This window comes from Tamandua tetradactyla, chromosome 10, assembly GCF_023851605.1.
Source record: "Tamandua tetradactyla isolate mTamTet1 chromosome 10, mTamTet1.pri, whole genome shotgun sequence".
Taxonomy (NCBI): Eukaryota; Metazoa; Chordata; class Mammalia; order Pilosa; family Myrmecophagidae; genus Tamandua; species Tamandua tetradactyla.
The window spans coordinates 33,751,363-33,819,749 of record NC_135336.1 but is presented as its reverse complement, the minus strand read 5'-3'; the positions used below and the strand labels follow the sequence as shown (position 1 = coordinate 33,819,749).

Sequence of the window (68,387 nt, the reverse complement as noted above, 5' to 3'; positions counted from 1 at the left end):
TGCCAGCCAAGAATTGTGTTTCTGACAAATCTGTCTTTAAAACTGAGGGAGGAATCAAAGCATTCTCAGATAATAAGCTGAGGAACTTTGGCACCACTAGACTGGCCCTATAAGAAATGCTAAAAGGAGTTCTGTAGGTTGAAAGCAAAGAACACTAGACAGTTGACTAGAAGCCACATGAAGAAATAAAGATCTCTGGTAAGGATAATGACATGGATAAATATAAATACAAGTATTACTGTGTGTTTTATTTGTAACTCCCCTTTTTACTTTTTATTTCTTGCAGGATCTAAAAGGCAAATGCATAAAATGTAATGATAAATCAATAATTTAGGCCTTATGATGTATAAATATATAATTGTGACAACTACATGAGAGACGGGTATGGGAACATAGTTTTGTATGCTTTTGAAGTTGTTAAATTGGTATTGAAGCAAACAAGATTGTCATAGGTTTAGGATGTTAAATTTATCATCTGAGAATATGCAACCTATAAAGATGGAAAGTAAGATACAGGTTATCCGGGGTGGGGGACAGAGGCAATGGGAAGTAAATTCAAAATGAGAATCAGGTTTCTGTTTGGGGTGACGGGAGCATTTAAGTGGTGGATGGTGGTAAGGATACTTCAATATTGTGAATGTGATTAATCTCACTGGATGATATGTTTGGGAGGGGTTGGGATGGGAAGAATTATGTTGTATGCATGATTCTATAATTTGAAAAATACATGACAAATGCAATACATGATGTTGGATAGGATCTGAGTGGAGGAGAAAAGGCTCAGAAGAACACTGTTGGTATCTTTCAGGGATTAGAATGTGGAGTGTAGGCTCTGTATCAATGTAGAGTTTCATGAACTTGATTTTGCTTGGGTTGATTGCATAGGTGGGTGTCCTTATTTGTGCGGAATGTGCAGGGAGATGTGAACTCCAGGGGTGTGATCTGTGTGGCTGTATAAGTCAGGGTTCTCTAGAGAAACTGAACAGGAGAGATCTATAAATGTGAGATTTATAAAGGTGTCTCACACAACCATGGGAATGGAAGAGTCCAAAAATTCATATGGCAGGCTGTGAAGTTGGCAGCTCAATGAAGGGTCTAGAAGAACTGCACAGGAGGGGCTCACTGGCTGAAGAATCTGTGAAAAGGTTTCTCTTCTTCCTTAAAAAGTCTTCAACAGATTGGATTATCTTGTTGGTGGGGAACACCTTAGTTGAATGCAGATGTAATCAGTCAAAGATGCAATCAACTGACTGATGATTTAATACACCAGCCTTCCAGTTTATCAACCAGCCATGAAATAGCCTTGCAGCAATGGTCAGGCCAGTGCTTGCCTGATCAGACAACTGGGCATCATCACTTGGCCCAGTTGACACCAGAATCTAACCATCACAGTACACCCCTTGTCAACTTGGCAGCTATATACATCACCTTGAAACATGCTTAATTTCCAAATAGAACATAGCAGACATATGTTTCACCTAACAATACTCAACTGTCCTGTGTACAACTGGAAACCCACTACATCTCTCCAGAATAGGGTGCAAGTCCTTAGGTAACATTCCTTTTAAACTTCATATCCTATGACTTTACTATACATGAATAATACAATTTATGTCATATGATGAGAGAAAAACAAGATACTTGCTTATATACAAATGCAAACATACTCAAAATAGAGAGGAAATATTCATATAATCATAGCCCTCTTTTCTGTAACTGGTCACATGGTCATAGTTCATATTTATCACTACCTCCTTCCGCTATTCATTCATTCCATGTTCCCTTTACCCTCAGCAGGCACTTCTCCTGGCTGTGGTTTCAGGTGATGTGAACCAAGCCTTCATTCCTGAAGTTTCTGGGCCATTGGTAATCCTGCCTGGATTGGGTTGTTGCAATTTTCCATTGACTTTAATCACAGGGCATGGTATTATTAAGAGATACCCTAGAGAATCTCCTGTATTCCAGGAAAACTTTTTTTTTTTTTTACCTCCATTGTGTAGTTGCAGTCCTACTTCTCCTTGATAGTCAGGATCAGTCACCCCAGACAGAACAGTAATCCCCTTTCATGCCTGCTGACTCAGTGGTATGAGAAGCCCAAAGTGGCTAGGTGTCACTCTTAACTTCCAGTTCAATGGAATCATTGTTGTGTCTCCTGGTAGGAGATAAGACCTTAGACCAGCAGAGCTTAAGATTTCAGGAACAGGAAGCAAAAGTTTTCCTAATGTGTCAGTAGGGGTGATAGTGAGTGGTGCCTCTTCCATTTCCACCCCTTGAGTCCTAGACCTATGAATTCTGGCTATGGGAGAAACAGCACCATACTGCAGACACTGATTCAGAGCATACGCTGCTTCCTGGGGAATACTGCCTCAGCCCTACAAGGTATTGCCACCTAGTTGGCACCATAATCAGGTCTTTAAAAGGTCTTCCACTGTTCTATCAACCCAGCTACCTCTGGATAACAGAGAACCTGGTAAGACCAGAGAATTCCATGAACATGTGTCCATTCCCACACTTCATTTGCTGTGAAGTGAGTTCCTTGATCAGAAGCAATGCTGTGTGGCAGTACCATAGTGGTGGATAAGGCATTCCATAAGTCTACGGATGGCAATTTTTGTGGAAGCATTGCATGCAGGGAAGGCTAGCCCATATCCATAATATGTGTTTAGTCCAGATAGAACAAATTGCTCCCCCTTCCATGATGGAAGTCGTCAAATGTAATCAACTTGTCACCAGGTAGCAGGCTGATCCCCTTGGGGAAGGTGCCATATTGGGGACTGAGTGTGGGTCTCTGCTGCTGGCAGTTTGGGCACTCAGCAGTAGCTGTAGCCAAGTCAGCCTTCATTAGTGGAAGTCCATGTTGTGAGCTCATGCATAACTTTCATCCCTTCCACTGTACACAAACTGTACCCACTTTGTTCATGAGCCCATTGGGCAATGGCAGGAGTGCCTGAGGAACGAGGATGACTTATATCCACACGGTCATCTTATCCACCTGATTATTAAAACCTTCCTCTGCTGAACTCACCCTCATTCACATGGGACACAAATATCTTCATGTTCTTTGCCCACTCAGAAAGGTCTACCCACATATTTCTTCCCCAGATCTCTTTGTCACCAATTTTCCAGTCATGCTCCTTTCAAGTCCCTGATCATTCAGCCAAACCATAAGCAATAGCCCATGAGTAAGTATATAACCACACCTCTGGCCAGTTCTCCTTCCAAGCAAAATGGACAACCAGGTGCACTGCTTGAAGTTCTGCCCACTGGAAGGATTTCCCCTCACCACTGTCCTTTAAGGACATCTCAGGAAGGTGTCCTTAGTGCTACAGCTCTCCTTCCCGATGGTCCCTGCATATCGTGCCGAACCATCTGTAAACCAGGTCTGAGTTTTCTCTTCTTCAGTCAACTGAATATAAGGAACTCCCCAAGAGGCCATAGCTCTGGAAAAGAGAAGGTAATGTGGCAGGAGTGTGGGGCCATGGGCATTTGGGCTACTTCCTCATGTAACTTGTGCCTTTAGGACCTGCTGGAACCCTACATATATATATATATACCATTTCTACTTCATGATGGAGTGCTTCTGTGCACGCCCAACTTTATGGCTTGGTGGGTCAGACAACACCCAGCTCATGATAGGCAACTCAGGTCTCACAGTAACTTGGTGTCCCACGGTTAAGCATTCAGTCTCTACTAAGGCCCAGGAGCAGGCCAAAAACTGTTTCTCAAAAGGAGATTAGTTATCTGCATCAGATGGTATGGCTTTGCTCCAAAGTCCTAAGGGTCTGCATTGTGATTCTCCTAAAGGGGCTTGCCAAAGGCTCCAGACAACATCCCCATTTGCCACTGAAACTTCCAGCACTGTTAGAGCTGCTGGATCATATGGCCCAAAGGGCAGAGCAGCTTGTATAGCAGCCTGACATGTTGCAGAGCCTCCACTTGTTCCAGTGCCACTTAAAACTAGCAGCTTTTCTGGTCACTTGGTAAATGGGCCAGGGTAGCGAGCCCAAATAAGGAAAATGTTGTCTCCAAAATCCAAAGAGGCCAAATAGGCATTGTGCCTCTTTTGGTCATATGAGGGGCCCGATGCAACAGCTTATCCTTCACCTTGAAGGGATATATCAACATACCCCACATCACTGAACACCTAGAAATTTCAGAGGTGGAAGTCCCCTGTATTTTTGTTGGATTTATCTCCTATACCCTGAAACATAAATGCCTTACTAGTAAGTCTAGAGTAGTTGCTCCTTATTGCTCACTAGGTCCAATCAACATGGTATCATCAATATAATGGACCAGTGTGATGTCTTGTGGGAGGGAGAAATGAACAAGGTCCCTGCAGACAAGACTGTGACATGGGCTGGAGAGTTGACATACCTCTGAGGCAGGACAGTGAAAGTATACTGCTGGCCTTGCCAGCTGAATGCAAACTGTTTCTGGTGGTTCTTACTGACAGCTATTGAGAAAAAAAGCAGTTGCCAGATCAATAGCTGCATACAAGGTACCAGGTGACATGATGATTTGCTCAAGCAATGATACCACATCTGGAACAGCAGCTGCAATTGGAGTCACCACCTGGTTAAGTTCACAACAATCCATTGTCATCCTCCAAGACCCATCTGTTTTCTGTACAGGCCAAATAGAAGAGTTGAATGGAGCTGCGGTGCAGAAAGTAGACAAAGGACAAGGCCAGTGAGGACAGAAAGGAACTACAGTAAAGAAAATGGTAGGATGTCCAAGAAATAAAAGGATATAGTATATGCTGAAGCATTCATCTTCTTTTTCTGTAAATCAATATGTAACATAAAATTTAACTACTTATCAAATAGATGCTTATTAACCTAATTCTAGTAAGCTAGAACATTTGAAAGATACTTAGAATTTCAGGTCATTATTTGAAAATACATAAAATTTAGCCTCTTCAAGCAGTAGTATGACCAGAGTACAATTATAAGACAATAGAATCAGTACCAAATTACAAATTTACCAATAGCCTCATCCCTGGTGTTCCAACCCAGCTCATGGGGGGCTTAGATGAGGGCAGCCCAAGGATTAAACAACATATCAGGCATGGAGTTACACATGAATTTTATGGAAACACATGAATAGGAGAGGATTCTTCCCAGTGATGGCTGGTCAAGAAATGGAAGTAAATGCTCCCCAAAAGGGGTGAAGGCAGTGCAAGGGCTTATAAGGGTTTAGGACAAGGGTGTGAGAACAGTGTTTCAGCAGGGTCTTGTGACACAGGGACTTATTATCAACAGTGATCAAGGGAGGGGAGTTTTAATGCCTTGTTTATGATACCATTTGTACATTCTTTACCTTACATGTTGTCATGGTCAGGTTCATGTGTCAACTTGGCCAAGTGGTGGTACCTGTTTATCTGGTTGGGCAAGTGCTGGCCTGTCTGTTGCAATGAGGACATTTCATAGAATTAAATCATGATCAGGTCAGCTACATCCACAGCTGATTCCACTTGTAATCAGCAAAAGGGGAGTGTCTTTTGCAATGAGTAATGCTTAATCTGATCACTGGAAGCCTTTTAAGGAGGATTCAGAAGAGTCAGGTCCTTCCTGTCTCAGCTGGTGAGCCTCTCCTGTGGAGTTCATCCAGACCCTCCATCGGAATCGTCGGCTTCACAGCCTGCCCTGTGGATTTTGAACTCTGCATTACCACGGTCATGTGAGACACTTCTATAAATTTTATATTTGTGAGTGTTCCCTGTTGATTCTGTTTCTCCAGAGAACCCTAACTAGTACACATGTCTATCCCAGTCATGTAAGCAGCTATGTGAAATGACCGGCTCTCAATATGGAGGGGAATACACTCAATATGGAGAGGAATCCTGGGCCCTGGATCCCCACAATGCTCCCCCACGCAACAGACTATGTTGACCATAGGACAGATTTTTACATCCATATTCTACAACAGTATACAAGACAACAGAACCCTAGGAGTCCCCACAGAGAGATTACAACCCTACAAAGAGATGCTGCTAAGCATCTGCATCTGCTCTGAGGTTTCTTCAAAATGTTTCCCCTTTTAAAGGACTCCAGTAAACTAATCAAGACCCACCTTGAATGGGTGGAGCCACATCTCTGTACAGACAATCTAATCAAAAGTGTCTGCCCTATAATATTGAATCAGATTGAAAGAAATGGCTGCTCCCACAAGATTGAATCAGGAGTATAACATGGCTTTTCTGGAGCACATAATTTCAAAACAGCACGTTCCAACCTCTGGATCCCCCAAAAGACATTTTCCTTCCATATGCAAAATACACTGACTCCATTACAATATCACAAAGCTTTAAAACATATCAGTAACAATACAAATACCAAGCAAATCAGAAACAGAACAAAATCTCATCAAAGTCAGCTACAGGCATGGTCTTTCCTAAAGCAAAATTCTTCTCTGGCTCTGGACCTGTGAAACTCAGAATAAATTATCTGCAACCACTATACAAAGGGGGGATACGTTTCCATTGCCATAGAGAGAAATTCACTGGGGTCTCACTTTCTGGAAGCCCTGAATTTTCCAGATCACCAGTATGTTTTCTTTGTAGTCAAGAGTTCAGTTCACAACTTTCTCTTTCCTCTCACATTTTACTATAAGCTTCAAGGAGGAGCCAGACTGCATTTTCCACATTTTGTTTGGAAATGTTTTCTGCTAATTACCCAAGTTCATCACTCTCAAATTTTGTCCTCCATCCACAAAAAATGCCTGAAGACCAAATGACAGCAGACGCAGAGTTAGACATGAATTTTATTGGGACTATGAACAGGAGAAAATTCATCCCAATAGTGGCCGGTCAGAAAATGAAAGTTAATGCCCCAAAGGGGAGTGGGGGGAGTGCAAGGGAGGACTGTTTAGGACAATGTGTGAGTTTCAGCTGGGTCTCACGATACAGGGGTTTATCAACAATGATCAAGGGAGGGGAATTTCAATGTCGTTTATATCATTTGTACAATCTCCCCTGTTCTAGTTTGCAAGCTGCTAGAATGCAATATCCCTGAAACAGAATGGCTTTTAAAGAGCAGTATTTATTAAATTGCAACTTTGCAGCCTTAAGGCCATGAAAATGTCTAAATAGAGGCACCAACAAGAGTCTACCTTCACTAAATAAAGACCAATAAAATTTGGGATTTCTCTCAGCTAGGAGTGCACATGATAAAGTCTGCTAGCTTTCTCTCCCAGCTTCTTGTTTCATGAAGCTTCCCCAGGGACATTTCCCTTCTTTATCTCCAAAGGTCTGTGGTTGTGTGGGTTCTGTTGGTTCTGGGGGCTTTTCCCAAAAGCATTCCAGTAAGCAACCCCAACTTCAATGGGTGGAGATTCATCTCCATGGAAACCATCTAAACAAAAGTTACCACCCACAACTGGGTGAGTCATATCTCCATGGGAACAATAAAAAGCTCCGCCTCCCCCACCCCCCAGCCCCAGCAATATTGAATGATTAAAGGACATGGCTTTTCTGGGGTATGTAATAGGTTTAAAGTGCATAACCCCACTCTTCCCCTGAGGAGGTTTGATTACCTTTAATACCTGTCCCAAGTAGGTGGCTACATAAAATGACCTGCTCTCAATATGGAGGGGAATCCTGGGATCCCCACACCTGGGTTTATTTTTTGCCCTCTGACCTTATTTTTCATTTTATTTTTCTCACCTCCTACTTTGTTATTCTGTTGTATTTCTTATGCTACCTTAAATCCTTTTTGGAAAAACAATTATATGGTATCAATCAGTGGCTCTCAAATAAATAAGAGAATAAATGCAAAAATCTTTGGAGAACTCCAAAAGTATTTTAATATGTACTTCTACACGGTGAGCTGAAGTGAAATAATGGTTGTGACCAGTTTCTGGTAATACAATTCAGTGGCAAACATTTGATGATCAATTCTAACATACAAACAAGACAGCACAGCCATTAGAAGCTAAAAACCTTTTTATGCTGTGGGAGACTTACCTACAATGAAGCCAGTAAGACAAAGGTGATCTTTTAAGTGCTTCCTTGTTTCTCCCCATCCCCACACTTCCATTCAAGCCACAAAGTAGGTTTTTACAAACCTAGTTATTCTAGATCATAATTCCTTGTGAAATTATAAATTATTCAGTTTTTCAGGGACATACCAGCTTCAGTCAAGGAATTCTATCTGCTTCTCAAGCGTAGACTGTGGCAGACTTTTCATTTTATACCATGCACATAGTCAAAACCAAATAAGTATTTGTTGATTAAAAGACACAAAGATACCACAAAATGTTTATTGACCTGAAATGAATTCCAGTGCCACCCTGCACTAACACAGCTCCTTTCAGAATCCAAGTGGTATTTTCAGATCTCAGTAGTTCCACTGAAAACAACAGAATAAATGGATCAGCTAGTTAGTCTCACAAATGAATATCTAAACTCCTATTAAAGCAAAAATATCATCAATGTCATCTGTCTTCTTAATAGTTTCTGATGTATTATGTTTGTTTATTTGGGTCATTGTCCATAAACCAGTTTCATTTTTATTGCTTCCAGTAAGGTTTTCATGGATTTGTTTCTCCTTAGTTTGTATATCAGGGTTTGAAGCTCTGTCACCCAAGAGTTGCTTACTATTAAGGTAGAGAGCAGTTCTATGAACTGTAAGGTGTGGGGGTCTTCGTTTAGTCCTGGGACCTGTAGCACTCTTGTGAGTCTCTTGAGGGAACTGTTGATTTTCCTTTGAAAGGGCTGACTGCAACTTTCCATGTGGTTTCTTTTGTCTCAATACACATTTATTTTGTGCTCTCTTTTGTCTCAGACGATGCTTTGAAATTTTGTTACCTGAGCCACGAAGAAGGCAGTTGCAAATAGATGTTTTTATGCACTCTAGCTTCTTTGGCAAACTTTAAAGGACAAAGAGAAAGGAAAAATCTGAGCTTGTTAAGATAAACAAAAACATTTTCAAGCACTTTTCTATTGTCTTTTCCCTAGTTCTACAAACTTCTAACAGAAAAGTACACTATTTTCAAGTCCTATGCCTATGAATAATCCTAGAATCATAGTGAAAAATAAGGAAATAAGAATTTCAGCCTAAATAATCTGTGTTTTCAGATCTCAACTTCACTGATTCAGGTTGTAGGCAGATTTGTCCCCATTATGTTCGCAAAGTAAAGAAAATCATCAAACTGCTTGGCAAGGTATTGAATGGCGAGATACCATCAGAACCAGGTACCAGGAAAAACCAGAGCTTATAAATCTTATAATCTTATAAATCTTATAATAGGAGGTGGTTTCCTAGCGCTTAAACCCAAAGCATGAGCATTGAAGAAATGAATAAATTAATGGGAACTCCTCAAAATTAAACATTTTTGTGCATCAAAGAACTTTGTCAAGAAACTAAGAAGAGAGCCTACACTATGGGAGACAATATTTGGAAATGATACATCAGATAAAGGTCTAGTATCGAGAATATATAAAGAGATTGCTCAACTCAGCAACAAATTCAGACAACCCAATTACAAAATGGGCAAAAGACATGAACAGACACTTCTCAGAACAGGAAATACAAATGGCCAAAAGGCACATGAAAAGATGTTCAACTTCCCTGGCTATTAGGGAAATGCAGATTAAAACCACAGTGAGATATCATCTCACACCCACCAGAAGGGCCATTATCAATAAACAGGAAATGACAAGTGCTGGAGAGGATGTGGAGAAAGAGGCACACTTATCTACTGTTGGTGAGAATGTAAAATGGTACAACTACTGTGGAAGGCAGTTGGGTGGTTCCTCAGGAAGTTACGTATAGAATTGCCACATGACCCAGCAATACCATTGCTAGGTATCTACTCAGAGGACATGAGGGCAAGGACACAAACAGATATTTGCACACCAACGTTTATAGCAGCATTATTTATAAATGCCAAGAGATAGAAACAACCAAAATGTCCATCAACAGATGAGTGGCTAAACAAGCTGTGGTATAAGACAGAATAAAGTTATGAAGTATGTAACAACATGGATTGACCTTGAAGACATTATTCTGAGTGAGATTAGCCAGAAACAAAAGGACAAATACTGTATGGTCTCACTGATATGAACTAACATTTGTGAATTACCTTGGAGAATTTCAGTTAAGAACAGAGACCATCAAGAGATAGAAATAGGGCAAGATACTGAGTAATTGGAGCTGAAGGGATACAGATTGTGCAACAGGAGTGATTGTAAAAATTCAGAAATGAATAGCACAATATTACCTAACTGTAATACAATAATGTTAGAACACTGAATGAAGCTGAATGTGAAAATAACAGAGGTAGGAGGGCTGGGGGCACAAATGAAATCAGAAGGAAAGACAGATGATAAAGAATGAGATGGTATAATCTAGGAATGCCTAGATTGTACAATGACAGTGACTAAATGTACAAATTAAAAAATGTTTTTGCATAAGGAAGAACAAAGGAATGTCAACATTGCAGGGTGTTGAAAACAGATGATAATTCATATTTTAAACCTTCAACTTATGTGTGAGACTAAAGCAAAAAATATTTATTTGGTACAAAATTTCCTAATATGACTTATGTGAACAGTTTAATTGAACACCATAAGTACATGGAATCTTGAGTAGGACATGAGATTTTTGTAGGTTTGTCCAGAGTAATGCCCTGATAAATCCCAGAGTGATTTGAACAGTAAATAAAAAGGTATTTGCATAGTTCCCTTGGAGGAGTGGTGAGAAAGGGGGAAAATGCAACTTCATCATGTGGAGAATTCCTGATATTCTCACAAGCAGTGGGGAACCAAAGTAATAGGCCGAGCCCTCAATCTTGAGGTTTTTTTCATATGAAATTTATCCCTGCAAAGGATAGACTAAGCCCACTTAAAATTAGGCCTAAGAGTCACCCCCAGAGAACCTCTTTTGTTTCTCAGATGTGGCCTCTCTCTCTCAGCCAAAACAACAAGCAAACTCATTGCCCTCCCCCTCTCTACATGGGACATGATTCCCAGGTGTGTAAACCTTCCTGGCAACGTGGGATAGAAATCCTAGAATGAGCTGGAGCTCAGCATCAAGGGATTGAGAAAACCTTCTTGACCAAAAGGGGAAAGAGAAATGAGATACAATAAAGTGTCACTGGCTGAGAGACTTCAGAGTCGAGAGGTTATCCTGGAGGTTATTCTTATGCATTATGCAGATATCACCTTTTTAGTTAAGGTATATTAGAGAGGCTGGAGGGAAGTGCCTGAAAATGTACAGCTGTGATCCAGTAGCCATGTTTCTTGAAGATTACTGTACAATGATAAGGCTTTCACAATACAACTGTGTGATAATAAAAACCTTGTATCTGATGCTCCTTTTATCTATGGTATGAACAGATGAGTAAAACATAAGGATTAAAAATAAAATAAATAATAGGGGGAACAAAGTTTAAAATAAATTTAGTAGAGTGAAATGCTAGTGATCAATGAAAGGGAATGGTAAGGGGTGTAGAAAAAAATAGGGGAAACAAAGGCCAAAATTTATTGGGTAGATGGAAATACTAGCAGTTAATGAGAGGGAGGGGTAAGGGGGTATGGTATGTATAAGACTTTTTCTTTTTCCTTTTTATTTCTTTTTCTGAATTGATGCAAATGTTCTAAGAAATTATCATGGTGGTGAATATATAACTATGTGATGATATTGTGAGTTACTGACTATATATCAAGAATGGAATGATCATATGATAAGAATGTTCATGTTTGTATAGTGTTATATTTGGGGAAAAAAGAGGACAGTAGAAGAACACAAAGAGGAATTTGAAAGAATAAATAGATAACGGCAGAAATTACAGAGATTAAAGATTCTGTTGACAAAATTAAAGACATACTAGAGGCACACAACACCAGACTGAAAGTGAAAAGACAGAAGAAAGAATAAGTGATAGAGAGGACAGAAAGACTGTGAAGACTCAAAACAGCAAATGGCATAAAAGATGGAAAAAAATGAATGGGAACTCAGGGAACTGATAGACAAAGCAAAGCACACAAATGTAAGAATCATTGGTGTCCCAGAAGAAGAGAGGAGTAAAGGGCTAGGCAGAGTAGTTGAGGATATAATGGGGACAACTTCCCAACCCTTATAAAGGACATAAATATATAAGGCAAAGAAGCCCAAAGAACTCCAAACAGAATAAATCCAAATAGGCCTTTCCCAAGGCACATACTAATCAGTCTGTCAAATGTTTAAGAGAAGCAGAGAATCCTGAAAACGTCAAGATCTACTACATACAAGGAAATCAAAAAGTTCAGACTACTCAACAAGCACCCTGGAGGCGAGAAGGCAGTAGTATGATATATATATATCAAGATCCTGAAAGAGAAAGACTTCCAGCCAAGAACTTTGTACCAAAACTGTCCTTCAAAACTGAGGGAGAGAGTAAAGTTTTCACAGACAAAGAAGTCCTGAAAGAATCCGTCAACAAGAGACCAGCCCTACAAGAAATACTAAAAGGAGTTCTGCTGGCTGAAAAAAAAAAAGACAGGAGAGGGAGGTCAGGAGGAGGGCACAGAATTGAAGAGTACCACTAGTTTGCTAGCTGCTGGAATGCAACACACCAAGAGATGGATTTGCTTTTAATAAAAGGGATTTATTTAGTTTAAAATATACAATTCTTCAGAGTTAAGGCAGCTAGCTTTCATCTGAGGTTTTCTGTTAAATAAATAAACAAATCCCCTTTTATTAAAAGCCAATCCATCTATTTGGTTTACGTATAGTTCTCCAGAGGAATGGCAACTAACATTCAACTGAGGTTCTTTCTTATATGGGAAGGCACAGGGTGATCTCTGCTGGCCTTCTCTCCAGGCCTCTGGGTTCCAACAACTCTCCCCGGGGTGATTCCTTTCTGCATCTCCAAAGGCCTGGGCTGAGCTGCAAGTGCTGAGATGAGGTATGCTGAGCTGCCTGGGCTGCACTGTGTGCAATGATTCTTACATTTGTGTGCTTTGCTTTGTCTATCAGTTCCCTGAGTTCCCATTCATTTTTTTCCATCTTTTATGCCATTTGCTGTTTTGAGTCTTCACAGTCTTTCTGTCCTCTCTATCACTTATTCTTTCTTCTGTCTTTTCACTTTCAGTCTGGTGTTGTGTGCCTCTAGTATGTCTTTAATTTTGTCAACAGAATCTTTAATCTCTGTAATTTCTGCCGTTATCTATTTATTCTTTCAAATTCCTCTTTGTGTTCTTCTACTGTCCTCTTTTTTCCCCAAATATAACACTATACAAACATGAACATTCTTATCATATGATCATTCCATTCTTGATATATAGTCAGTAACTCACAATATCATCACATAGTTATATATTCACCACCATGATAATTTCTTAGAACATTTGCATCAATTCAGAAAAAGAAATAAAAAGGAAAAAGAAAAAGTCTTATACATACCATACCCCCTTACCCCTCCCTCTCATTAACTGCTAGTATTTCAATTCAGAAAAAGAAATAAAAAGGAAAAAGAAAAAGTCTTATACGTACCATACCCCCTTACCCCTCCCTCTCATTAACTGCTAGTATTTCCATCTACCCAATAAATTTGCCAAAAACTATTGGCAAAGTATAGTAAGCAGATAATTAAAAACTATTGGCAAAGTTAGGGAAAAGAATATACAGATCTGACAAATAACATAAAGGTAAGATGGTGGATTCAAGAAACGCCTTTTCAGTGATAACTTTCAATGTTAACAGGCTAAACTTACCAATTAAAAGATACAGATTGGCAGACTGGATTAAGAAACACAATCCAGCTATATGCTGCTTACAAGAGACTCACCTTACACACAAATAGATTGAAAGTGAAAGGATGGAAAGTGAAAGGTTATAAATAGATTGAAAGTGAATGGATGGAAAAAGATGTTCCACGCAAATTGTAACATCATACAATTCAACAACAAAAGAACAAACAATCCAATTATAAAATGAGCTTAAGATATGGATAGGCATTTTTCTGAAGAGCAAATACAGATGGCTCAAAAGCACATGAAGAGATGCTCATTTTCCTTAGCTATAAGGGAAATGCAGATCAAGACTACAATGAGATACCACCTCACACCTATAAGAATGGCTGCTATTAAACAAACAAGAAACTATAAATGTTGGAGAGGATGTGGAGGAACTGGGACACTTACGCACTGCTGGTGGGAATGTATAATGGTGCAGCCATTATGGAAGACTGGCAGTTCCTTAGAAAACTATCGAGTTGCCCTATGACCCAGCAATAGCACTACTTGGTATATACCTAGAAGAGCTGAAAGCAATGACACAAACAGACATTTGCACACTGATACTCATAGTAGCATTATTCACAATCACCAAAAGATGGAAACAGTCCAATGGACCATCACAGTCCAGTGGACCAATAAAATGTAGTATATACATATGATGGAATATTATGCATCAGTAAGACGAAATTATGTCCTGAAGCACATGGCAAGATGGATGAGCCTTGAGGCCATAATACTGAATGAAACAAGCCAGACACAAAAGGATAGATACTGTATGATAGATACCACTTTTATGACCATCAAAAAAGTATAATCAGAGGCTTATAATACAGAATATAGGGGACTTAGAGATACACAGAAGCTAGAGATGAATGAACAGTTAGCTAATGAGTTTGAACTCCAATGTAAGGGAATAGATAGAAGTGAAGGTGGGTCTCTAGTGGGTCTATAAGTAATATTACCATATTGAAGATGAACAAGATTGAAAGGAGTTGTATAGACGTACGTGTCCCACTGATTAACATTAGAAACATAAATTAGTTCTTGCAAGAATTACTTCAAAGGTTTGGTTAGTGTACAAAGAGTGTTTAAGTCCAGGGTACAGAGGGAAAACTGCTATTGCATGCTATGTGCTGTGTTCTAAAGGAAACCATCAGCATTACCACAGCAATAGCAGAGGTAAATAATGGGGGGAAGGACAAGATTAAGAGGAGGTTCAGATTTCCTATTTGGTGAAGGTGTGTTTATTGGTTTTCTTTCTCTTGGGAACAATGAAATTATGTAAAATTGAGAATGTTGATGACTGTGGACTTTAGGCACTATACAGATGCCCCATGAATGCAGGTGGCTGAAGGATGCATTGACTGAGAAGAAGATTGGCGAAAATGGTGTATATTTATGAACAAAGGTTGTGCTGCTACAAAAAGGAACAATGTCATGAGGCATGCCATGATGTGGATGAACATGTGGGACGTTTGGTGAGACAAAATACCAAAAGAACAACAATGGTCTACTTTAGAAAATGCTTATTAGAAAACAGGGGCCTAGATTGTAAGCTTTTATGGCAAATACATTAGGTACAGAGTGCTAATTATTATTTCTGGATTTCGAGAGGCTGTTTTATACATATATATATAACCTGATATTCAGAGATAAGAATGAGTCCCATTTAATTACTTTAAACCCAGTCAGGTTGGGGTTAAAGTAATTCAGAATGCAGAGGTAAAGAAGACATTGTCTATGTTTTAGAACCACACATTTTCTTTGAGAACATAGGAAGAAAGATTTATTTGGTCTGGAACTGAAATTTTCTATAGCACATAATCTAACTCAACCTATGTGTATAGCTCATTTGAACAACTGAAATACAGGGAGCCCAAATAAAAAAGAGGTCCTTTAATTCTGAATAGATTAATGTAATGCCTAGATACATCCTAGAGTATAGTAAGCAGATAATTAAAAACTATTGGCAATGTCCCTTGAGGGATGGGAGAAAAAACATGGAACTATTAAACCTTACTATCTGGGAATCCCGACACTGTGTCAAACTTTAGGGACATCCAAATCAATAGGCCATGTCCTTGATCCTGAGGCTTACTCCTGTAAGGTTATGTAGGTAGAAGAAGCTTAGACTACTGTATGCTTAAGAGTTACTTCTGAAGAAACTCTTTTGTTGCTCAGATGTCACCTGAGTCTCTCTAAGCCCAACTCTGCAAGTGAAATCACTGCTCTCCCCCTATGTGAGATATGACATCCAGAGGTGATAGTCTCCCTGGCAATGTGGGAGATAACTCCCAGGGATGAATCTGTCCCTGGCCCCATAGGATCAACAATTCCATCCTGACCAAAAGAGGGAAAAGAACTATCAGCAGCAGAGAGAGTTCAAATAGAGTGGAGAGGCTACTTGGGAGGTTGCTCTAACACAAGCTTCAGTTAGACCTTGCTATCTATCATAACCTACCAAGCCTCAACCAAGACCATTCTAGCCAATCCTAAAGAACACCTAGGGCAACATATATGATTCCACAAGGGTTCCATACACTAGAACAACTTTCCAGAAACCTACAACCACCAGATGGGTCCCTGGTCCAGATAAGTCCTGAAACCTAGATGGCCCAGCCTCTCCAGAATATCAGATACTTCCATCTCCCTACTCCATATTAGTGACAGACCCTTCCAACATGAAAAAGTTAGAATGGGCCACAGCCCAGCCTTAAATAGAGGGATGGAAAGATTAAAGGTGATGGTGGAGTTATAGAGAGAAGATGGGATTAACAAATGAATATAAATGCTGACTCATTACACTGATATCTATTTTAGCCTCCAGTATCATAGAGTAGCTCGAAGTAAAAACCTAAAATTGTGGAACTGTAAACCATGTCAAACTATGAAATATGTTCTACAACTAATTGTGGTGCTGTGCTTTGAAGTTTATTGCTTTTTTGAATATATGCAATTTTTCATTAAAAAAAAAAGTCAATTGTGATGAGAAAAACAAATATTTAAGCCTTCTAGCCTCCCAGATTGTGGAGTAGCTAGAAGGTAAAATGTGAGGATTGTATGGTAGTCCATGACAAACTCTGAGATCTGTCCTGTAACCACTTGTTGAGAGTGCTTTGAAAACTATTCTTTTATTTCTTTGCTTTATATATATGTTATACTATACAATAAAAAAGTTTGTTTTTTTTAAAAAAGGGGAGAAGTCACAAATAAAATCAGAAATAAGAGGGGGAACATTATGACTGACCTCACAGAAATGAAAAGGATCAAAAGAGGTTATTATGAATAACTGTATACCAACAAATCAGATAATCTAGATGAAATGGACAAATTCCTAGAAACACCCAAATAATCTACACTGACTCTAGAAGAAATAGGAAACATCAACAGACCAATTCCAAATAAAGAGACTGAAGCAGTCATCAAAAAGCAGATGGTTTCACAGGTGAATTCTACCAATCATTCCAAGAAGAATTAAAACCAGTCCTGCTCAAATTCTTCCAAAACGTTGAAGAAGGAACACCTAACTCATTCTATGAAGCCAGTATTATGCTAATACCAAAGTCAGATAAAAATACTATAAGAAAAGAAAAATATAATCCAGTATCACTTATCAATTTAGATACAAAATTCCTCAGCAAAACACTTACAAAGGGAATACAAAAGCACATTAAAAGAATTATATACCATGATCAAGTGGTTTTTATCACAGGTATGCAGACTAGTTCAACATAAGAAAATCGATTAATGTTACATCTTACATTAACAAAACAGAGGGGAAAAAACCACGTGATTATCTCTACTGATACAGAGAGGGTATACGATACAAACCAACTTTTCTTAATAAAGAGACTTAAAAAAATAGGAATAGAAAGATATTTCTTAAACACAATAAAGGGCATATATGAATAACCCACAGCCAACATAATATACTCAATGGTGAAAGACTGAAAGTTTTTCCTCTAAGATCTGGAACAAAAGAAGGATGTGTGCTGTCCCCACTGTTCTTCAACACTGTACTGGAAGTTCTAGCTAGAGGAGTAAACAAGAAAAAGAAATAAAAGTCACCCAAATTAGAAAGAAAAAGTAAAACTTTCACTATTTGCAGATGACATGATCCTGTAAACAGAAAGTCCTGAAAATTTTACAACAAAGGCATTAGAGGTAATAAACAAATTCAACAAAGCTGTGGGGTCAAAATCAACACTAAAAAATTAGCAGTGTTCCTATACAATAATAATGAGCATTTTGAGGAGGAAATCAAGAGAAAAATTCCATTGACAAAAGCAATCAAAAGGATCAAATATCTAGTAATAAACTTAACCAAGGATTTAACGACCTGCACACAGTAAACTACAAGACACTACTAAAAGAAATCAAAGAAGACCTGAATAAATGGAAGGACATTCCACATTCATGGATTGGAGGACTAAGCATCATTAAGATATCAGTTCTACCCAGAATGATTTACAGTTTTACTTTAATCCCTAACAAAATTCCAAAGGCCTTCTTTGCAGAATTAGAAAAGCCAATTATCAAATTTATTTGGAAGTGTAAGGGGCCCCAAAAAACACCATGAAAAAGAATTAAGTTGGAGGACTAACACTTTGAGTTTAAAGCATATTACGAAGCTACAGTGGTCAAAACAGCATGGTACTGGCACAAGGATACATGTGTCAACCAATGGACTAGAACTTAAGAGTTCAGAAATAGTCCCTCACAACTAAGGCCAACTGATTTTTGATAAAGCTGTCAAATCCACTAAATTGGGAAAGAACAGTCTCTTCAACAAATGCTGCTGGTAGAACTGGGTATCCATATGCAGAAGAATTAACGAGGGCCCTATGTCACACCATAAACAAAAATTAACTCAAAATCAATTAAAGACCTAAATATAAGTACCAGGACTATAAAACTCCTGGAAGAAACTGTAGGGAAGCATCTTCAGGATCTTGTGTTAGGCAGTATTTGTTAGACTTTATACCCAAAGCACAAGTAAGAAAGGAAAAAACAGATAAATGGGACCTCCTCAAAATTAAAAATTTTCGGGAATCAAAGGACTTTGTCACTAAAGTAAAAAGACAACCTACTCAATGGGAGAAAATATTTGGATACCAGATATCCAATAAGGATTTAATATCCAGACCATATTTTTAAAAATCCTACATTTCAACAATAAAAAGACAAACTACCCAATTAAAAAATGGGCAAAAGATCTGAATAGACATTTCTCCAAGAGGATATACAAACGGCTAAAAAGCACATGAAAAGATGCTCAACATCACTTGCTAGTCAGGAAATGCAAATCAAAACTACAATGAGATATCATATCATACCCGCTAGAATGGCTATTACAAAAAAACAAAAAACTACAAATGTTGGAGAGGTTGTGGAGAAACAGGAACACTCATTTATTGTTGGTGATCATGTAGAACGGTGCAAACACTGTGGAAGACAGTTTAGCAGTTCCTCTGGAAGCTACTACTAGATATGTACCCAGAAAACTTGAAAGCAGAGCCTCGAACAAATATGTGCACATAAATGCTCACAACGGCATTATTCACAACTGTCAAAATATGGAAGCAACCCTAGTGTCCATTAACCAATGAATGGATAAACAAAATGTGGTATATACATACTACAGAATATTAGTCAGCCGTAAAAAGGAAGTCCTGGATGCATGTAACAACATGGATAAACCTAAAAAGCATTATGCTGAGTGAAATAAGCCAGACATAAAAGGACAAATATTATACAATTTCACTAATATGAACTAATTATAGTAAGGCAACTCACAGAGTTAAAATCTAGAATATAGGTTATCAGGGGACAGAATGGAGGTAAAGAACAGAGAGCTGATGCTTAATTTGTACAGAATTTCTATTTAGGTTAATTGGTGTTAAAGGTTTGGAAATGGATGATGGTGATGGTAGCATATTATTGTGAGTATAACTAATAGCACTGAATTATATGGGTGAATGTGGTTAAAAGGGGAAACTTTAGGTTCTGTGTTACTAGAATAAAAAGTAAAAGTTAGAACAGGAACATGTAACAATGAATCATACTGCAGATGATGGACTATGGTTAATAGTTCCAGTATTAATGTTCTTTCATAAACTGAACAAACATACAACACTTATACAAGGCATTAATAATAGGGTTGCATATGGAAAAAATACAGGTAATATAAATAAACTATAGTTAATAGTGCTATTTTAATATTCTTTCATCAAGCGTAACAAAGATACCATACCAATGCAAAGTGTCAACAATGGGGGGGTATATAGGAACGCTGAATTTTTTACATGATTCTTCTGTAAACCCACAACTTCTCTAAAAATTGTTTTTAATTAAAAAAAGGAATAGGACATGTTTCATACATGTAAAAAAACTACAGTTTGAAAAGATCACACTTTCAACACCTATAGGACAACTGGACATCCCATCTTAAAGGGACATGTCTTAAATATTTCTGTTTGCCTCAAACAACAGAAAAAGTAAAAGAATATAATTTTTATAATATGCCTACCTATAACCTTGAGCTTCCACATGTTTAAGTCGATTACTTTTAAGAAGTTTATTACTCAGAAAGGTAGCCTGAGCCTTGAGTTTTTTGTTCCTGCACCATACAATCGCCATTTGGATTTCTTCAGAAAGTTGTACAAAAGTTTCAGCTTCTTGGAATCTTTGCACAAAATTTTTGGTAGAGGGAGTTTCTATCATTTTCTGAGAAGAATGTGTGGTTGCCTTTATTTTGGCTTGAGAACATTTAAATTCAAAGTTGGCCTCCTGAAATGTGGAGAGAAAAATATATTATGCATATTACTGACTTGTAATATCTGACAACTGGGAAAAGCTGACTCATAGATACACAAGCTGGAATAATCAGTATTTTTTAAAGGAAAGAAAACTTTTTTTCAGTTTTCTGAGCTTTCCTTTTACCTTAAAACACTTTTAACTTTTACTACACCTTTCCTAACACAAGTTTTTTTTCTCCCCTCTGTACTAGTTCACATCTATAGTTGAACTCAATTTTATATAGAAGACAGTATAAATATATTAACTCACATGTCTACCTAACATATACACAAGAATAAAACTCCATATTATTAAATATTAATCAACACCTTCCTAGGGGGAAAAAATCACTGACAAGGACAACCACATCTTGCTTTTCAATTATTTCTATACCCCGAGTAACCCTTCTCAATAATGGATCACAAATATTACTGAAGATGGTTACAGATAGGGAAGATAGAAGGCCTTGCAAAGTGCCCAGTAGAGTAGACCCTTAGAAAATGACTGCTGAATGTATGCTAAAAATGCTTCAATGAGCAACATTTACCATTACATTTCAACTATCTTCTTTCTGTATCGAGTCCAGTTTGGATTTTACCAACTTTTACTGTTTCATTATTAAAATATGCCAGCGACTAGGTCTGCTTCCATCATTCAAAGCTTACCTTCTTCCAAATTTCTCCCCACTCAAGAGGAACTTGAAAAAGAAGTAGAATACTTAAAAGTAGAGACCTATTAATATCTTCTTTTGGCAATGGATAAAAAAAGTTTGACCTAAAAGCAAGCTGAGTCTAACAGTGCTAATTGCTAAATATATGGTAGTCACTAGTTCTGAGTGAAAAGGATGCTGACCAAACAGCTTCAAAACTAGCTCACCTAGGAGCAGGTAGATGGCCTGCAGAAGTTTCGAAGGTTACAAAGAGCCATTGTTCTTGACAGAGTTAAAAAAGCCATTTAGGGGATAGTGTAATGATAAAGAACAAAGACTACGAAACCAAACTCCTATGTTCAAATCCTAACTCTGCTACTTGTTATGTTGCCTGGTAAAGTTTCTTGACCTTTCTATATCTAAATTTCCTCATCTGAAATACGGAAACAATAATAATAGCACCTATCTCATAGGACTTTTGTGAAGATTATGAGTTAACACATACAATGTTTAAAACAATGTGCGGCAGAGAGTAAATGCACTCTAAGTATTAGCTATTTTATTACTATTCCTTCTGGAACTCATGACTTGGACAGAATATAAATGAAAGCTGGAGTAAAAGTTCAAGTACTCCTTTTGAGAAATAGTTAAGAATTCTTAAATAGAATGGAAGAAATGACCCATGAAGGAAGCCAGAAGAAAAAAAGATCTTGAGAAGACAGAATAATTGATGTCAAGTAGCCGTCAAGTGAAAGAGGGTGCCACAGATGTAATTATTTGTTGGTATGTCCAGAACAGTATTTACAGACAATAACTAATAAGTGGAATCATGTTAAAGCCTGAGTCCCAACAGAAAGAAAGGAACAGAAACCTCATGACAAAGGATGAAGATGATGACACTGAAGATGACAGTAGCTAATAATGACTAACACCAATTAGTGCTTACCACACTCCAGATTCTGTTGAACATTTTCTATACATTAAAACTGTCACAACCCTATGAGATACATACTATTATTGGGAAATAAGAGATGTGAGGGGTCAAGAAACTTACATAAGGTCACAGGGCTATCAAAAACCAAAGCAAGACTCAAACCATTTATCTGACTGCAAAGTCCATACTTTTAAACTATAGTACAATCCAACAGATCCTAGGGTCACTTTAAAAGTCTAGGGAAACTTACGAAAACATTTTTGAAGGCATTCTATTAACTGAATTTACTGAATATGTTAAAATTCCTTGGAAGCACCTCTATTCATTCAGAAGCATAAACTGAAGACTAAAAAGGTACTAAGTTGAGAGCTGGGGATAAAAAGAGTAGATTCAATCCCTGCCATTGGTAAGTAGCATCTACTCTACAAATCAGTAAAACTCATTAGTTGTATTAAAATAAGACAGACAAACCTGAGTAGCTTTCTGTCTCAGTTGTTTGCAGAAAGCCCTCACATCAAATTCTGGTGACTCTTCTGTGGAGACAGAAAGGATCCAAAATAAAAAGACTTAGGCATACTATTTTCAAATGTATAACAAATTCTTATGCAGGAGAATATTTCTTGCCAAATACTGGAAGAGAAATAAAGAGAACTAAGCAAGAAAAGAAATAAGCAGCAACAACAGAACAAACAACTTAAATGCTCAAACTTAGAAAACAAAGATATTACCGTACTTCTCTAAAGATTATCAATGTGGGTTAGAGTTGCTGAACTTCTCTTAACACAATGCATGATTAAATTACAATTTCAATAATTTTTTTTTATTAGAGTATATGCTACAACAAAGCAAATTACCCTTGAAGACTTTCTTTTTCTTCACCGGCTGTCCAAGATCCACATTATTCTGTATACTGATCTTCATTTTTTTCGCTTTTTTAAGTAAGTTTTCTTCATTGGATCTTGGTGACTGCTCTTTTGTTACAAACAGCTTATTCAGCAATCTAGTTACTCCTTTAGCAACAAAAGCTGTAGGCACTTTTTTCTTAAAGACCTCAAAATAGGGCTGTCCTAGAAATTCAACGATGTCAGAAGGAAAGGTAAAATCTTTAAAGTAAGGCATTGGTTGAATCCTAGAGACCTCTTGTAGCAATCCGAATAATGGTTCATATAAAGAAATCAGCCTTTTTAAAATATCTTTATAGAGAACCCTAGAGAAAGAAACAAGAGATCATGAAATAGCCAGTAATTACAGTTTGCAAATTATAAAATAACCATAATACAGTCAAACATGAAAATAGATGTCTATCAAGCTCTGCTACTATAGATAAAAAATGCTATACACATATTTACAAGCAGCCAAAGTAGTCCAGCCCCAGCAAAAAAAATTAAAATATAAAATATTACTCCAAACCAAATAAAGTACTAATAGCAGAGCTGTCTCAAAGGATATTCACATCAAATCTTAAGTGTGGTTATGTGTGTATGGTGATATTTCACGAAATTTCAGGTGCATATTTTTCCATTCTGTTTGAATTTTTTCACAATAAGCATGTATTACTGTTTAAGCAGTAAAAAAATTAAAGATATTTTCATTACAGAAAAGAAATAATGAAAATTTGACATTTTACAAGAATATGATGAATTCTCATTACTCATCATTAGCTCTGATTAAGGATGAACAGAATAAAAAACTAGCTAGTTGGAAAGAGTACTTGAGATTTCCAGGTTAAGAAATTAAAGTCTAAAGACAGAAAGAATTTCATACTTTTTTTCTAGTTTTATTACATTCAAATAAGACCTGATCATCCTAATTGTTTGAAAGAAGTCTCTTTACAAATATGGACAGATTCTAAGTCCAATTATCCATCAAATCAGTTTCACAATATTTATTGAGACATGCAAGAGAAAGTTTCTTTAGTTTTCACGTATTACATAATAACTGGCAATGCCTGGAAGAAAAGATTCTAGAGTACATAAGGAGAGTCAAAAATTATATTTCTAGGGGGGGTACAAGGGTAGTTCAGTAGTAGAATTCTCGCCTATCATGTGGGACACCCAGGTTTGATTCCTGGCCCATGCACTTCCCCAAAACAAACAACACAAGCCAAGAAAGAAAGAAGAAACAAACAAAAATTCAACAAATGGTGCTGCAATATTCAACAAATGGTGCTACAATAACGGGATACTCACATGGACAAAGAATAAAATGTGACCCCCACCATAGAGCATACAAATTCTCTTTGCAATTAAAAATTACAAACTAGTTGCAGAAAGAATCAAGTGATTAGCCAATCCAGAAGCACTGGCCAGCTGTTGTATGATCGCTGCAACTATTTTGTTATTCCATCTCCTAATCCTAAAAATTCATTTGTTTAGTTGCTTAGTAGTGGTTTGATCCTATGGCCTCAGATTCAAAGCTTATTCCTTTGACATAACCAGCAACACCTAGCCTCCCAATTTATCCCCGCAAAAAACTGATCAAATGAAGAAACTATCCACACCTTCAGCATCCCATGGGAGAACAAATATGAAGTCTAATGAGAAACAAAGGCTGAGGTAGAGAGATGAAAAAGAAATGAAAGACTTCAAAGGTATATGTACATACCATAATCTGCTCACCAGTCCAACCATCACAAGGTTTAAAATAATGAATTCTTGCAAACCAAGATGTTTCACGGTGAGGCTGGAGAATTAAGGTCAAAAAACAAAACCAAAATAATTCAGGTTTTTAAAGTTATAGTTATGAAAGAAATAAATGTGAGATAAATGGAATTTTCTTGAAGGTTTTAAAGCTTTACATGTTCTATTTAAGTGACAGAAACTTTAAAATAAAGTAATACACACCCTACTAGAGCTCCTATTGTTAAATTTCATTTCTAAGGTTGAGTTTCTAGCTACTAATGCTCTTAGGATAATAGAGGTTATAAAGAGACAGACAATTTCTGGCAGTGGCCTTCTCAGGCAATTCCTGGAGAAGAGTCCATGAAGCAAAATTTCAATAATTCCACCCAGGTTATAACTCCCACAGAGCCCTAACTTTCAAACAGAAATACTATTAAATATATACAAACAATTCCTATTCAGAAGAAGTTATTCAAATTGACTCAAGATTACAGAAAAGTCTTGCAGCAACAGTCCAATAAGCGGAGTAACAACTTGGAGGCTCCCAAAATCTTCATCAACACCATCTCCACTACTGGTTGACTGGGAATGACACATTCTTGAGTAGCTGTACGCTGATTTTCACTTGATAAAAACAGAAAAGTAAATAACTTTAATCTTTAAATATAAAGCATTTATGGAGCAGTCTGCAAATGCATACTTGCTTCAAACTCAATTTAAGGTAGTTGTGTGATCAGTAACAATCCACTGAAGTTTCAATATAACCTATTGTGGCCCAGATATCAATGTCAGGCCAGTTTTCCCCACAGGCCAACAAAGGGAGATTTTCAACAAAAGTACCAAATGGCTCTTATTAAAACACAATCTTTACATGAAATATAATTGGTTATTTTCAAAAACCAAGACAGAGAAAAGTCCAGAGAGAGAACACAAGATATCAAGTTCCTAATCCATTACATCACAAAGTAACTGGGCCACTTACTTGGGAGATAACAACTCAGAGAGATCTTGAATTAAGTCCTCCAAATTCATATATTTCAAACGTTTTAAACATTGTTCAACCTGAAGAAAGAAGAGCAGCTCAAGTTCACATGTATATAATACATTCAGAGTCACTAATGTGACCAGGAAAACAAAGAGCTTTACATTTTCAAAGTATGGAGACATACTACATGTTATACTACAGAATACCTTTTTTTAAGGGTACAGAAATCCAAAGGCCAAAGCAAATGTTTCTAATAGCATCTGCCATTTACCCAGCCAAACAAATCTCTCAAATTAGAAAATGACTAATTGATGACAGAGGGGATCAAATTGAGTACAAGATTATTCTCAAGATTATAATTTTGCTTTGGCAGCATGAGAGGAGCAAAATTACTAAAACATAATAGTAAATTATTAACTACCAAATTTCAACAATCTATAAGTGCCACAGAGGTGAGACAAGTGATCAATTTATTCACTTTTGTTTCACAAACACCTAGTATATGCAAGGTGTGATAGGAGATTAAATAGTATATAAGATACTTCCTGATCTCAAGTTGCTAAAAATGTAGTAAAAGCAAAAGCGCATACAACAATTTAATAAAATACTAGTAAAAAAGATATACTGTCTTTAAAATTGTAATCTCCTTATCTCATCTCCCTATCTCCCTTCCCTCCTTTATTTTTTTCCATAGAATCTACTATCTGACATACTGTTGAATGAGTGAGTGATTTTCTCCTCCCAACTATAACATAAGCACTATGAGGGCAATATATTTTGTCTTTTGGGTTCACTACTATGACTCTGTACTTACAACAGTATTAAATAGGCATTTAATAAGATGTTTTTATTAAAAAAAAAGTTAAGAGCCATGCACTGTTCAAAATGCCCTATGGACTCTGCAGTCCTCGGGAAATACTACACAAAGAGTATGCATGGGGCTGCATACAGTCTGCGCAGACATGGATGGACGGTGAGGAAGAACTATCTTGCTGGAGCTACAGGTGTGCTACTGTGCTGACCTGAAATTCTTATGCACCCCAGAAAAGCCATGCTCTTTTAATCTAATCTTGTAGGTACAGATTTATGGTGGGTGGGATCTTTGGATTAGATTATTTCCATGGAAGTGTGGCCCCGCCCATTCAAACTGGGGGGAAGTCTAATTAGTTTACTGGAGTTCTTAAAAGAGCTGACACAGAGAGCAGACTCCTACACACAGACATTTGGAGATGCTTTGAGAGCTGACATAGAAGGCAATTGGAATCAGAAAGTAAGGTCTTTCTTACCCCTTAAACCCCCCTCACCCTGAAGAAGCCAGAAGGACCCAAAGGACCTGAGAGAGCCATTTTGAAACCAACCCAGGAGAGCCAGCAGAAATCACCATGTGCCTCTTCATGTGACAGAGGAACCCAAATGCTACCTTTCCTCCAAGAAGGTATCCTCTTTTGGGTGTCTTAATTTGGACATTTTCATGGCCTTAGAACTGTACATTTGTAACCTAATAAATCCCCTTTGAAACAGCTACTAAAAATTAAATCAAAGTTATGTATTCTATTAACAGCATCATTCTCAAAACAATGGAAGCAACTATCCTTTAATACTCTAGGGTTAGCTCTTACTTTTTCAGTTTTTAATTCTAGTTACCATCTTTGAGAGAGGCATTGACAAACCAAGATAGTAAAACCCTGGAGAACACAGTAAATGAGATAGAGTAAAAAAGTTGAAAGAAGAAAAAAAAAAAACAAAGTTAAGAAGATCTTTAGTAGTAGAAAGAAGAGAGCAGACATGCTTCATAAGAACAGTTTTCATCTCTTAAGAGAACTATCACATGAAAGAGAAATCAAGGCTATTTTCTGCATTCCATTTGGGGGAATGTTAGAGGAGGCTAATCTCATTACCTCACTTTTGAAAGTGGAAAAAATAAATTTTAAAGTACATGAAAGTTCTCTGTAAACTTTAAAATGTTAGGCAAATATAAGGCAGTAGTAGCAATGGTAATAGTAGTAGCAGCAGCAGCAGGAGACATGATCCCTACCCTAAAGAATCATAGGGAACATAAAACATTTACACAAATAACTGTACCAGAAGGCAAACTGCAAAAATGACATTAGAGAGGCACAAATGGGAGGACCAATAGCCGAGAATTATAAAAATACATGGAGTACAACTTTTCTAACAATGAGAAAAATGCAATCTAAAATGAGATTACCATAACATACCCCCATAAACACCCCAGGAAGAAATGTATCACCTCTAGGAAGGTTTGAAATGGGTCTTACAGGATGAGAAGGCTTTTAACGGGCAGAGATAAAGGGACCGGGCATTCTAAACAGAGAAAACCAAGTGAGCAAAATCTCAGAGGAGGGAATACACAAGCAGGGGAACTCAAGGAGGGTTCAGCTTGGCTGGAACATAAGATATATGAAGGTGGGAGAGATGCCTGAGCTAAACAGCCTAAAATGTCAGATCGTGGAGGTTTTGTTAAACCAAGGTAAGAAGTTTGATCTTTATCCAGGAGGCAATGGAGAATCATTTAAAAAAATCAAAGTTTTAAAATAACCAGGCTCTGGCATATAGGATATACCAGAGCACAGAAATGATTCGAAGAGGAAAGATCAGGTTGGATAGCAAGACAAATAAAACTTAGCAAGGTCTTAAAAGAGAAAATCGTGGCCAAAATTGACAGAAGGGACTAGATGAAGAGAAATTTTTGAATGCTCAAATGGCTGGATGGAAGAGCTAGAAAAACAAAGAACAGAACATCAAATTTCCATCACAGGTGATTATTCCCAATTTGGAAGCCGGAGATGAATTATGTTCAATCTGGGAGATAGGTTTTGTTTAGGACAAAAAGTCTCAGAAAGAGGTAAAAGCTACTCCAGAGAAGAAAACTTAAGGTTAGACCATGACCTCAGATCTCTGATGAAGACATTTCCATCTTTTTTGCTTTAAGTAATGGGAGTGGAAAATTAACCAGTGAGCACTAGACTAAGGTTAGTCTGTCTTTTTCACCAGTGTTTACCCAGCACCACACACAGTGCTTGGTACATAAAGTCTTGAAAGATACCTGCAGAATTCATAAGATGAATCTATGAATAAACATTTGAAGAACCCAGCTTAGGAAGTTCTACCCTAAAGGTAACTCCTGAGCTGGATGGTCAATTTTGTTTTTAAGCTCCAAAACCACTTTACACAATTTATTATATATCCATTTACTCTAAGGTACTACTACTGATTATATTTTTATACCCCACAATAAATAAACCACAGCTTTGTTCTTTTTATGGTTTTAGGATTTTGATATGCTCGGGAAACTACTTCTTAGCGTACAACACTTCATATTGCTTAAATCATTCCCTCTTTGAACTGAGCAAAGATACAGTAATTTATTATAGAACGCATATATTATAAACATTTTTTGTCATAAAAATACTTATCCATTAGAAACAAAACTGGAAAAGAATTAATCTGAACATTATTTTCTTTCTAACAAAAACTGTTCTGTGAAATGTTAGCAGGAAAAAAAAAATGAAATTGAAAAAAAAAAAAAAAGCCCATGTGTAACTATTGGCTGAAGACATAAATCACAAGAAATTCACTGAGATTTCCATAAATCACCAAACAGTTAAGTGGCAGTGTGATCTCCATCTTCAGATTAACTTGCTGGATCTTAAACAGACAACTTCTTCCTCACCTGTTTGAGGGCTAAATGGGGTTTGTGGTGGCCCATTCTGTTGTGATTGCTGTAAAGAACTGCACATAACACATCTGTTTCTGCATCTAAGGTTTGGTTTTTCAGTGACAATGTGAGGAGGCAGCATTCTTTAATTACAGCTGCTGTGCAAACATCTAAAAGAGAGACATTTAATAAGACTTAGTATGTATTTCTACATCAAGAATACATGAATGCATTGCAGTCACAACTACACTGTTAGTGCATGGGATATGTGTTGTATACTTTAATCCTCCATTTTGCTATGCACACAAGCAAGACAGAACAGACATTCATACTCTTAAAAATTAAAGTACTGTATTTCGTTACCATTTTTAGATAGGAATACATTCAGAAAAAAGAAACCATCCTGGCAACAGAAACTGTATTATTTGATGAAAGCCTGAGCATCATGGGATGCTCAGCAGAACCAGATAACTTTTTAAATTTGAAATGCTGTGAAGTAGAAGATGGAGTTAATGTGGTCTCTATGGCTCTAAGAGTTGGACTAGCATCCTAGGCAGGAGTAACACAAAAACCTGTTTCTACATAACATGGGAAAGTTCCTTATTTTCCCAATTATCTGTAGCCAGAATGGGCTTCCTTGGGGATAGGGGTAGTTATTGAGTTGATTTATTTCCTATGCCTTATAGGAATCTTGTTAAGTAATTTTTGAATAAACGAAGAGGGAAGATTAATCTATTTTGGCTATATGGATGGGGAAGGGGAGGTGTGATGGTTAGATCAGTCATAATGAATTAATGTAGGTACTACAATATAATTAATTAAATATTGATAACAGCTATCATTCAAGTGTTTTTTGTTTGTTTTTACCACAGCAGATAGTGTTGCAAACGCTTGTATCTTTAACAGTAGTTTTTTAATTCCTCAAAACGGCCCTGGAAAGTGCTCTTTGTATCATTTCAAGATAGGAAAACGGAGAGGCACAGACAAGTTAAATGACCCAAGCTCCAGCAAAGAACCCAGAATTTAAACCCAGACAATCTGGCTCCAGCTCCAAGCCTAATAAAAGCAACTGTATTATACATTGGTGAAACATTTTAGTTTACAGAGCATTCTCTCCTAAACTACATAGATCTGATCCTCCCAACAACCCGACATGGGTGGAGAGAACTAGCCCCATTTTACAGATAAGGAAACGAATGCCCATAAAGATTGAGGTTTAACTCTCCCAACCCCTCAGAGGCAAAGTCGGGAAACTGAAGGAGTGTTAAACAAGGCTTCCAGATCGCACGTTTCCCTAACGGTAGCTGCATCCGCCTTTCTCCTGCCTCTCCGCACAGGTCTAGGCCTTGATCCTTCATCGCTCCAGCCTGGCCCTGTGTAAAGCTCACAGCGAATGGTGAACGCTAGTTTGGACAAATACTGGACTAACGACCCTAGTGCCGACAAGACAATGCGGGTCAAACTCCACGCCGTAGCTCCGCTGGAACCCATGCTGCCCCGCGCCCTTTCCCAGCGTCCCGCGGGCTCGGGAAGTCCCGCCCCGCCCCACGTGCGTCTGCCCGGCCGGCCATCCCGCAAGCCCCTGCCTCTCCCCTGCTTGGTCCTCGCCGGGACGCCTCTCTCACCAAGTGCTTCGTCGGGGTCCTGTACTGTCACTGCGCTACGGCTCCCCGCTTTGGGGATCTTCAAGCGGTTCCAAAGATCCAGCCCCGGCAGCGTCACAGCCATCTTAAGAGACAGGGGAGGGACTGGGCAAGGCGGAAGTAGGCGTGACCTAGTGGAGCGACAGGAGGGGCGAAGAGCCGTGAGGGGCGGGGCATGGGGCGGGGAGAGAAGCCTGGACGCTGAGGCTATCTCAGGAGATGAGACTGAGGGCCGGGTTAGAAGTGGCCCCACCCTAGTACTGCTCATTCAGAATCTCTAGGAATGGCGCCAGGAATCTGCCCTTTTTCTGACGCTTCTCGTGGGATTCTGAGGCTTAACCGAGTATGAAACTATTTCAAGACCTTTTACAGATGTGGAAACTGAAGTCCAGAGGTGAGTTGGTGCATGCACCCCCACATCAGAGGAAAAGGAAGAAATTAAAGAGGCTTATGCAAGGTGTGAAATTTGTGCCAAGAAGGAACGATTTATTTTGAGATAGTGAAGAAAGGTTCCTCAATATCAGGCAAAAGCAAAAACACGATCACCTCAAAGACGTCTAACTGTCCGTCAACCCATTCCCTTGTCCAAGATAGGATGATATTCCAAGATCTATGGATCCTCACCTCATGGGAGTGGAAGGAAGTGGAAGTGGAGTGGAAGTGGAGAAAAAAGCTAAATTCCTAGCCTGGGGCAAGGGCTCCAATAGAAAAATGAGGTAAGAGGCCTACGATTCAAAGGGAAATATAGTGGTGGGATATTGGGTTGAAGTGATAAGGAAAATGTTAGGGACTTCTCGGATGGGGAAAAGATGTTTTTCCCCTGTTCCCTTTTCTCTCACCAAGTGCTTCTTCAGGGTCCTGTACTGTCACTTCGCTATGGCTCCCTGCTTTGGGGAGCCTCACGCGATTCCAATATAGTAGCCATATGAAGACTGGTTTCCTCCCCATCTCAAGTTCTCTGCCTTCCTTGTAACCTCAGTGTCCTTATCTCTAGTAACTTCCACATCCACTTCATTTCAGCCGTGCAATCCAGGTCATATCCCAAATCTTGTCATCCAAAATTGTTCCATCTCTAAAAATCATAAATTCAGACATCTCCCTTTTTGACAGTAGCTTCCTATGTTTTTAACTTTCTAACTTAAATTACTCCTCATAAATCTAATTTTAAACCTCACTGAATCACTAGTCCTCCACTCTCCTCTCCCCCTATCAGTACCCTACTGCCTTCACCTTTATTTCTATATACCTAGATTCTCCAGCTCTTGTCAATGATCTCAATTCCCTTGCCCCTTTATATTTCCATCATATTTGCCGACAAATGTCCAATCCCATATTAAGCCCTCTCTGAATTTTCTATAATTACAGAAAAAATAGAAGCCTTCAGTCAAGAACTCTATCAACTTCTGAACACCAAACCTACAAACTTCCTTGTATCCTTCCCTCCACTATAATGGGAAAACCCTCCTCTCACCTAAGGTGATTCCCTACATATCTGCTATGTGTCCCTAATCCTTCTGCCTTTTCATAAGCATTAGGCAATTGATTAATTCTGTATTCTCTTCTATTACCTTCTGTATTTGCCTTTTCCCATCAGCATTTAAACATAAATCTCTCTTCCACGGTGGGAAATAAAACAACAAAACCCTTCCACTTCAGGGTTTTCCCCCACTTGTCCTATCTTTCTCTCCTTCCCTTAACAGCCAAATTCCTTGAAAGTCTAATTGCTTTTTCATTCCAACTCAATCCATTGCCATTTTACTAAGATTAATACAACCATCAGTGTCCCAGCAGGAAGTAGAATCCATCCCAGACAGTTCAAACAAAGGGACTACTTACAGAGACGTGGGCAGTGTTAAGGGAACAAACAAGAGACGGGGGCATCCAGAGAGTAGCGATGGTGGGAAGTCGTCATTATCATTCCTAGGACTGAAGAGACGAGGGGAAGAAATGGTGAGGACTACAAACAGAGAGAAGATGACACCCAGTGGGAGCTGAAGTTGTAAGGCAGTGCAGCTACTGCCAGGGATGAGGCACCAGAGCAGAAAGGGAATGGGGAAAAATATCCCACCCTCTCTTTTCTGTCTTCTGATCTACAAATGCCTCCCATTGGCCAAACCTATTGGGTGCCAGAGGACAGGGGAGCCCAAGTGATAAACTCTACAGGGCTCAGCCTTCAGGGGTAGAGTGAAGGAGGAAGAATCATGGATAAGCACTTTCACCCACAATCTCTTTTTCATAAAATTTAGTGTCTTGCTTTGCCATTCTTGACCACTTCCTCTTTGAAATAACCTCTTCCTGTGGTATCACATTCTGTTGGTTTTCCTTCTCTTTCTGGCTACTTCTGCTCAGGCTCTCTTGTCAATTCCTTCTCCTTTGCCAATTCCTTATATCTTGTGCTACTCTCTACACACTCCCATGGCTACAACCATAAATTGAAGATTCACAAATCTGTATCTCCACTCGGATTTCTTTCTTAGCTTTAGACTTTAGCGTAGATACTGGAGTATATATCTGCATCTTCACTTCACGATCCTAAGGCACTCTATAATCAACATGTCCCAAATTGAACTCACTTCCTCTATCTGCCCTTAAAATGTGTACCTCTTCCCATAGGTCTTAATGAATAGCATTACATCATCCAAGCCATTCTCTTTACTGCTGATAAAATTATTTTTCTAAAATGAGAACTATGAACATTTTACCATTCTGCTTTAAGTGGTTTTTAATTCCAGGGTAAAGCCTGAATTCCTCAGCATGGTTTACAAAGCTCATGTTAAAGACTGCTGGCTGTTCAACATTCTCCTCTTATTCCTGGTTCACAGTTTCTCTACTTTCCCAGCCTTTCGTTGAATTAGGGGTAGCCATTAATGTGACTGAATTATAGCCAAGGGATGCTATTTCCAGACGAGTACATTTAAGAATAGCCATGCCTCTTCCACTTTCTCTCCTTCCCACTCAGCAGTAAGGATGAAACTAAAACCACAAGATGGAGTCATTTCCCGGGGGAAAGCCACCGGGAACACACACTTGAATTGTTAGATGAACTAGAAATTTATTTCTCTTGAAAACTAAAGTTCAGGCCACGATGGCATCTTAGTGAGGTGTGGGATTTACTTCGTCCTTCAGAACAGCTACTAAATAGCCAGGAGAGTACAGAACAACTGTTGGGACCACATCAATGGCTGGATACACAGCATACCACAGTCTGAACCAGCTGGATCGGCTATGAGACCCCCCCCCCCCCCAGAACTGTGAGTTCCCCAAACTCAGGCAGCCGGCGCCCGTCCCCCACAGGCTGTTTCCCAGAGGGAAACGGAAAGGGACTTTACCAGTAGCAGGGACTGAGTGCAACTAAGCTCCAATTGTGGGATTAATTCACAAATTCTGACTAATAAAAATAGGCGCCAGCTCAGCTGAACCTTGTCAAAGTGGAGGTTGCTAATTTTTGCCCCGGTGCTAAGGGAACAGGGCTGATGGAAAAGAAAAAAAGAAACGCTTTTTTTGGATCAGATAGCACCTAATACTTGAAAGGGTCTGGGCCCTGAAGGAAAGGATGGAGCACATAGGATCTGAAGGTCCAGCTTATGCTCTTGATTAGCAAACCCTAGGAATGGGGGTCCTGCTTTGAGAAGGACTTTTCTGTTTCTTTTTTGTGGCTGTGTTTCTACAAAGGTTTGACTGCCTTAGATACAGCAGCAGGGCTTCTCAGGCTGCAACTACCCCAGGCATAGGCAGAAACAAGCTTCTTTGAGAGTTTGTCTGGAGCCTGTGCCTTCCCCAGGAGAGGGGTGGGGCCCAGCTCAGATGGATTCCCTCCCTCAAGGAATTCAGATCCCATGGTTTGGAAAATTAAAGCAATTAAAGCCAGCCTACAACCTCTCATCTGTCTCCACCACACCCCCAGCAGGAAGAGTCTGCTGAAGTTAAAGGTACCACATTGCCTTATGCTGGTGGAACCTGCAGGCAGACAGATGCCACATACTGGGCAGGATAGGAAAAATACAGAGGCCAGAGACTTCATAGGAAAAACTTTCAACCTGCTGGGTCTCACCCTCAAGGAAAACTGATGCAGATGACTGTTTCCTCCTGACAGGAGGCCAGTTTGTTCTGGGAAAATCTGGCTGGGGTCTATAATACCTAAGTAGACCCTCCTAAGGGGGAAGTGGGGGAAAGGCACCATACAGTCAGCTCAAGAAACAAGAAAACAAGAACTGAAAAATTCTGCTCTGTTAAACAAAACCTAAGCTAGTGGTCCAGAATAAACTGAACTGAATGTCAAAGAACAGATAAAGTCTGTTATAACAATAAAGTCATCCAGCAAGAAAATCCTAGGTAAAAGAAGTGAAAACAATCTCCAGAATAAACTAATTAAGGTAATTAAATGCCTAGACACTAGCAAAAAATAAAAAATCACACTAGGAAAATTGAAGATATGGCCCAGTCAAAGGAACAAACCAACAATTCAAATGAGATACAGGAGTTGAAACAATTAATTCAGAATATATGAACAGACATGGAAAACCTCATCAAAAATCAAATCAGTGAATTGAGGGAGGATATAAAGAAAGCAAGGAATGAACAAAAAGAAGAAATCAAAAGTCTGAAAGAACAAATCACAGAACTTATGGTAATGAAAGGCACAATAGAAGAAATGAAAAAAACAATGGAAACCTACCAATGTCAGCTTTAAAGAGGCAGAAGATAGGATAGTGAACTAGAGGACAGAACATCTGAAATCTGACAGGCAAAAGAAAATACAGGGAACAGAATGGAAAAATATGAGCAGGGACTCAGGGAATTGAATGACAACATAAAGTACCTGAATATACATGTTGTGGGTGTCCCAGAAGGAGAAGAGGAGGAAAAGGAGGAGAAAAACTAATGGAGGAAATTATCACTGAAAATTCCCCAACTCTTATGAAAGACTTAAAATTATAGATCCAAGAAGTGCAGCGTACCCCAAACAGAATAGTTCCAAATAGACGTACTCCAAGACACTTACTAATCAGAATGTCAGATGTCAAAGAGAAAGAGAAAATCTTGAAAGGAGCAAGAAAAAAGCAATCCATCACATACAAGGGAAACCCAATAAGACTATGCATAGACTTCTCAACAGAAACCATGGAGGTGAGAAGACAGTGGGATGATATATTTAAATTACTAAAAGAGAAAAACTGCCAACCAAGAATTCTATATCCAGCAAAACTGTCCTTCAGAAATGAGGGGGAAATTAAAACATTTTCAGATAAAAAATCACTGAGAGAATTTGTGACCAAAAGACCAGCTCTGCAAGAAATACTAAAGGGAGCACTAGAGGCAGATACTAAAAGACAGGAGAGAGAAGTGTGGAGAAGAGTGTAGAAAGGAAGACTATGAGTAAAGGTAAAAAGAAGGAAAATCATATATGACATATAAAATCCAAAAGGCAAAATGGTAGAAGGAAGTACTACCTCTACAGTAATAACACTAAATGTTGATGGATTAAACTCCCCAATCAAAAGACATAGACTGCCAGAATGGATTAAAAAACAGGACCCATCAATATGCTGTCTAGAGGAAATTCATCTTAGACCCAAGGATAGACATAGATTGAAAGTGAAAGGTTGGGAAAAGATATTTCATGCAAATAGCAATCAGAAAAGAACAGGAATCCTATACTAATATCCAACAAACTAGACTTCAAATGTAAGATAGTTAAAAGAGACAAAGAAAGACACTATTAATAAAAGGAACAAGTCAACAAGAAGACATAACAATCATAAATATTTATGCACCAAGCCAGAATGCTGCAAAATACATGAGGCAAACACTGAAAATACTGAAAAGAGATGGAAAACATTGAAAAAAGAAATAGACACGTCTACCATAATAGTTGGAGACTTCAATTCCTCACTCTCATCAATGGACAGAATATCTAGACAGAGGATCAATAAAGAAACAGAATTTGAATAATACAATAAATGAGTTAGACATACCAGACATTTGTAGAACATTACACTCTGCAACAGCAAGATACACCTTTTTCTCAAGTGCTCATGGATCATTCTCAAGGATAGACCATATGCTGGGTCACAAAGCAAGTCTCAATAAATTTTTAAAGATTGAAGTCATACAAAACACTTTCTCAGATCATAAAGGAATGAAGTTGGAAATCAATAATAGGCAGAGGGCCAGAAAACTCATAAATATATGGAGGTTCAACAGCACACTCTTAAACAACCAGTGGGTCAAGGAAGAAATTACAAGAGAAACCAGTAAATATCTCTAGGCAAGTGAAAATGAAAACACAACATATCAAAATTTATGGGATGCAGCAAAGGTAATGCTAAGAGGGAAACTTATTGCCCTAAAGGCCTATATCAAAAAAGAAGAAAGGGCAAAAATCAAGAAATTAACTGTCCACTTGGGAGAATTAGAGAAAGAACCCTACTACCTAACCCCAAAACAAGCAAAAGGAAAGAAATAATGAAGATTAGAGCAGAAATAAATAAAATTGAGAACATGAAAACAATTGAGAAAATCAATAAAGCCAGAAGTTGATTCTATGAGAAAATCAATAAGATTTATGGACCCTTAGTGAGGTTGACAAAAAGAAGAAGAGAGAGGATGCAAATGAATAAAGTCAGAAATGGAAGAGAAGACATAACCATGGACCCCACAGAAATAAAGGAAGTAATGAGAGGATACTGTGAACAGCTTTCTGCTAATAGACTCGACAATGTAGATGAAATGGACAACTTTCTAGAAAGGCATGAACAACCAGCATTGACTTGAGAAGAAATAGATGACCTCAACAAACCAGTCACAAGTAAAGAACTGAATCAGTCATTAAGAAGCTCCCCAAAAAGAAAAGTCCAAGACCATGGCTTCACATGTGAATTCCACCAAACATTCCAGAAAGAATTAGTACTAATCCTGCTCAAACTCTTCAAAAAATTGAAGAGAAGGGAAAGCTACCTAATTCATTCTATGAAGCCAACATCACCCTCACACCAAAACCAGGCAAAGATATTACAAAAAAAGAAAACTACAGACCAATCTCTGTAATGAATATAGATGCAAAAATCCTCAACAAAATTCTACCAAATTGAATCCAGCAACACATTAAAAGAATTATGCATCATGACCAAGTAGGATTCATCCCAGGTATGCAAGGATGTTTCAACATAAGAAAATCAATTAATGTAATACACCATATCAACAAATCAAAGCAGAAAAACTGCATGATCATCTTGATCGATGCAGAAAAGGCATTTGACAAAATTCAACATCCTTTCCTGTTGAAAACACATCAAAGGATAAGAATAGGAGGGGACTCCTTCAACATGATAAAGGGATATATACAAAACCCACAGCTAACATCATCCTAAATGGAGAAAAACCAAAAACTTCCCCCTAAGATCAGGAACAAGACAAGGATGTCCACTATCACCACTGTTATTCAACATTGTGTTGGAAATTCTAGCCAGAGCAATTAGCCAAGAAAAAAATACAAGGCATCAAAATTGGAAAGGAAGAAGTAAAACTTTCACTGTTTGCAGATGATATGATACTATATATCGAAAACACTGAAAAATCCACAGCAAAACTACTAGAGCTAATAAATGAGTACAGAAAAGTGGCAGGTTACAAGATCAACACTCAAAAATCTGTAGTGTTTCTATACACTAGTAATGAACGATCTGAGAGGGAAATCAAGAAAAAAAATTCCATTTACAATTACAACCAAAAGAATAAAATATTTAGGAATAAATTTAACTAAAGAGACAAAAGACCTTTATAAAGAAAACTACAAGAAATTGTTAAAAGAAATCACAGAAGACCTAAATAAATGGAAGGGCATACTGTGTTCATGGATTGGAAGCCTAAATATAGTTAAGATGTTAATTCTACTACCTAAATTGATTTACAGATTCATTGCAATACCAATTAAAATCTCAAAAACATACTTTTCAGAAATAGAAAAACCAATAACCAAATTTATCTGGAAGGGCAGGGTGCCTCAAATAGCTAAAAGTATCCTGAGAAAGAGAAATGAAGTCAGAGGTCTCATGCTACCTGAATTTAAGGCATATTATGAAGCTACAGTGGTCAAAACAGTATGGTTTTTTGATTTTCAGTAGACTGATATTCAGTAGAGCCCAGACTTGAATCTATACTGCCATATATCACAGCCGAGTTATTGATCAGTTCTAGTTTGCTAGCTCCTGGAATGCAATATAACAGAAATGGAATGACTTTTAAAAAGAGGAATTTAATAAGTTACAAATTTACAGTTCTAAGGCCATGAAAATCTCCACATTAAAGCAAGTCTATAAAGATGTCCAAACCAAGGAACCATCAAGAGGTTACCTTCACTCAAGAAGGGCCAATGAGTTCAGCATTTCTCTCTCAACTGGGGAGGCCATGTGATAAACATGGCCACAGTCTGCCAGCTTTCACTCCTGGCTTCTTGCCTGTGAAGCTCCCCGCTGGGGCATTCTCATTTTTCATCTCCAAAGGTTGCTGGCTAATGGACTCTGGTTCTCTTGGCCTCATGGCTGTACTTGCCTCTGCTGTGGGTTTCTTGAGGCTCCAAAAAGGGACTCTCTCCAAAAATGTCTCCTCTTTTATTGGATTCCAATAATTAATAAAGACCCACATAGAATGGGTGAAGACACTTAAGTGAATCACATCTCTGTGGAGATAACCCAATCAAGCTTCCAATTTATAGTACTAAATAGGAATTAGAAGAAATGATTGCTCCCACAAGGTTGATTAGGCTTAAAACATGGCTTTTCTAGGGTACACAAACCCTTCCAAACCAGCACAATCACTATGGTATATTGCTTTTGTTATTAAACATTAAGAGTTTTTAATTTATTGTTTGATTAGCTGTCTTCACCACTAAACTACAACCTTTTAAAGAGAAATGATCATGTGTGTTTGTTAATTGTTGCTTTTCAGTACCTAACAAAGTGCCTGGCATATAAGAGACGCATGATAGATACCAATCAAATGAATAAGCCAAGTGACTTAAGGAAAAGATAGGGACAGAGAGAATGAAAAAAAAAAAAAGGTTATTCCTCCTTTCTTGTTTTACTGCTTTGGGATAGGAGAGAAAAGAGTATTTTGGAGAGGGCAGAAATCTTCCCATATGTAAAGAACAAAGGTCAATCAAGAATTAATAGTTTCCGGGGCAGGCCATGGTGGCTTAGCAGGCAGAACTCTCGCCTGCCATGCCAGAGACCCAGGTTCGATTCCCAGTGCCTGCCCATGCAAAAAAAAAAAAAAAGAATTAATAGTTTTTGAAATGTTTTTAATTCTCACATTTCAAAATATGCCCACATGGGGGAATTAATTTCCATAGCCCTTCTTAGCTGCTTATAACTTATTTAAATCCTAAGAAAAATTCCTTAGAAAGGAATATCCAAATTTGTGCCAATAGAATATTTTTATGTTCAAGTCTTGTTTTTCCTTTAAATTTTAGTTAGATCCCCTTTTCCCCAGTTCATCTACCCCAAAACAGCTGGAACTAATCTGTTTCCTCTCCAAACTCCCATCTCATTTTTATCTCTAGTTCTCTTAACCCTAGTCATGGTATGCCTACTTCTGGATACATTTGTGATCAATTCTGTAAGTTCATGCATGTGATGTGGATGTTACATAGTGCTGGCACATGGGTTCTCAGTAGGTATTTGTTGAATAAACATTGAGAGAATAAGTCAACTAATGAGTAATGTAAGCCTTCCAATGTGAGTCTGGCACTAGTCTTGCATTAAGTATTTTTTAAGTTCGGCAATTACAGTAGCCCGAGTTGTCGCTACAAGTCATTTGAAAGACCTGTCATACACTTAAACATAATGTGTTAGTTTTCCACACTAGTCTCCAAATATTTTCCTTGATTCTAAAAACTATTCTGTCATAGATTTTAATTAAAAATGCAGGAAGCAACCAAGATGCACTTCCATAGGTGAATGGATAAATAAAATGGGGTGCACTCATACAATGGAGTATTATTCAATGGTTAAAGGAAATGAGCCGTCAAGCCACACACACACACACACACACACACACAAACAAAAAGTGGGGAAACCTTAAATACACATTGCTAATTGAAAGAAGTTAGTCTATAAAAGGTACACACCATAGAACTCCAACTGTAAGAGAGGAAAACGTGAAATTCTAGAGACAGCAAAAAGATCAGTGGGTTGCCTCAGGTTCACTGGGAGTGGGGAAGAGCTGAATAGGTAGAGTACAAGAATGATTATAGCAGTGGAACTATTCTGTATGATATCATAATGGTAGATACATGGCATTATGCACTTGTCATAAAGGTGCACTTGTATACCTTTAATGTAAACTGTGGTGTGGTTCTTTGAAGCTGTTTTGTACCCCAAGAAAAGGTCATGTTCTTTTAATCCATTCCTGTGGTTGTAGACCTATTGTAGGTAGAACCTTTTGATTAGGTTATTTCAACTGAGGTGTGACCCACCTCATTCAAGGTGGATCTTAATCCTCTCACAGGTGTCCTTTAAAAGAGAGAGACAGAAACTAGAAGAGATGAAATTAAGAGAAGCTCAAAGAGAAAAGTCCTAGAGAAGCTAAAAGAGGACCCACAGATAAAGAGAGAAGTCCCTGAAGCCAGAACTTAAAGCTACAAAACCCAGGAGAGAAGAACCAATAGACACCCATGTGCCTTCCTATGTGACAGAGCTGTCCCGGATTCTGGCAGCCTGTCTTCAAAGTCCAGATATTGTCCCACTGATGCCTTGAGTAGGCATTTTCATGGCCTAAGAGCTGTAAATTGTAAATTAATTAATCCCCATTGTAAAAGTCAACTGATTTCTGGTTTATTGCATTTCATCAGCTTTAGCAACCAAAACATGGACTTTAGTTAATAATATGTACCAGTATCAGTTCATCGTTGTAACAAGTGTACCACAATAATGCAAGATGTTAATAATATAGAAAATTATGTGTTTGGGGGTGGGTTTATGGGAATACTGTTGTGGTAGTTAGATTCAGTTGTCAACTTGGCCAGGTGAAAGCACCTAGTTCTGTTGCTGTGGGCATGAGCCAATTGTAGGTGAATCTCATCTGTTGCTAATTACATCCGCAGTCGGCTAGGAGGCGTGTCTGCTGCAATGAGTGACGTTTAACTTAATTGGCTTGTGCTTAAATGAGAGAACGCAATGTAGCACAGTCTAGCAGCTTGGCATTCCTCATCTCAGCACTTGCAGCTCAGCCCGGGCCCTTGGAGATGGAGAAAGAAATCACCCCGGGGAAAGTTGTTGGAACCCAGGGGCCTGGAGAGAAGACCAGCAGAGACCATCCTGTGCCTTCCACGTAAGAAAGAACCTCAGTGGAAAGTTAGCTGCCTTTCCTCTGAAGAACCAACAAAATAAATCCCCTTTTATTAAAAGCCAATCCGTCTCTGGTGTGTTGCATTCCGGCAGCTAGCAAACTAGAACAACTGTACTTTTTGGCAGTTTTTCTGTAAACTTAAAACTGCTCTAAAAATGAATATTATTTTTAAAAAGTAAGTGTGCTTCTACATTGCTATACATTTTTGAGAATTTAGGCATTTTTAGAGCTTTTGAAAATTAAGTATGTATTTTTTTAATGAAGTTTTCGTGCAAAAGTCTCAAGGGAACAGCTTCTCACTTGCATTGAGAAACTCTGAAAATGTATAAGTCTAAATGAAATGTATGTTTCATTTGAATTCCTGGAGTGAATTTTGGCTTTGATTTTTATCGCATTTATATGCATGAATTTCAATTTAGGATCTGGGCTGTCAGAGAATTACAGTTTTCCTGGGTCAAATGTCAGGTTGTTGCTTTTCAGAATTGTTTGAAAGTAACCTTACAAGAATCATGAAAGTATCTCAAGATAGCTGAAATGACACTTGAGGAAAAGGGACAATTTGGAGAAGAAATGGGTTCACAGCAAATAGAAATAAGAATTATATCCAGAGCCAAGATGGTCTCCAAGTTTCATTTCCCTGAAGAATGAGCAAAGTACATTGCAACCTTTCCCCATCCACGGGACAGCAGGCCACCTACAGCTAAAACACAGAGCAGAAGGGATTCTGCGTGATTCGTGGCACAGCTCCAATTTCCTTGTTGGCGTTTCTGATGTCAATGCCCTCCACTGCCTAAGATCTGAAAAATGGGTGGAAATTTAAGCACAGTTGCCAAGAAAGCAGACTTTTATGAAACAACCATACAAACTCCACTCACTTAATGTATTTTTTTTCTATATTAACTGTTAGATTCCCATCTTAGGTAACCTAATAGCTTTAACTGCAGTTATTTCTCATAGGCCTTTATGCTGACATCTTAACTGCATTTGCTCAGAAAATAAAAATCCAACACCTACAACCCTGGTACTTATGACTTGTTCATTACCCACCTTTTCCACCAGATGGCAGCCAGAGGTTGTGCCTTGATTATCCTCTCTAAATCTGTCTTTTCTGACTTCATTAGAACCCAAGAAGAGAGACTTAATCTACATTCTCTCCAGCCGATAGAATTCCTGTTCCACAACCTCAGACAGAATGAAGACAATTCGATTTATCTCTGGCAGAAGAGATTCAGATTATCAAAGAAACATTTCATAGGAAAGTAAATACATATGATTTTAAGATTGGTCTCTGAAGTGGAATAAGGTCTCGTGACCTGAAGGCATAGTTTTGAATAAGAGTGCCATAACCTCAATTTATTTTAGAGTTACAGAATCTCAACCTGGAAGTGGCTAGACTCAAAACTTAATAATTTGAGTTTCAAAAATTAATAATCAGATAATTAGATGTACTTTCTCAACATTAAAGATTTAATGCCCAAGAATTGGTCTTGGAGAAAATGGAATCATTATAACTATTTGGCAGCATTGAGGCAAAATTTCCACGTCAAATTTATAAAGTGTATAGCGATTTGGTAACTTGTTTTGCTTTCTTCTTTCTTGCCATGTACCTCCTAAGAGCTGGGCATGGATCAGTAAGTTCCCTTCATGTGGCTGCCAGCAAGTCTGTGCCTGATTTGGCAAGTTTCTGCAAAGGTACCAGTGCCTCTAATGGAACATAACACCTCAGTGTTACCCCAAGGGACAGGGCCAAGCCATGCTTCAGTGTCTGCTGCTGAACTAAGCCCCAAGCATCTTCTCTGCCAAAGAAATGGTTACTGGAACCTTTCAAATGTTTGCTTTGGGGACTATATTGTTCATAAAATTTTAAAAAAAAAAAAAAAAAAAAAAAAACTTTGTTCTTTGTTCTTTACTCTGTACACCGCATTTCCAAATGACCCGTCTGTGCACCCATATTTATCTACAAAACACACGTACATGTGAACACACATGCCCAGAAACAAAAAGTTTTCAGCTATAAGAGTCATGGTCCTTAAAATCTTTCTCCTTTGCACCAATATTTATTGCTGTCTATTCTCATTAAATATATTATGTGAGATGCCGGCATGGCAAGAACTGCCTCAGGGATATATAAGAAAATATCATCGGGGCAATAAACAGATGTATTCAAATAGTGACAGTATACTAAAATGTGACAAATATAATACATGAATCCCATCTAACTCAGTCAACTCTAGAATAAAAATAAAGGATATTAAAATTAGTATTTAAAAATCTCCCCCCATGAGCATGTAGGCTCCATGAGAACAGGAATTTTTAACTGTTTAGTTCCTTGCTCTATTCTAAGTGCCTCAGACATTTCAGATGTTCAATTAATATTTGTCAAATAGTGAAAATACTTAAGAAATGTACCACATCAGAGACCAACATACTATCTCTTACGGTAAGTCCAACTCAGACAAACATTTTTCCCCTCCAGCATTAAAATAGATCATGGTTTCTTCAGTTGAACACAAGGTAGTAGTTACTTGGCTTGGATTTAGGGACAATGTTGCATATACTTAACAATCATATTCATAGGGGTAATATGTTCACTCTAGGAAAACAGTGAGCACAGTTAGTGACTGAATAAATGGCAGATTCTCTTCCCTTCTAGTATTTTCTAGGAGGTGGAGTTGGCAGATCTAACAGATAAAAATACTGGATGGTGAGATAAACAGAATTTGCATGGGACATTCTTATACTTAAAAAAATTAATTGTCTGAAATTCTAAATTAACTTGGTGTCCTGTATTTTATCTGGCAGCCCTACTCTGGGGCATATGCCTTCTGAACCTAAGGATGGGAAAATTGTCTGATTTCTAAATTGCAATCTCTCTCTCTCTCTCTCTCCACCACCCCCAAATACGGGATGTATCCATTTAACTTCAGTGTGTGAATGCCACTGTAGTATGATAACAGTGAATTCCGTTAATCTCTTAAAGTGCACCATCAACAAATCCATTATTTTTCAATGTTCCCTGAGCTAAAAATTTAGGGAAACACTATACAGTGTTTAGTAATGTGCTTGATCTGAATGAAGAGTCTGCCTTAGAACCTTATTCCTCCCCAATACTTTGAGAAATGATTTCTGGGAAGATGTTTTTGTTTAGAACGTTAGAAATAAGCTTAGGAGGCTCTAAATTTCCTATGTAGCCCCTGGCTAATTATCAATCTCTTAATGATAGGGTGGATCTAATACCTGATTCTGGGGCTGGAGCAGGAATTCCTAAAGAGTGTAGAAGGAAGCACTTCCACAACTTAGATGAAAGGTACTGAACTGAGTGATGAAAATACAAACTCAGCTTTTTCAACAAGAACAGGGCTTGGAAAAAATGATCACTAGATTTCAGTTGCAAACATCCAGTGGACCAGAACCAAGCTTACTTCAGAATCCCTACCCAGCTTTCACTCTAAACAAATGATCAGTTTCTGGTTACAATCTTAAAGGGACCTAGGAGCATATATATCACTGTGATAGAGAAGTGAAAAGGGACTGGTGGCAGTGAAGGGCAAGCAGGAAGAAGAGGGAAACTGCCAATGTTTTGGCAGCCAAAAGGAAATAACATTTCAGGGAGGAAATAATAAATTTAAATGATACAGCAGCTGGTGAGAATGAGGACTGGGGATAGACTTATAGAGTTGTTGATCTGTATGAATGTCTGTTAAGTTTTTTTGGGGGGTGGTGGTGCATGATCTAGGAATCAAACTCTGCTAACATTTTTTTTTTTTTTTTTTGGCATGGGCAGGTGCTGGGAATCGAACCCGAGTCTCTGGCGCAGCAGGTGAGAACTCTGTCTGCTGAGCCACCATGGCCCGCCCAAACTCTGTTAACTTTTCAGAGATGAGATCCAGTGGGATGGAGGGGCTGAGAGCCAGACTGCTAGAAGATAAGGAATGAAAGAGTGATAAGAAAGTAATGGTTGAAATAGAAGATCTTTTCCTCAAGAAGCATGTTAGTAAAAAAATCAGTACATAATAGCTTAGGGAGATAGCAGGGTTCAAAAAAGTTCTGTTTGTTTTTAGGTTGTGTGCGGCTGAAACTTGTTTGTTGATGGAGGAAAGGATCTAGAAACGAAGAGATTTTGAAGCCATGAAAGGAAATTTATTAAGCAAAATCTTGGAGGAAATAGGATGGGATTGGGCTCCCTGGGGAGGAGTTGGCTTTGAAAGGATTAACGACCTCTTCCTCTGACAGAAAAGGAAAGAAAGGCAGGAGGAGTGAAAAATCACATAACCAAGGTAAAGAGGAAGAGAATGTAGAGACCTTACCCCCAGACATTTTCAGTCTGCTTATGGAGGGGTGTAGATCATGTGCCAAGGCCTTCAGTGTACATGATCCTGAGTATTCCATGTGAGTTTCATGTGCATAATCCTGAGAAAAATGTCTCAGGAAATTGACAAAAGATGATTTAATGGATTGTAAAGTAGCAGTGAGGTCCTAAGATTCCTTATAGTGGGCATAGTTTTTTTTCCCAGAAGACTCCTACTCATGTTTCAAAACCCAGCTCAAATATCCCCTTCAAACCCAGGTGGAAACAGAATTCATAGGAGTCACTCCCTTCCTGCTCCCCACCATCTTTGAAATAGTATATGACTTGTTATTTTTTTGTTGTTGTTTACTCAGTTGTATCTCCCACTAGATCTTGAATTTCTTAAAGGTCATAATTCATCTCTATATTCCAAGTGTCTGGCAACATGGCTAGTACAGAGATAATGAGCAAGTATATAAATGAACATATGATTGAGTGATGTTTCCTGAACTGGTGGAAGCCAGATTCTGCTTACAGTATATTAACTGCAGAAGAGAGAGAGGTCCAAAAAAAAGATAATCATCTTCTCTGGCTACACAGGATCAGAGAAAAGCCACATATGTGGACAAAGAAAACTGAACATGTGGACACAAAAATAAGAACTGCAAATAGAACAATAATAACCATGAAATGAATGTGAGATGCAAATGATTTTCTCAAAACTCATAAGCAGTCTTGAATACCAGGAAAAATAGTGGGAGGATTGAAAACTGAGTGAAGAAAGTAATAGGCCCAAGAGATAATTTACAGTTGAGAATGGAATGACTTCCTGAATTGTAAAGTGTGTGGTCCAGAAACAGAGCACTGCAGATGCAGTTACTGTGCAAAAACCACTCGTGATTTTCTTTGGCAAAAAGAAAGTCTGTTTTGAATCTATCTCTCTGGAAACACATAGCTGTGCCTTAAAAAGAAACAGTTCCATGCAATCCTATTTTGGATGAAATTCAGTTTAATGGGAATGCATGGTACCTTCCAACATTAGTGATTGCTGTTTTGAGAATCCCTATTACAATCTCTGTGTGTCTTTCTTTTTGCTAGGTGGGTGTATTATCCCTGTTTTACATATGAGGAAACTAAGGCAAGGTTACACATTGGTTAATATCAGGCCAAAATTAAAGATCAAGTCTTTCTAGCCGCAAAACTCATATTCTTTCCACTCTACTATACAGATACTCCATCAAACATCATTTAGAAAAGGGTCGTAATGAAGACATACATAGACTCAAAACTGGCTTTGTGGCCATACTACCTGTCAACTCAGAAGGGCCCCATGCTTAGATGGATGCGAGGCTTGATTTAACTCTTGATTTTTGAGCAAAGTGCTTTCATTTTGCACTGGGCCCTGCAAGTTATGTAGCTGATCCTACACAAAATCAGAATGTTCAAGTGGAAAGGAGTATGAGAGGTCGTCAGTGCCACCCCCACCCATTTTAGAAGTGATAATGAGACAAGAAGAGGAGAATTGCCCCGCCTTGGGGCACACAGTTAGTTAATGGCAGAGTAGAACTAGAACCCATATTCTTCTAACAGTGCCCTTCAGGAATCTTTAAATTAGAGAAGAGTCATCCCCCCCCCCCCCCTTCTCATTAAGAGCTTATCTCCAGCCAGAATATCATTTGTGACTGAGCTGAGGCAATTTATTTAATTCCTGGGCAAATGGCTCTGGGGAATTCATAAAACCAAATGCACATAAACCTTAATGTGATTCCGGTAAAACCACAATGTCTACACTGGTAAAAGAAACCCCTAGATAAGGCTCTCATCAAGCATTTCTCTTCCCTCAACCTCTACCTCATCTGCTTCTTTCTCTGCTCACCTCCGCAGTTGGTATTTCTTAAGCAGGGGGAGGCTGACTCACCCAGGATCCAGCAGGGGTCATTTTAGGGCAGTGAGGTGGTATGGGGAGAGGGCTGAAAGGCTGGGAGTTAAAGGCCAGGACTCCAGCCCAAGCTGAACTACAAAAAAGGGTGTGTTTCAGCTTTCAGCACTGGCAAATCTCTTTCCTGGCCAGCCAAAGGCATCAATACTCCATATAGACGCTGCATTAAGTTCAGGAAACCCTTTGGACTCACCAGGTATTTGCTTCAGACACGCCAGAGTATGTGGCTCTACTCACAAGAAGCCAGTGCTAAGAAGTTAAATTGTTTTGAAGACCATGTGGGTCCACCACAGTCCAGAGAGGTTTGGCTCATTCAGAAGACTGAAGAAGCTTGATTAGACTTTAAAAGAACTCCTCTAGGCTTCCTAGTATTTGGGGATTGTTTCTCCTTTTGAACAGCATGGACAGAATAAACACAGTATGTCTCAACATTACTGTGACACAATCATAACTTAGTTAGCTGGGACCAGATAACCATTGTCCTTAAGCCATGTAAGACACACATAAATTGCCACCTAGCATGGAAATGCCTCAGGGACAGGGAACTTTATGTGTCCCAAGGACCTGTACAACAGCTAGCACTTATTAGATGCTTGATAAATTCTAGTATGAATGAGCACAATTTATTATTTCAAAAGGTCCTTAAGGTATTATAAAGGAACAAATAATGTAGAATCATAGATTCTCATTCTAACTTGACAATCAAAGGGGGCATTTCAGAGGCTCTAAGTAGGTAGACTGGGTCCATCATACCTTATATGCATTTGATCCACATGATAACAGGTAAATGTGGGAACAGTATTAGAAGTTACCATTTCATTTCTTGCGTTATTCCCTTATGGCTCCATGTGTTTAAGTTAATTCTGGTAACTGTAGCAGATGATGGGATGGGATGCCCAGCTTTGCCACCTTTTCTAATAGCATTTCACTTTCTCTTTGGAGATAATATCTTTCCCAAATCAGTCTTGATGGGACTGTAAATTAAGATTCTCAATCCTCCTGCAACCAGAAGGTGGGATTCAAAGGGGCCAATTACACATTTTTTCGGGTCTTTGGCTCTTAAGTAGACCAAAGCAAGTCTGGAAAGGAAAAATTAATGAAGTGCATTTATTCCAGTGCAATGGCTCAGACAGGGCAGTTCCTGCTGCCAGATGTCCATCGCTTTCCAACCTCCTGTCCTATTTCTGAGCTAATCTCTGGAACTTCTTGCCTATTATGTAAGCTCCCCAGTATACCAACCATACATTCCATTGTTGTTTAAGTTAACCGGTGTTGGCTACCATTGCTTGGAGCAATCAAATCCTATCTGATTCATATGATTCAGTAGCTGGCCTTTAGTTGACATCAAGAGTTTCATTAATGATCTATGAAAGGGAGTGGTAAGGGGTATAGAAAAAAAATAGGGGAAACGAAGGCTAAAACATATTGGGTAGATGGAAATACTAGCAGTCAATGGGAGGGAGGGGTAAGGGGTATGGTGTGTATGGGTTGTTTTCTTTTTTCTATTTCTTTTTCTGAATTGATGCAAATGTTCTAAGAAATGATCATGGTGATGAATATACAACTATGTGATGATATTGTGCCAAGAATGGAATGGTCATATGGTAAGAATGTTCGTGTTTGTATGTTGTTATGTTTAAAAAAAAATTTTAATTAAAAAAAAAGGGTTTCACTAATCGATAGCCCAAACAGGTAGCAGAGTTAGTGACAACCTGGCATGCTCAGAAACTCTCCCTACCTCTATCCCTTGATTCTAGCCCCAGGTTGGTCAAATGTCATGCATATTTGGTATTGAGAAGACACCAGCAAATTAGCTACAGCCATCAATAACCCAAGCTTCTTTTATCTGCCTCAATCTTACTTCCCACTCCAAAGGAATCACCCTTTTTCAGGACAGTCCAAGGTCTGCATGACCTGTAGGCTCTGATCTGGCCTGGGCCTTAAAGGCAGGGACCATGATTTAGAAATCTTGATCCCTTGTGCCTGGCCATATGTAGGCATTAGGGTTCCTAAAACATATGGTTTAGAGTTAGGGCTCTCAACCTTTGGGTCTTAGTTTTCCAGCTTCTAAAACAAATACAATGCAATAGTTTGGCTCAACAACAAGAATTTATTGGCTTGTGGTTTTGAGGCTAGGAGAAGTCCAAAGTGGAGGTGTTAACAAGGTGATGCTTTCTCTCCCAGAGACTGCAGCATTCTGAGGCTGGCTGCTGGCATTTATTCCTTGGTGTCCCTTGGATTTCCTGACACATGGTGATTCCTCTTCTTTCTCTCTCAGGTTTCATTGACTTCTGACTTCTAGCTTCTGATGACTTTCTCTCTGTGACCTTCTCTTTAAGGCCTCTAGTAACAGGATTAGGACAAGCTGATTCAGTTGGCTACATTTTAAGTAAAAATAATATTTCCGAAAGACCCAATTTACAATTCACACCCACAGGAGTGGATTAAGATTAAGAAAATGGTTTTTTGTTGTTGCTGTTTTTTCCTGGGGAACATAGCTCAGTCTACTGCACTTGGCCATAGCTTAGAATCACCTGTGAGCATTTTAAAATTACAGCTTTTAAAAATGTCACAAGCTTTTAAAATACACTGTGAGCTTTTAAAAATGCCCAGGTTAAAATTTAATTTCATTTGATCTGGAGTGGGACTCAGGCATTTTCTAATTTTATATCTTTTAAAAGTTTTCAACCAACAGAAAATTTGCAAGAACAGTATTTCCTTTACCCAGAATCCTCAATTATTAATCTTTTAGAAAGAGAGAGATGGAGCAAACATATACATATACTCCACTCTCTCTATATTTAGAGACAGATATTGAGCACACACACAACACACACACACACACACACACATATATATGGTCTTTTTTCTGATATGATACCCTGTGACTCCTAAATACTGCAGCATGTACCTTCCAATAACAAGAATACTTTTCTATATACCATCATTTCAACCTTCCCAGTATGGTAATCAACACCAATATAATACTACTTTCCAATCAGTTGGCTCTATTCACATTTTGCCAACTACCTCAGTAGTGTCTCTTTTTCTTTATTCCTCTCTAGGAACATGAATTATCATGTAGTCTTAAAGAGTACAACCCTTTCATTCAGTAGCATCACTCTCAACTTGCATTCTTTGGATACTTCCTCAGACTCAAATCTTGTGGTAGAAAAACTGGAGAAGTGATGCTGAGCTCTTCTCAGTGCATCACATCAGGAGACTATGCTTTATTGACCTGCCTCTTTCTAATGATGTTAACCATGATAACTTGGTAACTTTCTGTCTGGTCAATTCTCCACTGCGAAGTCACCATTTTTCATGTGTGTTTAATTAGTATTTTGTGGGGAGATAGATATTCCAATATTCCACCAACCTACTATTGCTCACCAAACTTCCACCCACCAGCTTAGTATCCATTAACAACTCGTACCTTGATCAGCCACCAACGATGACTGCCAAATGGTGATTATCTATTTCCATCACTGTGTCTGCATTGACTAGTTGGCATTCTACTGTAAGGAAGAATATTCCCTTTGCTCTCATTTACTTAGTTCTTCATTGATTGATTGATTGATTGATTGATTGATTGATTTCATGGGCGTGCATCAGGAATCCAACCCGGGTCTCTGGCATGGCAAGCAAGAACTCTGCCACTGAGCCATCGTCACACCACCCTCATTTATTTTTGTGAATGGAGATTCTTGTATTCTCATTTTGTTCATTGAACTTCAATCCAGAATTTTCATTATTTATTTTGATGTTTTAATTATCCTAAATTTGGCCCATCAAGATGAGTTGCTCTCTCTAAGCCAACTCGGCAGATGAACTCACTCCCCTCCCTAAATTTTATGGAACATGACTCCCAGTGGCATAAATCTCCCTGACAATGTGGGACAGAAATCCCGCGATGAGTGAGGACCTGGCATCATGGGATTGAGAAAGCCTTCTTGACCAAAAGGGGGAGGAGAAAAATGAAACAAAATAAAGCCTCAGTGGCTGAGAGATTTCAAACAGAGTCAAGAGGTTATCCTGGAGGTTATTCTTATGCAGTATATAGAAATCCATTTTTAGTTTATGGTGTATTGGAGTGGATGAAGGGGAATACCTGAAACTGTTGAGCTGTGTTCTGGTAGCCTTTAGTCTTGAAGACAATTGTATAACAATATAGCTTTTACAGTGTGACTGTGTGATTGTGAAAAACCTGTATCTGATACTCCTTTTATCCAGGGTATGGACAGATGAGTAAAAAAATAATGATAAAAAATAAATAAATAAGAGGGGTGATAAAGAGTAAAAAAATGAATAGATTGAAATACTAGTGATAAATGAGAAGGAGGCATAAGGAATGTAGAGTTTTTTTTATTTCTTTTTGATCATGATGATGAATGCACAATTTTTTTCTTTTTATTTCTTTTTTATCATGGTGATGAATACACAACTATGTGATCATATTGTGAACCATTTATTGTATACCATATATGAACTGTATGTGTGTGAAAAAAATAATAATAAGTGCAAAAAAAAAAAGAATGTGTGCATAAAATTAGCACTTTTCATTGTAGGTAAATATTACCTCAAAAGAAAAATAGACTAATCAAGTATTGAACGCTAATATATTTAGGGATTTTTACAAAAAAGATATGTTGCATGTACTTTTGAAATATTCCTATCATTGTTTGAGGATTTTTTTGCTTTCTTTCACAATGAGATATTTCAGGTTCATCTTGTTCTTTCCTTGGCCTAGTTCTAGAATTAGCCATTTCTCTAAGAAACCCCAGCCCCTTTATGTGGAGGATGGTACTTGAAAAACAAGATCTGGTGACTTGGTGTGCTCATTGTTACAAACATTTATAACTATTTATCTAACTATCCATGTCATATATATTTTTTAAAATTGTGAGTTCACAACAATGCTTTCAATTTCAATCCAACATCTCAGAATCTTTCTGTATTTCCCGGTTTCCATGTTTGTAAATCTCTTCTCAACTTGTAGGAAACCTAGATATGACTGTGCTCAATATACTTACCTATTTGCTCTGTCAATGAAATTATTTGCCGAATATCACCAATCCCAATTTTCTACCTGCCTTCTCTCCTTGCCACCTCAGCATCTTCCCCACTTTGTCAGCCATCCAGCTGCTTCCCACCAGCACCACATCACAGTATCTCTACCCCTCACTGCCCTGCTTCCTTGGATAAAGATGAGAAGGGAAGGAGAGATGGGAAAAGATTGGTATTTTTGAAGCTTCCCAGGTAATTCTATGAAGGCAGGATTTCAACATCACTGGGCTAGCAAAGCGATAGAAAGACGTTTACATCTAAACCCAGGCCCAAATTATCACCTCACCGTTTGACATTCTCCTGGAGGCATCCATTTTTAGCAGTTATTCAGTATCTCACAGTTAAGGATGGAGTTGGAAGGTCCCTGGAAATTTGGAAGGAAGATAGGATGGTAGAATAGCAGAAGTATGGAATGCCAAGATAGGTCACATAGTTTTGCTACAGGCTGGCCCTGACTGTGTCCCCTCACAATTGTTTCATTGACCTCCTTTGGAATGTGCATATGAGCCTCTGTTCCCTAATCTATTTTGCAATCAACATCCTAATGCTTTCACTCCTGGAGTCTGTGAAGAACATTGACTGCTTTTACTTTATTGAAGTCTTCATTCTATTTCTAGAGTTCTGCTTGTCTTTTTCTACTTTAGAGAATGGATTGCGCTTCTGGGAAGGAATACAACCAGTGGATGCACAGTTTTGTCTTGAGCTCATCTCTGCCAGTGCACCTCAGCCTTGACCATTGTTGGTGTCTGTCCTTAGCTGTTCCATCCTTAGGCCCCTACTTGGCAATCTCATTACCTTTCTAGTCTGTCATGGCCTGGTAGAAATCTTAAACCCAACACTAACCTCCACAGGCTAGAACTACCCGGAGTAGAGCAGTCTTAACCCAACCTAAGCCAAAATTATCACATTTTCTTCAGCTCCACATTAATGAGGAAATTTGTCAATATTTATTCTGGAAGAAAAATGAAAATCAAGTTAATAGGAAAAGAGTGTGAACAATTGAATTCTGTTCTTGCTTGGCTCCCTCCGTTTCTGAAGAAAGTCATAAAACTATTTGTACTGTTCATTTTCATATTTTCATGCTTACATTATAGCTTACAGAAAAGTCAGGGCTGGCTCCAGATGAAACATCTCTTCCTAGAAAAGGAACACTTTGTCCCAGAGCCCCAACTGGCACAGCTCTGTAAAGCAAGCTTGCAGACAAAGTTAGGGCAAAAGCTAAACAAAAGAAGAACTCAAAAGACAAAGAAGTCTCTTTCATTCATTAAAGCTTTGAAAAAAGTTTTACACTGCGTTGTTGGTATCTGTATTGTTAGTAAATAGCAAGCTGGTCTTTAAAATCTTCCCCCATTCTGACACTCATTTCCCAGAGATCGCCATTTATGCCATTTCAAGAAGGAATTGATCAATAAGTCACAGACTGACAGAGACTACAAGAGAACTCCCACATGAGATGGAGTTCACACAGCTTTACTTTAGTTCTGCAAGTACATTCTCTTCTCTATGATGCACACAGGGAAGGTTAGCAGTTATTTTCTTTCCACGAGGTTATGTTTGTGAATTAAAAATTAAACTACCAGGAGAGGAATGGAACAAACATAAGAAGAAAACCGATTTGTAACCTGAAAATCGTACCACAATAAATGGATTGAATTAGGGACTGGGCCAAGACTAAGCTATAAAATTATTACAATTACTTTCTATAAGAAAGATTATGGAGGGGAGGAAAATTGTACTAGCCAAGGCATAAATAGATTTAATCAGTTTAGGGCTTGACTTGTAATCCCACTGTATGCAATGCATTGTGTTGACAATCCTGGACTGATGAAAGAACTAGAGGGCCTAGTTTCCATTTACAATCTATGCCAGTCCAGTGGTTTGCTAGTACCAGCTCAGCAGTTCATGAGAGCAGACTGTCAAATATTCAGGAATTTCTTGAGCCAGTTGTTAAACCATTAGTAGTTTGAAATTGGCCATGAGAGGGATATTTATACCATGGAAATGGACAAATGCTGTAAAATGAGAGCTTTGATTTCAGACAGCCAGTTTACTGGCACAGCATTGCTAGGAATGGTAAGAAACACCCCTCAAGGTTGGGTATGGTAGAATTAGAGCTAGAAGAAACATGAAGAGAGCCATGAGAAGGAACCAGGTAGTTCCGTGAAGCCAGTCTCCAGAATAGCACCCCAGCTTTTAGGTGTCCTGGGGGGGCACCTCTTGAAAACAGATTTGCGAAAATGGGAGGAAAAGAATATGTATTTTTCCTGGCTAACCTTAATCATCATATCCCCTTTTCCCTGACCAATGTCATCCTATCAGCCTATTCAGTTTCCAGGAAAGTGCCAGAGAGGAACATGAAAATGAAAAATTGAGAAGGTAAATTGCCAAAGCATAGGATTTATTGGTTCTTGGAGATGGAAGGGGGCTTGAAGATTAGCCAACTCAACCCCTTACTTTATAGTTGCAGAAATCAATGCAAAGAGGCAAAATGATCCAAGGTCAAACAGTAACTTAACATCACAGCCAGTGCCAGAAACTAGGTCTCAATTGTTATCCCTATTATGTGTCAGGAACTGTGTGGGTTCCTAATCCTTGCTCGTCCCATTGCCACCTCCAGTGTGAGTCACTCACAAGTGAGGGAAGCAATGAAAGAAGAACTGAAGTTCATGAACCCTCCTTTCCAGCCAACATGTTGAATACATATTATTCCTGGAAAAATCAGGCTTATTAATTTAAATTAAAGAAGGCTTGACAACTCAGAAGATGGATGTGTGGTTGAAGAGCTGATAACAAAGGTGTGGAGTATGTACCATCTGGTGTAACAGAAGTGTTTTTTGCCCAAAATTGAGTTCCAAGCCATAATTTCATAAATCACTACCCTTACTCCCTATGAGACTACCAAAAATAAGTTGCTGATTTCAATTCATTCCAGATGGAGAAAGGTTGATATCATCTTGAGCCTTGCCTCCGCAAGAGACATTTATTCTGCCTGGCATAATGGGGCAGCTGAGGCAGAGGTTTCAGAGTTGGAATGAGGCCCTAAAACTAAACAATTCCCTCTAGAACCATTTTTTACCTGTTGAGGTTACACATTTCAGATTTGGGGAGAAAACTCATGCTGGGGCTATCCCTGAGGGGCACCTTCGCAGGGAATAGAAGAATTGGTTCTATGCTTGTTGTTCAGCCCCTGTCAGCATTAAACTCACATTATATTTTAAGAAAGGAGATTCTTACTAAGCCAGTCTAAATAAGGCCCTTGTGAGAGAACAACTCCATGTTGGTCCCCAAAGAGATGGATGGAATGTATATCTTGATTGTTCCTCTGCCTCTCTTATTGTGGTTATATTCCCACAAAAGTAATGGAGGAGAAGCAGCAAGTGCTCTTCTGGCAACGTGGGCTTTGCTTAGCAAGAGGAATACAAATACTTTCTTTAGAGGGTCATTTTGGGAACTAATCTGGGTGAATGATGGTTATCTCAGATAAATTTTTAAATTTCTTTTTGTCTTATAATTATATTACTGAGATGATGTGAAGAACCAACACCTCATCCATACATATGTCCAAAGGGCAGATGGTGACCTCTACATATGTGGAAAACACTTACTGCATAGTTGTCATCCAAAAATGCTTACTGTGTAGTTGTCCTCAAGCCACTCACCAGCTCTGTCTGAGGACAGCATCTCCTTCTAGACAAGATGCAGTAGAACATGATGTGATTTTTATAACAAGTTTGCGAGGTTGTAGTATAACTCACTGTACCAGTTCACCCAGGACTAAGGGGGTTCCTGAGACATAGTACTTTCAGTTTTAAAAGTGGGATAGTCCCAGACAAACAAGGAAGAGTCAGACCCCCTTCCTCCTTCGTCCCAGTAATCAGCATTCAACTCCAGTTCCTTTGGTCCCCAGTTCACTACCAAGGAAATAGAACTCCAAGAAATTATGAGATTTGCTCAAGATTATGTATTATTTGATGGTAGAACCTGACTTTGCATCCCAGCCTGACTTTAAAGCCAGGACTTTCTTTTTTAAGACCTGTAATAAGACCTATTTATTGACAGGGAATGATGTGAAAATATTAAATATGTGAATATTTTCCTGTTGCTCTCCACATTGGATGCCTACTTAACAAGATAATCAGGCTTAGGTGGGAAGGATTTCCTACATTTCTTGAGGAAAGAAGCAAGGAAAACTCAAACCATAAAGTACCTCCCATATTTTATATATGATACAATTTTTTATTATAAAGATTAGGTAATGAGTAGAGTAAGCATACATCCCCATTTGCTAGGAGAGTCCTGACTTATTCCTATCATTCTGATGAATAGTCAATACTGCCCCCTTTTACACTGAAAGTCCTGTTTTGGATAATGTTTTTGTTTCCTAGGTTGCTGAAGCAAATATCATGAAATGGCTCAGTTTAAACAATGGGAATTTACTTGCTCACAGTTTCGAGTCTGGGAAAATGTCCAAGTCAAGCCATCATCAAGGCAATGCTTTCTCTTTGAAGACTCTGGTGTTCTGGGGCTGACTGCCAGTGATCCTTGGCTCCTCTGTCACATGGCAAGGCACATGGCAGCATCACATGGTCTCTCCCTTCTCTTTCGGTTTCATTGATTTCAGCTTCTTACTTCTTATAGCTTTCTCTACCTCGAGTCTGAATTCATTCCATTTTTAAAGGACTCCAGTAATGGGATTAATACCTATCCTGATTGGGCTAGGCCACATACAGCATAATTGAAGTAACCTCACCAAAAAGTCCTATTTACAGTGGGTTCACAGGAATGAATTAAGTTTAAGAACAAACCACCCACAAATGATAAAACATGTGGTCTTCCTTGCCAAAAAGCTTATTGGTCCATAATAGAAGGATGTGATATATAAGAAAGAAAAGAAGGCCCTCTTTTTCTGATTGATTAGTTGTGAGTACAAGAAGATACATAAATGAGAGTGAAAGAAAAGTAGATGAGATAAGTTCCAGTAATGTGCTAAAGTTGGCTTACTGTGGCAAACAAGGTCAATTTTTAATTATCCAGAAATTTTATAAGCAGGTTGCTAAACCATTAGTAGTTTGAAATCAGTCAAAGTGAGAGTATTTATAGCACAGACGCTGGCAAACACTACAAACCACAGCCCTTTTTTTCAAGGATCCAGATTGCCAGCATAATATTAGTTCCAGGGCACTCATTTCCTCCCTCTTCTTGTAAAACATGGATAAAGAAGTGAAGAATGTCAGGAAAACAATATATGAACAAAGTGAGAATTTCAATAAAGAGATAGATATTATAAAAGGTAACCAAACAGAATCAGCGGAATTGAAGTCTGCAATTTTGAAATAAGAATTTCCTAGATATGTTCAACAACAGATTGGAGCTAACATAAGAAAATTATAAGAAAATTTAAATCATGTAGGTTGAGAAGCAGAAAGAAAAAAGAATGGAGAAAAGAGAACAAAACCTAAGAGACCAGTGGCAAAACATCAAGCCTACCAATATATGCATTATAAGAGTCCCAGAAAGAGAAGAAAGAGAAAGGGTGAGGAGGAACATTCAAAAAATCATGGCAGAAAACTTTTCAAGTGTAGTGAAAGACATGAATATACACATCAAAGAATCCCAACAAACCCCAAACAGGATAAACTCAAAGATATGCATGCCCAAACACATTATAATCAAACTGTTGAATGCCAAAGACAAAACTGCAAGATAGAAGCAATGCATCATGTGCAAGCACACCTCAATAATATTAGGTGCCAATTTCTCACCAGAAACCATGGAGGCAAGAAGATAGAGGGAAAAAATATCAAAGTGCTGAAAGAAAGAAAACAATTGCAAGCCAAGAATTTTATATCCAGTGAAATTGCTTTTCAAAAATTAGGGAGAAAAAATAAATTAAGGAAAAAAAACAATAAGGAGAGATTAAGACATTCCCAGCTTACTACTAGACCTTCCCTACAAACAATGCTAAAGGCAGTTCTACAGATTGAAGGGAAAGGACACTAGACCATAGAATGAAGTAGCATGACAAAATAAAGATCTCTGATAAAGACAACTACATGGGTAATTGTAAATCCCAGTGCTACTGTGTGGTATTTCTGCTTCCTAACCCCACTTTTTACTTCTTACAATATCTAAAATGGAAGTGCTTAAAAAGTAATGATAAATTTATGAATTGGATCACACAATAAATAAAGATATAAATTCTGACCAGAACAACATAAATGTGGTAGTGGTAGAATCCCCAGAGATTCACTGAGTAAAAGGACAAATCCCATTTATGGAGAACTCCGGAGGACAGGAGAGTCTGGAAGTGGACTCCACAAATGCTGAGTCAAAGAAGGAAGGAAAATATCAGGTAGGAAACTTCCATCCCAGACCCACAGATTCCCTTCACTCAGTCGTGCACAGCTTAGGCCTTGTTCAGTAATAGTGTCCCAGATTCATCCTACCTCCTTCCAAGGACACAGACCATAAAGACATTCACAGCAGTAAATTAGAAGCCCAGGCATGTCCAGGCACAGAGATCCAAGTCCTATAGACATCCAGGACAGAACACAGGCTGCTGAGGAGTGCTGTATACGAAAACCGTCTCCGGGTAGGGAAAAAAAAGACAGATTATGGTAATGGTGCACTTAAGTTAAGTTGCTGTTGGCTGGATCACCTAAACACAAAATAAACTTCTTTAGAGTGACCCAGCTTTCTGGATTGATTGACCCATCTGGCTTCCTGGGATGGGATACCCTAAGGAGGAAGACACCAGAAGCAGAAAAGCATCAAAGAGAAAAATAAAGAGGGTGGAGGTGAAATTAAACTGCTGTAAGACAGGAGGTTTCCAGAACTGAAAAGTGTAAGGAAAACAGGGTACTGAGTGAGGGGGAGAATTTAACCAAATCATAGGAGCAGGGAAGAAAGTTTTGCACAAAAGCAAACAGAACAGATCAAGATTCCAGGAGAAGGAACAAAGGAAAGGAAGATTTCTCCTGGAGTTGAAACAATTATACAAAATGTACAATCTTAAAAATTGTACTGCATAACAGGGCAATAAACATATGAAGGAAAGCTGACAAAATCTGATCAGTTAAACTCGGGCTAGGTTAAAGATTTAGAATAACTTGGACCAAGCCTCAAATAAAAGCCTTAGCACAAAGCCAAATCAACAATAAAACCCTAGACAGTAGGGAGAAACATAAAACCCTAGCCAATAGGGAGAAACAGATCCTCAGAGTTAACTCATCAAAATAATCAGATACTTAGATATTAGCAAAAAATTTCAAACCATATTTAAAAAAGAAGATATGGTTCAGTCAAGGGAACAAATTAAAACATTAGAGGAGGCAGAATTTGGATGAGCTAATCAAAAAAATTCAAACAAATCTCTTAAATCAATTTAAGGAGATGAAGGAAAATATGCATAAAGAGCTAAAGGGTATTAAGAAGGCAATGTATGAACATAAAGAAGAATTTGAAAGTATAAAAAGAAACTTAACAGAAAATATAGGGATGAAAGACACACAAAAAATGGAGATGTGAAAACAATAGCGGCAAAGGCATACAACAGATTTGAACAGGCAAAAGAAAGAATCAGCCAACTAGAAGACAGAACAATGGAAAGCATACAGTCAGAAGAACAGAAAGAGAGAATAGTAGAAAAAATTGAACAGTGTCTCAGGGATTTGAATAACAACATGAAGTGCACAACTATATATGTAATTGGTGTCTCAGAAGAGGAAGAGAAGGGAAAAGTGACAGAAAGAATATTTGAGGAAATAATAACCAAAAATTTCCCAGCTTTTATGAAAGACATAGATGCACATGGCCAAGCAGTGCAACATTCTCCAAGCAAAAAAAATTCCAATAGCCCTACTCTGAGACACATGCTAATTAGAATGTCAAATGCAAAAGATAAAGAGAGAATTCTAAAAGCAGCAAGTGAAAAATTGACTTATCACATACAAGGGATCCTCAATAAAACTAAGTTCCAATTTTTCTTCAGAAATCATGGAGGCAAGAAGGCAGGGGTATGATATATTTAAGGTGCTGAAAGAAAAACTGACAGCCCCAAATTCTTTATCAAGTAAAACTGTCCTTCAGAAAAGAGGTAGAATTTTAAATGTTCACAGATAAAGAGAAACTGAAATAGTTCCCCAACGGAAGACCTGCCCTACAAGAATTACTAAAGGTAGCTCTGCAGGTTGAAAGGAAAAGGCAAAAGAAAGTGGCTTGGAGTAGTATTAAGAAATGAAGGTCATCAGTAAAGGTAACTAAAAGGTTAAATGCAAAATCCAATAGTATTGTAATCTCAAAATACAACTACTCCTTAATTCCCCAAAGAGTCAAAATACAACTGAACAAGAAAAAGACATATTTCCTGATAATGGATATACAAAATATAAAGTGGTAAAATGGTACAAAAACCACATAAGCAAGGGAAACAGAGGGATATGGGAGTAGAGAATGTGAATACTATTGAACCTAAGTTGGTATCTTTTCAAATTAGTAGATTATAGATGTAGGTTATGTAATATAAATCCAGGGTAACCACAAAGAAAGTATTTAAAAATATATGCAGAAACAGAAATGAGAAAGGGATCAGTCAGATGCACCACAAAAGATCAACTATACAGAGCAGGCATTTGAATAAACGAAGAGAGAGACTGAAAAAGATATGTCACATAAAAGCAAAGGAAAAAAGGCTGAAGTCAGTACTGCGTTTACAGTAATAATACCAAATGTTAAGGAGTAAACACTCCAATCAAAAGACAAAGATGGTCAGAATGTTTAAAAAAGCATGATCCAACTATATATTGTTGATAAAATACCTTAGACTCAAAGACACAAGTAGGTTGAAAGTGAAAAGTTGGAAAAAGATAATCCACACAAATAGTAACCAAAAGAAGAGCTGGTATAGCTGTATAATAGCAGACAAAATATATTTTAAGTCAAAAGCTGTTGTATGAGACAAAGAAGGAAGCTCCAAATTTTTTTTAAAGGAAGAGAGGCAGTCTACCAAGAAGAAATAGCAATCAGAAACATTTATGCTCCTAACCATGGTGCCCCAAAATACAAGAGACAAACACTGGCAAAACAGTAAAAAGACACCTCTACAGTAAATAGCTGGAGTTTTCAATAGACTACTTTCATCAATAGATAGAACATCTAGACTTGAGTAATATGATAAATGAACTAGACTTAGCATACATATACAGGTCATTGCACCCAAAACAGCAGTATATACATTCTTCTCAAGTACACATTCATCATTCTTCAGGATAGATCACCTGGGTCACAAAGCAAGTATCAATGAATTTTAAGCAATTGAAATCATTCAAAGAATCTTCTCTGACCATATTGAAATGAAGCTGGAAATCAATAACAGGCAGAGAACTGGAAAATCCACAAATATATAGAAGTAAATAACACACTATTGAACAATCAGTGGGTCAAGGAAGAAAATGCAAGGGAAATCAATAAATATCTTGAGACAAATGAAAACAAAAACACAACGTATCAAAACTTATGGGATGCCAAGAAAAGACAGTGCTGAGAGGAAAATTTATAGCCCTAAATGCTTACATTAAAAAAGAAGATACAGCTAAAATCAAAGACCTAACTGCACACCTGGAAGAACTAGGAAAAGAACAGCAAACTAATCCTAAAGTAAGTAGAAGGAATAAAATAACAGAAGTTAGAGCAGGAGCAAATGAAGTTGAGAAATAAAAAACAATAGAGAGCATTAACAAAACCAAAAATTGGTTCTTTGGAAAGATCAACAAAATTAACAAATCCTTAGCTAGACTGACAAAAAAGAGAGAAGATATAAATAAATAAAATCAGATATGAGAGGGGGAACCTTACAACTGATGCCACAAAAATAAAAAGAATCATTAAGAGGACACTATGAACAACCATATGCTAGCAAAATAGATATCCTAGATGAAACGAGCAAATTCCTAGAACATGAGCAACTTACACTGATTCTAGAAGAAATAGGAGACCTAAACAGACAAATTACAAGTAAAGAGATTGAATTAGTCATCAAAACTATCCCAGCAAAGAAAAACCCAGGACCAGATGGCTTCACAGGTAAATTCTGCCAATCATTCCAAGAAGAATTAATATTAATCCTGCTCAAACTCTTCCAAAAAATTGAAGACAAGAAAACACTACCTAACTCATTCTATGAAGCCAATATTACCCTAATACCAAAGCCAGATGAAAACACTACAAGAAAAGAAAACTACAGTCCAGTTTCCTTTATCAATATAGATACAAAATTCCTTGGCCAAACACTTGCAAACTGAATCCAACAGCCATTGGAAGAATTATACACCATGATCAAGTGGTTTTTATCCCAGGGGTGCAAGGGCAGTTCTACATAAGAAAATCAATTAATGTAAAACACCACATTAAAAGGATGAAGCAAAATAACCACACGGACATCTCAACTGATGCAAAAACAGAGATTTGACAAAACCCAGCATTCTTTCTAGATAAAAACACTTAGAAAACAGAAAGAGAAGGAAACTTCCTCAACATGATAACGGACATATATGAAAAAACCACAGCTCACATCATACTCAATGATGAAATACTGAAAGCTTCCCTCCAAGATCTGGATCAAGACAAGGATGTGCATTGTCACCACTGTTATTCAGCTTTATAAAAGAAGTTCTAGTGAGAACAGTTAAGCAAGAAAAAGTAATAAAATATATCCACTTTGGGATAAAAGAAGTAAAATTTTCTTGTTTTTTTTTTTTTTGAAAACAAAATTCATTTATTATCTCTCAGTTTCCATGTGTCAGGAATCTGGGCATGGCTTAATTCAATCCTCTGCTCAGATTCTCACAAGGCTGCAATCAAGGTATCAGCCAAGGCTGGGTTCTCATCAGGAGGCTCAGTTGGAGCACAGTCTACTTCCAAGCTCATTAGGTCATTGGCAGAGTTCATTTTCTTGCAGTTATGAGAGTCATGGTAGCTTCTGTCTTCAAAGCCAGCAAGGAGAGTCTTTGGAGTGAGTCTGGCTTCTCTGGGGTCACTCTGCAATCACATCCTGCTTGGGCCTTTGGAGGCAAATTTCCCATTAGACATGGTTTTTCTTACAGCTGATGAACCTGGGGTCCATTTGGCTTCCCCAAGAACACCCAAGAAGTGGCAGAGCTGGCCTTCACATTCAGGTCTTACAAAACGTGGAGTCTGAGCCTTCATACTAAGTTGAACATAGAAAATCCTGGAAAATCCACAACAAACCTACTGAAGCTAATAAATGATTTCAGCAAAGTGGTGGGGTAGAAGATTAATATACATAGAAAAATCCTGGAAAATTCACACCAAACTTACTGAAGCTAATAAATTATTTCAGCAAAGTGGTGGGGTAGAAGATTAATATGCAAAAATCAATTGTGTTTCTATACTCTTGTAATGAACAATCTGAAAAGGAAATGAAGCAAACTATTCCATTCATAATAACAATTAAAAGGAAAAAATATTTAGGAATAAATTTAACACAGTGTATTTAGGACTTGTACTTGGAAAAATATAAAACATTTCTGAAATAAATTAAAGAAGACCCAAATAAGTGGAAGAATTTCCATCTTCATGGATTAGAAGACTAAATACTGGTAAGATATCAATTCTAACCAAAGCAATTCACAGATTGAACAGCATCCCAATCAAAATCTCCATAGCCTTCTTTACGGAAATAGAGGAGCTAATCATCAACTTCATATGGAAAGGTAACTGGCACCAATAGCTAAAACCATCTTGAAAAAGAGCAAAGTTGGAGAACTCACACTTCTCTATTTTAAAGCTTACTACAAGGATATAGCAATAAAAAAAATGTGGTACTGGGGACAGTCATAAGTATCAATGGAAAAGAATTGACAGTTCAGAAACAAACCCTCACTTCATGGCCAATTGTGTTTTGACTAGTATGCTAAGCCCACTCAATGGGGAAAGAATTGTGTCTTCAACGAATGATTGCTGGGAAAGTTGGATATTCACATGCAAAAGAATGAAACTGTACTCTATCTCATATCATATACACAAATTAACTCAAAATGGATCAATGACCTAAACATAAGATGCAAACTATAAAATTCCTGGAAGAAAACATAGGGGTATATCTTCAGATCTTCAGTACCTTGTATTAGACAATGGATTATTTTACTTTATATTAAAATCACAAGCAAATAAAGAAAAAATAAATAATTTGGACCACATAAAAATTAAACAATTTAGTGCATCAAAGTGCATTATCAAGAAAATGAAAACACAACCTACAAAATAGGAGAAAATATTTGGAAACCATGTATCTGATTAGGATTTAAAATCCAGGATATGTGAAAACTTCTACACTTCACCCAAAGGACAAAAAACTCAATTTAAAAATAGGCAAAGGTTTGAATATACATTTCTCCAGTAAAGATATACAAATGATCAATAATCACATGAAAAGATGCTTGATATTGTTAGCCATTAGGGAAATGTGACTCAAAACCACAATGACATATGACTTACACCCACTAGAAAGTCTATTATTTAAAAAAATAATGAAAAGTAACAAGTGTGATGACTTCGGAGAAATAGGAAACTTGTACATTTTTAGTGGGAATATGATATGGTGTAGCTGCAGTGGAAAACTGCTTCGTGGTCCCTCAGAAAATTAAGTACAGATCTACCGCATGGCCCAGCAATTGCACTTCTAGGTATATACCCCCAAAGAATTGAAAGCAAAAACTTGAACAGATATTTGTACATTTATGTTCAGAGCAGAATTATTCATAGTTGCCAAAAGATGGAAGCAATCATCAACAGATGAATAAATAAACAAAATGTGCTACATACATAAAATGGAATATTATTCAGCCATGAAAAGGAATGATGTTCTGATACAAGTGATGACATAGATGCACTTTGCAGACATCATATTGAGTGAAATAAGCCAGACATAAAAGAAGAAATACTGTATGATCTAATTTCTATGTAGTAACTGGAATAAGCAAATTCAGAGTCAGAAACTAGAATATAGGTTACATGGGACAGAGGTGAGGGTGGGAAAAGGGAACTAACACTGACTTGGTACAGATTTCTGTTTGTGGTAATGTATGATGGTGTTGATAACAACACTATGAATGTAATTATCACCACTGAATTACATACTAGAAAGTGGTTAAAATGGAAATTTTATGTTGTATATATGTTACCACAATAAAACTTTTTTTAAAAGCTCCATAGAACTGTATAACATAAAAAAAAAACCCTAATGTGTACTATGGACTACAGTTACTAATATAATTATAATAATATTGACTCATCAATTGTAAAAATGTCACCACACTGTTGCATAATTATAGTAAGGAAAACTTGTTTAGAATAGAGAAATCTTTGTATATGAGAGGAGGGGATGTCAGCATTATACTTTCCACATGTTTTTTCCCATAAATCTACAACAGATCTAAAAAAAAAAAAAAAAAAAAAAGCAGTAGCCATAGAGAGATTAACCAGCTCTGAAGATCATCAAGGTCTAATCTTTATTTAAAATCCCTTACTCTATATTATTCTGGTTCTACTTTTCTGATCAAACCTTGACTGATAGAGAAATTGGTTCCAGAAGTGGTTTCAGTGAAGCAGAGCCTCAAGGATGGGTTCTCTGAATTGGCTTTTAGTTTTCTGAAATTGTTACTAAGATCTGATTAGATTTAAAGGCATTTATTATCATATTTCCTGGACACTGTAGCTCATATCATGCTGCTGCAAACCTTACTTATGTTATCACCTATCAGCTGGAGACATAGGCAAGGTTTCTTTGTGACAAAGCAGCTGGTGCCATAGAGTATTTTAATAAAAACAATGAGTATAATGGGGTTAGCTGGATGGTTCTTAGCATACTAGAGAACTTGGGAGAAAAAAATTGACATGTTCAGGGCTTCACCAAGTCACATCTTTTTAATGTTCTGCGCAGTAAAATGGTAACTACACATAAAACTCTCCTGCTGCATATTGTAGTAAGATGGTTACCTTGAGGAAAAGCACTTCTGTGATTGTTTGAACTAGTCATTTTTTCATAGCATATCATTTTTACTTGAAAGAATAACTGACAGACAAACTATAGTTATTCAGACTTGCATATTTGGTAGACATTTTCTTGACAATGAATGAAGTGGGCCTTTCACTCCAATGAAAACAATTGACAGCATTTGTTGATAAAAATTTGAACTTTCAAGCAAAAATTAGAGTTATAAAAATGTTTTATCTCCCACTGTAAACTTGACAGTATTTCAATTTCTGATACTAACAAATGTGTTTTTTTTAAAAACAGTTTAATTGTGGAATATAATATGTCAATATTAAAGTCTGCTGAACTGAGTAAATCAATATTTTACAAATGGTCAATGTTACAAAATCACACATGGATGAAAGATTAAATTAAAGTACAAGATAAACCAATGAATTTTAATGTGACAGAGTTCATAAACTTCACTGATGTATTCATATTGCATTGCTTTTTTGTGTGTTTTCTTTTAAACTTTTTTATTTTATTATATAACATATATACAAAGCAAAGATATAAAAAAAAGCAATAGTTTTCAAAGCACTTTTCAACAAATAGTTACAGAACAGATCCCAGAGTTTGTCTGTCTGATAATGGGCTACCATACCATTATCTCAGATTTTTCGTTCCAGCTGTTCCAGAATATAGGAGGCTAGAAGGAATAAATTTTCTTT

At 37.9% G+C, this 68,387-nt stretch overlaps 1 protein-coding gene across 10 annotated transcripts; it reads right to left on the bottom strand.

Moving 5' to 3' along the window:
• Nucleotides 1-7,791: 7,791 nt before the first annotated feature.
• On the bottom strand, nucleotides 7,792-41,289 carry RMP64 (ribonuclease MRP subunit p64). 10 transcript variants are annotated; one of them, XM_077118372.1, is made up of 10 exons: nucleotides 41,156-41,279; nucleotides 31,012-31,160; nucleotides 29,402-29,556; nucleotides 25,705-25,784; nucleotides 25,215-25,346; nucleotides 24,706-24,783; nucleotides 22,956-23,308; nucleotides 22,573-22,634; nucleotides 20,250-20,509; nucleotides 7,792-8,868 (listed from the first exon to the last, which is right to left on the bottom strand). In XM_077118372.1, exons 2-10 carry the CDS (start codon nucleotides 31,112-31,114, stop codon nucleotides 8,400-8,402), a joined length of 1,692 nt encoding a protein of 563 aa, XP_076974487.1. In that variant the 5' UTR covers nucleotides 31,115-31,160; nucleotides 41,156-41,279; the 3' UTR covers nucleotides 7,792-8,399. The 10 variants fall into 10 exon arrangements, with proteins under 10 accessions (XP_076974487.1, XP_076974494.1, XP_076974490.1 ...); XM_077118379.1 differs by lacking the exon at nucleotides 31,012-31,160 and adding an exon at nucleotides 32,866-32,955 and having other exon boundaries at nucleotides 41,156-41,276; XM_077118375.1 differs by lacking the exon at nucleotides 31,012-31,160 and having other exon boundaries at nucleotides 41,156-41,289.
• Nucleotides 41,290-68,387: the final 27,098 nt, after the last annotated feature.

Coding starts and splice junctions, on each gene's coding strand:
- RMP64 (XM_077118372.1), bottom strand. CDS start 31,114: ATGGCTGTGACGCTGCCGGGGCTGGATCTTTGGAACCGCTTGAAGATC. Junction 29,557..31,011: donor GGACCCCGACGAAGCACTTG/GTGAGAGAGGCG, acceptor TCTCTCTTTTAG/ATGTTTGCACAGCAGCTGTA. Junction 24,784..25,214: donor TGTTGCTGCAAGACTTTTCT/GTAATCTTGAGT, acceptor TTAATTCTCCAG/CCTCACCGTGAAACATCTTG.